Source organism: Tachypleus tridentatus, chromosome 8 (assembly GCF_004210375.1).
Source record: "Tachypleus tridentatus isolate NWPU-2018 chromosome 8, ASM421037v1, whole genome shotgun sequence".
Lineage (NCBI taxonomy): Eukaryota > Metazoa > Arthropoda > Merostomata > Xiphosura > Limulidae > Tachypleus > Tachypleus tridentatus.
The window spans coordinates 90624403-90696491 of record NC_134832.1 but is presented as its reverse complement, the minus strand read 5'-3'; the positions used below and the strand labels follow the sequence as shown (position 1 = coordinate 90696491).

Below are 72089 nucleotides of genomic sequence, written 5' to 3'. Positions count from 1 at the left end.
TTAACTACAGAATATCGACATAAACTATTCTAAAGTTCATTAACTACAGAATATCGACATAAACTATTCTAGAAGCTAATTAACTACTGAATATCGACATAAACTATCCTAGATGTTCATTCCCTACTGAATATCGACATAAACTATTCTAAAAGTTCATTAATTACAGAATATCGACATAAACTATTCTAGAATTTTATTAACTACAGAATATCGACATAAACTATTCTAGAAGTTTATTTCCTTCTGAATATCGACATAAACTATTCTTGAAGTTCATTAACTATAGAATATCACCATAAACTATTCTAAAGTCCATTCCCTTTTGAATATTGACATAAACTATTTTAGAAGTTCATTAACTACTGAATATCGACATAAACTTTTTTAGAAGTTTATTAAACACAGAATATCGGCATAAACTATTCTAGAAGTTTATTAACTACAGAATATCGACGTAAACTATGCTAAAAGTTCATTAATTACAGAATATCGACATAAACTATTCTAGAAGTTCATTCCCTACCGAATATCGACATATACTATTCTAGAAGTTCATTCACTACTGAATATCGACATAAACTATCCTAGATGTTCATTCCCTACTGAATATCGACATAAACTATTCTAGAAGTTCGTTAACTACTGAATATCGACATAAACTATTCTAGAAGTTCATTAACTACAGAATATCGACCTAAACTATTCTAGCAGTTCATTGACTACAGAATATCGACATAAACTATTCTAAAAGTTTATTCCTTTTGGAATATCGACATAAACTATTCTAAAAATTCATTAACTACTGAATATCGACATAAAGTATTCTAGAAGTTCATTAAATACAGAATATCGACATAAATTATTTTTAAAGTTCATTAACTACAGAATATCACCATAAACTATTCTAAAAGTCGATTCCCTTTTGAGGCCTGGCATGGCCAAGCGCGAAAGGCGTGCGACTCGTAATCCGAGGGTCGCGGGTTCGCTCCCGAATATCGACATAAACATGCTCGCCCTCCCAGCCGTGGGGTGTATAATGTGACGGTCAATCCCACAATTCGTTGGTAAAAGAGTAGCCCAAGAGTTGGCGGTGGGTGGTGATGACTAGCTGCCTTCCCTCTAGTCTTACACTGCTAAATTAGGGACGGCTAGCACAGATAGCCCTCGAGTAGCTTTGTGCGAAATTCCAAAACAAACAAACAAACAAAAGATTCCCTTTTGAATATCGACAAAAACTATTCTATAAGTTCATTAACTACTGAATATCAACATAAACTATTCTAAAAGTTCATTAATTACAGAATATCGACATAAACTATTCTAGAAGTTTATTAAATACAGAATATCGACATATACTATTCTAGAAGTTCATTCACTACTGAATATCGACATAAACTATTCTAGAAGTTCATTCCCTACTGAATATCGACATAAACTATTCTAGAAGTTCGTTAACTACTGAATATCGACATAAACTATTCTAGAAGTTCATTAACTACAGAATATCGACATAAACTATTCTAGCACTTCATTGACTACAGAATATCGACATAAACTATTCTAAAAGTTTATTCCCTTTCGAATATCGACATAAACTATTCTATAAGTTCATTAACTACTGAATATCGACATAAAGTATTCTAGAAGTTCATTAATTACAGAATATCGACATAAACTATTCCAGAAGTTTATTAAATACAGAATATCGACATAAACTATTATAAAAGTACATTCCCTTTTGAATATCGACATAAACTATTCTAAAAGTACATCTTTTTTGAATATCGACATAAACTATCCTAGATGTTCATTCCCTACTGAATATCGACATAAACTATTCTAGAAGTTCATTAACTACTGAATATCGACATAAACTATTTTAGAAGTTTAATAAACACAGAATATCGGCATAAACTATTCTAGAAGTTTATTAACTACAGAATATCAACATAAACTATGCTAAAAGTTCATTAATTACAGAATATCGACATAAACTATTCTAGAAGTTCATTCCCCACAGAATATCGACATATACTATTCTAGAAGATCATTCTTTACAGAATATCGACATATACTATTCTAGAAGTTCATTCACAACTGAATATCGACATAAACTATCCTAGATGTTCATTCCCTACTGAATATCGACATAAACTATTCTAGAAGTTCGTTAACTACTGAATATCGACATAAACTATTCTAGAAGTTCATTAATTAAAGAATATCGAGATAATCTATTCTAGAAGTTTATTAACTACAGAATATCGACATAAACTATTCTAGAAATTTATTTCCTTCTGAATATCGACATAAACTATTCTTGAAGTTTGTTAACTACAGAATATCGACATAAACTATTCTAGAAGTTCATTAACTACAGAATATCGACATAAACTATTTTAGAAGTTTATTTTTTTCTGAATATCGACATAAACTTTTCTTGAAGTTTATTAACTACAGAATACCACCATAAACAATTCTAAAAGTCCATTCCCTTTTGAATATCGACATAAACTATTCTAGAAGTTCATTAAGTACTGAATATCGACATAAACTATTCTAGAAGTTCGTTAGCGACTGAATATCGACATAAACTATTCTAGAAGTTCATTAACTACAGAATATCGACCAAAACTATTCTAGCAGTTCATTGACTACAAAATATCGACATAAACTATTCTAGAAGTTTATTAAATCCAGAATATCGGCCTAAACTATTCTAGAAGTTTATTAACTACAGAATATCGACATAAACTATTCTAAAAGTCCATTCCATTTTGAATATCAACATAAACTATTCTATAAGTTCATTAACTACTGTATATCGACATAAATTTTTCTAGAAGTTCATTATCTTCTGAATATCGACATAAACTATTCTAATAGTTCTTTAACTACTGAATATGGACATAAACTATTCTAGAAGCTCATTAATTACTGAATATCGACATAAAATATTGAAGAGGTTCATTCTCTACTGAATATCGACATAAACTATTACAGAAGTTCATTAATTACAGAATATCGACATAAACTATTCTAGAAGTTCATTAACTACAGAATATCGACATAAACTATTCTAGAAGCTCACTAACTACTGAATATCGACAAAAACTATTCTAGAAGTTCATTAACTACAGAATATCGACATAATCTATTCTAGCAGTTCATTAACTACAGAATATCGACATAAACTATTTTAGAAGTTTAATAAACACAGAATATCGGCATAAACTATTCTAGAAGTTCATTAACTCCAGATTATCGACATAAACTAATCTAGAAGTTTATTTCCTTCTGAATATTGACATAAACTATTTTTGAAATTTATTAACTACAGAATATCACCATAAACTATTCTAAAAATCCATTCCCTTTTGAATATCGACATAAACTATTCTAGAAGTTCATTAACTACTGAATATCGACAAAAACTATTCTAGAAGTTCATTAACTACTGAATATCGACAAAAACTATTCTAGAAGCTCATTAACTGCAGAATATCGACATAAACTATTTTAGAAGTTTATTAACTACAGAATATCGACATAAACTATTCTAAAAGTTCATTAACTACAGAATATCGACATAAACTATTCTAGAAGTTCATTAACTACAGAATATCGACCTAAACTATTCTAGCAGTTCATTGACTACAGAATATCGACATAAACTATTCTAAAAGTTTATTCCTTTTGGAATATCGACATAAACTATTCTAAAAATTCATTAACTACTGAATATCGACATAAAGTATTCTAGAAGTTCATTAAATACAGAATATCGACATAAATTATTTTTAAAGTTCATTAACTACAGAATATCACCATAAACTATTCTAAAAGTCGATTCCCTTTTGAGGCCTGGCATGGCCAAGCGCGAAAGGCGTGCGACTCGTAATCCGAGGGTCGCGGGTTCGCGCCCGCGTCGCGCTAAACATGCTCGCCCTCCCAGCCGTGGGGGTGTATAATGTGACGGTCAATCCCACAATTCGTTGGTAAAAGAGTAGCCCAAGAGTTGGCGGTGGGTGGTGATGACTAGCTGCCTTCCCTCTAGTCTTACACTGCTAAATTAGGGACGGCTAGCACAGATAGCCCTCGAGTAGCTTTGTGCGAAATTCCAAAACAAACAAACAAACAAAAGATTCCCTTTTGAATATCGACAAAAACTATTCTATAAGTTCATTAACTACTGAATATCAACATAAACTATTCTAAAAGTTCATTAATTACAGAATATCGACATAAACTATTCTAGAAGTTTATTAAATACAGAATATCGACATATACTATTCTAGAAGTTCATTCACAACTGAATATCGACATAAACTATCCTAGATGTTCATTCCCTACTGAATATCGACATAAACTATTCTAGAAGTTCGTTAACTACTGAATATCGACATAAACTATTCTAGAAGTTCATTAACTACAGAATATCGACATAAACTATTCTAGCACTTCATTGACTACAGAATATCGACATAAACTATTCTAAAAGTTTATTCCCTTTCGAATATCGACATAAACTATTCTATAAGTTCATTAACTACTGAATATCGACATAAAGTATTCTAGAAGTTCATTAATTACAGAATATCGACATAAACTATTCCAGAAGTTTATTAAATACAGAATATCGACATAAACTATTATAAAAGTACATTCCCTTTTGAATATCGACATAAACTATTCTAAAAGTACATCTTTTTTGAATATCGACATAAACTATCCTAGATGTTCATTCCCTACTGAATATCGACATAAACTATTCTAGAAGTTCATTAACTACTGAATATCGACATAAACTTTTTTAGAAGTTTAATAAACACAGAATATCGGCATAAACTATTCTAGAAGTTTATTAACTACAGAATATCAACATAAACTATGCTAAAAGTTCATTAATTACAGAATATCGACATAAACTATTCTAGAAGTTCATTCCCCACAGAATATCGACATATACTATTCTAGAAGATCATTCTTTACAGAATATCGACATATACTATTCTAGAAGTTCATTCACTACTGAATATCGACATAAACTATCCTAGATGTTCATTCCCTACTGAATATCGACATAAACTATTCTAGAAGTTCGTTAACTACTGAATATCGACATAAACTATTCTAGAAGTTCATTAATTAAAGAATATCGAGATAATCTATTCTAGAAGTTTATTAACTACAGAATATCGACATAAACTATTCTAGAAGTTTATTTCCTTCTGAATATCGACATAAACTATTCTTGAAGTTCATTAACTACAGAATATCGACATAAACTATTCTAGAAGTTCATTAACTACAGAATATCGACATAAACTATTCTAGAAGTTTATTTTTTCTGAATATCGACATAAACTTTTCTTGAAGTTTATTAACTACAGAATATCACCATAAACTATTCTAAAAGTCCATTCCCTTTTGAATATCGACATAAACTATTCTAGAAGTTCATTAAGTACTGAATATCGACATAAACTATTCTAGAAGTTCGTTAGCGACTGAATATCGACATAAACTATTCTAGAAGTTCATTAACTACAGAATATCGACAAAACTATTCTAGAAGTTCATTAACTACAGAATATCGACATAAACTATTCTAGAAGTTTATTAAATCCAGAATATCGGCCTAAACTATTCTAGAAGTTTATTAACTACAGAATATCGACATAAACTATTCTAAAAGTCCATTCCATTTTGAATATCAACATAAACTATTCTATAAGTTCATTAACTACTGTATATCGACATAAATTTTTCTAGAAGTTCATTATCTTCCTGAATATCGACATAAACTATTCTAAAGTTCTTTAACTACTGAATATGGACATAAACTATTCTAGAAGCTCATTAATTACTGAATATCGACATAAACTATTGAAGAGGTTCATTCTCTACTGAATATCGACATAAACTATTACAGAAGTTCATTAATTACAGAATATCGACATAAACTATTCTAGAAGTTCATTAACTACAGAATATCGACATAAACTATTCTAGAAGCTCACTAACTACTGAATATCGACAAAAACTATTCTAGAAGTTCATTAACTACAGAATATCGACATAATCTATTCTAGCAGTTCATTAACTACAGAATATCGACATAAACTATTTTAGAAGTTTAATAAACACAGAATATCGGCATAAACTATTCTAGAAGTTCATTAACTCCAGATTATCGACATAAACTATTCTAGAAGTTTATTTCCTTCTGAATATTGACATAAACTATTTTTGAAATTTATTAACTACAGAATATCACCATAAACTATTCTAAAAATCCATTCCCTTTTGAATATCGACATAAACTATTCTAGAAGTTCATTAACTACTGAATATCGACAAAAACTATTCTAGAAGTTCATTAACTACTGAATATCGACAAAAACTATTCTAGAAGCTCATTAACTGCAGAATATCGACATAAACTATTTTAGAAGTTTATTAACTACAGAATATCGACATAAACTATTCTAAAAGTTCATTAACTACAGAATATCGACATAAACTATTCTAGAAGTTTATTTCCTACAGAATATCGACATAAACTATTCTAAAAGTCCATTCTTTTTTGAATATCGACATAAACTATTCTAGAAGTTCGTTAACTACTGAATATCGACATAAACTATTCTAGAAGTTCATTAACTACAGAATATCGACCTAAACTATTCTAGCAGTTCATTGACTACAGAATATCGACATAAACTATTCTAGAAGTTTATTAAACCCAGAATATCGGCATAAACTATTCTAGAAGTTTATTAACTACAGAATATCGACATAAACTATTGTAAAAGTTTATTTCCTTCTGAATATCGACATAAACTATTCTTGAAGTTCATTAAGTACAGAATATCACCATAAACTATTCTAAAAGTCCATTCCCTTTTGAATATCGACATAAACTATTCTAGAAGTTCATTAACTACTGAATATCGACATAAACTATTCTAGAAGTTCATTCCCTACTGAATATCGACAAAAATTATTCTAGAAGTTCATTATCTTCTGAATATCGACATAAACTATTCTAGAAATTTATTTACTTCTGAATATCGACATAAACTATTCTAGAAGTTCATTAATTACAGAATATCGACATAAACTATTTTAAAAGTTCATTAACTACAGAATATCGACATAAACTATTCTAGAAGCTAATTAACTACTGAATATCGACATAAACTATTCTAGAAGTTCATTAACTACAGAATATCGACATAAACTATTCTAGAAGTTCATTAACTACAGAATATCGACATAAACTATTCTAGAAGTTCATCAACTACAGAATATTGACATAAACTATTCTAGAAGTTTATTAACCACAGAATATCGACATAAACTATTCTAGAAGTTTATTAACACAGAATATCGACATAAACTATTCTAGAAGTTCATTAACTACAGAATATCGACATAAACTATTCTAAAGTTCATTTCCTTCTGAATATCGACATAAACTATTCTTGAAGTTCATTAACTACAGAATATCGACATAAACTATTCTAAAGTTCATTCCCTTTTGAATATCGACATAAACTATTCTAGAAGTTCATTCACTACTGAATATCGACATAAACTATTCTAGAAGTTCATTTCCTACTGAATATCGACATAAACTATTCTAGAAGTTCATTAACTACAGAATATCGACATAAACTATTCTAGAAGTTCATTAATTACTGAATATCGACATAAACTATTCTAGAAGTTCATTAACTACAGAATATCGACATAAACTATTCTAGAAGTTCATTAACTACAGAATATCGACATAAACTATTCTAGAAGTTCATTAACTACAGAATATCGACATAAACTATTCTAGAAGTTTATTAACACAGAATATCGACATAAACTATTCTAGAAGTTCATTAACTACAGAATATCGACATAAACTATTCTAGAAGTTCATTAACTACTGAATATCGACATAAACTATTCTAGAAGTTCATTAACTACAGAATATCGACATAAACTATTCTAGAAGTTCATTAACTACAAAATATCGACATAAACTATTCTAGAAGTTCATTAACTACAGAATATCGACATAAACTATTCTAGAAGTTCATTAACTACTGAATATCGACATAAACTATTCTAGAAGTTCATTCCTTACTGAATATCGACATAAACTATTCTAGAAGTTCATTAACTACAGAATATCGACATAAACTATTCTAGAAGTTTATTTCCTTCTGAATATCGACATAAACTATTCTAGAAGTTCATTAACTACTGAATATCGACATAAACTATTCTAAAAGTCTATTCCCTTTTGAATATCGACATAAACTATTCTAGAAGTTCATTAACTACTGAATATCGACATAAACTATTCTAGAAGTTCATTAACTACAGAATATCGACATAAACTATTCTAGAAGTTCATTCCCTACAGAATATCGACATAAACTATTCTAGAAGTTTATTTCCTTCTGAATATCGACATAAACTATTCTAGAAGTTCATTAACTACAGAATATCGACATAAACTATTCTAAAAGTTCATTCCCTTTTGAATATCGACATAAACTATTCTAGAAGTTCATTAACTACTGAATATCGACATAAACTATTCTAGAAGTTCATTAACTACTGAATATCGACATAAACTATTCTAGAAGTTCATTAACTACAGAATATCGACATAAACTATTCTAGAAGTTCATTCCCTACTGAATATCGACATAAACTATTCTAGAAGTTTATTTCCTTCTGAATATCGACATAAACTATTCTAGAAGTTCATTAACTACAGAATATCGACATAAACTATTCTAGAAGTTCATTAACTACAGAATATCGACATAAACTATTCTAGAAGTTTATTTCCTTCTGAATATCGACATAAACTATTCTAGAAGTTTATTAACTACAGAATATCACATAAACTATTCTAGAAGTTCATTAAATACAGAATATCGACATAAACTATTCTAGAAGTTCATTAACTACAGAATATCGACATAAACTATTCTAGAAGTTTATTTCCTTCTGAATATCGACATAAACTATTCTTGAAGTTCATTAACTACAGAATATCACCATAAACTATTCTAAAAGTCCATTCCCATTTGAATATCGACATAAACTATTCTAGAAGTTCATTAACTACTGAATATCGACATAAACTATTCTAGAAGTTCATTAACTACAGAATATCGACATAAACTATTCTAGAAGTTCATTAACTACAGAATATCGACATAAACTATTCTAGAAGTTCATTAACTACAGAATATCGACATAAACTATTCTAGAAGTTCATTAACTACAGAATATCGACATAAACTATTCTAGAAGTTCATTTCCTACTGAATATCGACATAAACTATTCTAGAAGTTCATTAACTACTGAATATCGACATAAACTATTCTAGAAGTTCATTAACTACAGAATATCGACATAAACTATTCTAGAAGTTTATTAACAACAGAATATCGACATAAACTATTCTAAAAGTTCATTAATTACAGAATATCGACATAAACTATTCTAGAAGTTCATTAACTACTGAATATGGACATAAACTATTCTAAAAGTCCATTCCCTTTTGAATATCGACATAAACTATTCTAGAAATTCATTAACTACTGAATATCGACATAAACTATTCTAGAAGTTCATTAAATACAGAATATCGACATAAACTATTCTAGAAGTTCATTCCCTACTGAATATCGACATAAACTATTCTAGAAGTTTATTTCCTTCTGAATATCGACATAAACTATTCTAGAAGTTCATTAACTACTGAATATCGACATAAACTTTCCTAAAAGTCCATTCCCTTTTGAATATCGACATAAACTATTCTAGAAGTTCATTAACTACTGAATATCGACATAAACTATTCTAGAAGTTCATTAACTACTGAATATCGACATAAACTATTCTAGAAGTTCATTATATACAGAATATCGACATAAACTATTCTAGAGTTCATTCCCTACTGAATATCGACATAAACTATTCTAGAAGTTCATTAACTACAGAATATCGACATAAACTATTCTAGAAGTTTATTAACTACAGAATATCGACATAAACTATTCTAGAAGTTTATTTCCTTCTGAATATCGACATAAACTATTCTAGAAGTTCATTAACTACAGAATATCGACATAAACTATTCTAGAAGTTCATTAACTACAGAATATCGACATAAACTATTCTAGAAGTTCATTAATTACTGAATATCGACATAAACTATTCTAGAAGTTCATTTCCTACTGAATATCGACATAAACTATTCTAGAAGTTCATTAACTACTGAATATCGACATAAACTATTCTAGAAGTTCATTAACACAGAATATCGACATAAACTATTCTAGAAGTTCATTAACTACAGAATATCGACATAAACTATTCTAGAAGTTTATTAAACACAGAATATCGACATAAACTATTCTAGAAGTTCATTAACTACAGAATATCGACATAAACTATTCTAGAAGTTTATTTCCTTCTGAATATCGACATAAACTATTCTTGAAGTTTATTAACTACAGAATATCACCATAAACTATTCTAGAAGTTCATTAAATACAGAATATCGACATAAACTATTCTAGAAGTTCATTAACTACAGAATATCGACATAAACTATTCTAGAAGTTTATTTCCTTCTGAATATCGACATAAACTATTCTTGAAGTTTATTAACTACAGAATATCACCATAAACTATTCTAAAAGTCCATTCCCATTTGAATATCGACATAAACTATTCTAGAAGTTCATTAACTACTGAATATCGACATAAACTATTCTAGAAGTTCATTAACTACAGAATATCGACATAAACTATTCTAGAAGTTTATTAACTACAGAATATCGACATAAACTATTCTAAAAGTTCATTAACTACAGAATATCGACATAAACTATTCTAGAAGTTCATTTCCTACAGAATATCGACATAAACTATTCTAGAAGTTCATTAACTACAGAATATCGACATAAACTATTCTAGAAGTTCATTCCCTACTGAATATCGACATAAACTATTCTAGAAGTTCATTAACTACTGAATATCGACATAAACTATTCTAGAAGTTCATTAACTACAGAATATCGACATAAACTATTCTAGAAGTTTATTAACAACAGAATATCGACATAAACTATTCTAAAGTTCATTAATTACAGAATATCGACATAAACTATTCTAGAAGTTCATTCCCTACTGAATATCGACATAAACTATTCTTGAAGTTCATTAATTACAGAATATCGACATAAACTATTCTTGAAGTTCATTAACTACAGAATATCGACATAAACTATTCTAGAAGTTCATTAACTACAGAATATCGACATAAACTATTCTAGAAGTTCATTAACTACAGAATATCGACATAAACTATTCTAGAAGTTTATTAACACAGAATATCGACATAAACTATTCTAGAAGTTCATTAACTACAGAATATCGACATAAACTATTCTAGAAGTTCATTCCCTACTGAATATCGACATAAACTATTCTAGAAGTTCATTAACTACAGAATATCGACATAAACTATTCTTGAAGTTCATTAACTAAAATATCACCATAAACTATTCTAAAGTCCATTCCCTTTTGAATATCGACATAAACTATTCTAGAAGTTCATTAACTACTGAATATCGACATAAACTATTCTAGAAGTTTATTAAACACAGAATATCGACATAAACTATTCTAGAAGTTTATTAACTACAGAATATCGACATAAACTATTCTAGAAGTTCATTCCTTCAGAATATCGACATAAACTATTCTAGAAGTTCATTAACTACTGAATATCGACATAAACTATTCTAGATGTTCATTCCCTACTGAATATCGACATAAACTAATCTAGAAGCTCATTAAATACAAAATATCGACATAAACTATTCTAGAAGTTTATTAACTGCAGAATATCGACATAATCTATTCTCGAAGTTTATTAAACACAGAATATCGGCATAAACTATTCTAGAAGTTCATTAACTACAGAATATCGACATAAACTATTCTAGAAGCTTATTAACTATTGAATATCGACATAAACTATTCTAGAAGTTTATTAACTACAGAATAACGACATAAACTATTCTTGAAGTTCATTAACTTAAAAATATCGACATAAACTATTCTAGAAGTTCATTAACTACAGAATATCGACATAAACTATTCTAGAAGTTCATTAACTACAGAATATCGACATAAACTATTCTAGAGGTTCATTCCTTACTGAATATGGACATAAACTATTCTAGAAGTTCATTAACTACTGAATATCGACATAAACTATTCTAGAAGTTCATTAACTACAGAATATCGACATAAACTATTCTAGAAGTTTATTAACTACAGAATATCGACATAAACTATTCTAGAAGTTCATTAATTACAGAATATCGACATAAACTATTCTAGAAGTTCATTTCCTACTGAATATCGACATAAACTATTCTAGAAGTTCATTAACTACAGAATATCGACATAAACTATTCTAGAAGTTCATTAACTACAGAATATCGACATAAACTATTCTAGAAGTTCATTAACTACAGAATATCGACATAAACTATTCTAGAAGTTCATTAACTACAGAATATCGACATAAACTATTCTAGAAGTTTATTAAACACAGAATATCGACATAAACTATTCTAGAAGTTCATTAACTACAGAATATCACATAAACTATTCTAAAGTTCATTCCCTTTTGAATATCGACATAAACTATTCTAGAAGTTCATTAACTACTGAATATCGACATAAACTATTCTAGAAGTTCATTCCCTACAGAATATCGACATAAACTATTCTAGAAGTTCATTCACTACAGAATATCGACATAAACTATTCTAGAAGTTCATTCCCTACTGAATATCGACATAAACTATTCTAGAAGTTCATTAACTACAGAATATCGACATAAACTATTCTAGAAGTTCATTAACTACAGAATATCGACATAAACTATTCTAGAAGTTCATTAACTACAGAATATCGACATAAACTATTCTAGAAGTTTATTTCCTACTGAATATCGACATAAACTATTCTAGAAGTTCATTAACTACAGAATATCGACATAAACTATTCTAGAAGTTCATTAACTACAGAATATCGACATAAACTATTCTAGAAGTTTATTTCCTTCTGAATATCGACATAAACTATTCTTGAAGTTTATTAACTACAGAATATCGACATAAACTATTCTAGAAGTTCATTAACTACAGAATATCGACATAAACTATTCTAGAAGTTCATTAACTACAGAATATCGACATAAACTATTCTAGAAGTTTATTTCCTTCTGAATATCGACATAAACTATTCTTGAAGTTTATTAACTACAGAATATCACATAAACTATTCTAAAAGTTCATTCCTATTTGAATATCGACATAAACTATTCTAGAAGTTCATTAACTACTGAATATCGACATAAACTATTCTAGAAGTTCATTAACTACAGAATATCGACATAAACTATTCTAGAAGTTTATTAACTACAGAATATCGACATAAACTATTCTAAAAGTTCATTAACTACAGAATATCGACATAAACTATTCTAGAAGTTCATTTCCTACAGAATATCGACATAAACTATTCTAGAAGTTCATTAACTACAGAATATCGACATAAACTATTCTAGAAGTTCATTCCCTACTGAATATCGACATAAACTATTCTAGAAGTTCATTAACTACTGAATATCGACATAAACTATTCTAGAAGTTCATTAACTACAGAATATCGACATAAACTATTCTAGAAGTTTATTAACTACAGAATATCGACATAAACTATTCTAAAGTTCATTAACTACAGAATATCGACATAAACTATTCTAGAAGTTCATTAACTACTGAATATCGACATAAACTATTCTAGAAGTTCATTCCCTTTTGAATATCGACATAAACTATTCTAGAAGTTCATTAACTACTGAATATCGACATAAACTATTCTAGAAGTTCATTAACTACAGAATATCGACATAAACTATTCTAGAAGTTCATTCCCTACTGAATATCGACATAAACTATTCTAGAAGTTTATTTCCTTCTGAATATCGACATAAACTATTCTAGAAGTTCATTAACTACAGAATATCGACATAAACTATTCTAAAGTTCATTCCCTTTTGAATATCGACATAAACTATTCTAGAAGTTCATTAACTACTGAATATCGACATAAACTATTCTAGAAGTTCATTAACTACAGAATATCGACATAAACTATTCTAAAAGTTCATTCCCTTTTGAATATCGACATAAACTATTCTAGAAGTTCATTTCCTACAGAATATCGACATAAACTATTCTAGAAGTTCATTAACTACAGAATATCGACATAAACTATTCTAGAAGTTCATTCCTACAGAATATCGACATAAACTATTCTAGAAGTTCATTCACTACAGAATATCGACATAAACTATTCTAGAAGTTCATTCCCTACTGAATATCGACATAAACTATTCTAGAAGTTCATTAACTACAGAATATCGACATAAACTATTCTTGAAGTTCATTAACTAAAATATCACATAAACTATTCTAAAAGTCCATTCCCTTTTGAATATCGACATAAACTATTCTAAAGTTCATTAACTACTGAATATCGACATAAACTATTCTAGAAGTTTATTAAACACAGAATATCGACATAAACTATTCTAGAAGTTTATTAATTACAGAATATCGACATAAACTATTCTAGAAGTTCATTCCTTCAGAATATCGACATAAACTATTCTAGAAGTTCATTAACTACTGAATATCGACATAAACTATTCTAGAAGTTCATTCCCTACTGAATATCGACATAAACTATTCTAGAAGTTCATTAACTACAGAATATCGACATAAACTATTCTAGAAGTTCATTAACTACAGAATATCGACATAAACTATTCTAGAAGTTCATTAAACACAGAATATCGACATAAACTATTCTAGAAGTTCATTAACTACAGAATATCGACATAAACTATTCTAGAAGTTCATTAACTATTGAATATCGACATAAACTATTCTAGAAGTTTATTAACTACAGAATATCGACATAAACTATTCTAGAAGTTCATTAACTTACAGAATATCGACATAAACTATTCTAGAAGTTCATTAACTACAGAATATCGACATAAACTATTCTAGAAGTTCATTAATTACTGAATATCGACATAAACTATTCTAGAAGTTCATTCCTTACTGAATATGGACATAAACTATTCTAGAAGTTCATTAACTACTGAATATAGACATAAACTATTCTAGAAGTTCATTAACTACAGAATATCGACATAAACTATTCTAGAAGTTTATTAACTACAGAATATCGACATAAACTATTCTAAAGTTCATTAATTACAGAATATCGACATAAACTATTCTAGAAGTTCATTCCCTACTGAATATCGACATAAACTATTCTTGAAGTTCATTAACTACAGAATATCGACATAAACTATTCTAGAAGTTCATTAACTACAGAATATCGACATAAACTATTCTAGAAGTTCATTAACTACAGAATATCACATAAACTATTCTAAAAGTTCATTCCCTTTTGAATATCGACATAAACTATTCTAAAAGTTCATTAACTACAGAATATCGACATAAACTATTCTAGAAGTTCATTTCCTACAGAATATCGACATAAACTATTCTAGAAGTTCATTAACTACAGAATATCGACATAAACTATTCTAGAAGTTCATTCCTACTGAATATCGACATAAACTATTCTAGAAGTTCATTAACTACTGAATATCGACATAAACTATTCTAGAAGTTCATTAACTACAGAATATCGACATAAACTATTCTAGAAGTTTATTAACTACAGAATATCGACATAAACTATTCTAAAGTTCATTAATTACAGAATATCGACATAAACTATTCTAGAAGTTCATTAACTACTGAATATCGACATAAACTATTCTAGAAGTTCATTCCCTTTTGAATATCGACATAAACTATTCTAGAAGTTCATTAACTACTGAATATCGACATAAACTATTCTAGAAGTTCATTAACTACAGAATATCGACATAAACTATTCTAGAAGTTCATTCCTACAGAATATCGACATAAACTATTCTAGAAGTTTATTTCCTTCAGAATATCGACATAAACTATTCTAGAAGTTCATTAACTACAGAATATCGACATAAACTATTCTAAAGTTCATTCCCTTTTGAATATCGACATAAACTATTCTAGAAGTTCATTAACTACTGAATATCGACATAAACTATTCTAGAAGTTCATTAACTACAGAATATCGACATAAACTATTCTAAAGTTCATTCCCTTTTGAATATCGACATAAACTATTCTAGAAGTTCATTTCCTACAGAATATCGACATAAACTATTCTAGAAGTTCATTAACTACAGAATATCGACATAAACTATTCTAGAAGTTCATTTCCTACTGAATATCGACATAAACTATTCTAGAAGTTCATTCACTACTGAATATCGACATAAACTATTCTAGAAGTTCATTCCCTACTGAATATCGACATAAACTATTCTAGAAGTTCATTAACTACAGAATATCGACATAAACTATTCTTGAAGTTCATTAACTAAAATATCACCATAAACTATTCTAAAGTCCATTCCCTTTTGAATATCGACATAAACTATTCTAGAAGTTCATTAACTACTGAATATCGACATAAACTATTCTAGAAGTTTATTAAACACAGAATATCGACATAAACTATTCTAGAAGTTTATTAATTACAGAATATCGACATAAACTATTCTAGAAGTTCATTTCCTTACAGAATATCGACATAAACTATTCTAGAAGTTCATTAACTACTGAATATCGACATAAACTATTCTAGAAGTTCATTCCCTACTGAATATCGACATAAACTATTCTAGAAGTTCATTAACTACAGAATATCGACATAAACTATTCTAGAAGTTCATTAACTACAGAATATCGACATAAACTATTCTAGAAGTTCATTAAACACAGAATATCGACATAAACTATTCTAGAAGTTCATTAACTACAGAATATCGACATAAACTATTCTAGAAGTTCATTAACTACTGAATATCGACATAAACTATTCTAGAAGTTCATTAACTACAGAATATCGACATAAACTATTCTAGAAGTTCATTAACTTACAAATATCGACATAAACTATTCTAGAAGTTCATTAACTACAGAATATCGACATAAACTATTCTAGAAGTTCATTAACTACAGAATATCGACATAAACTATTCTAGAAGTTCATTCCTTACTGAATATCGACATAAACTATTCTAGAAGTTCATTAACTACTGAATATCGACATAAACTATTCTAGAAGTTCATTAACTACTGAATATCGACATAAACTATTCTAGAAGTTCATTAAATACAGAATATCGACATAAACTATTCTAGAAGTTCATTCCCTACTGAATATCGACATAAACTATTCTAGAAGTTTATTTCCTTCTGAATATCGACATAAACTATTCTAGAAGTTCATTAACTACTGAATATCGACATAAACTATTCTAAAGTCCATTCCCTTTTGAATATCGACATAAACTATTCTAGAAGTTCATTAACTACTGAATATCGACATAAACTATTCTAGAAGTTCATTAACTACTGAATATCGACATAAACTATTCTAGAAGTTCATTATATACAGAATATCGACATAAATTATTGTAGAGGTTCATTCCCTACTGAATATCGACATAAACTATTCTAGAAGTTCATTAACTACAGAATATCGACATAAACTATTCTAGAAGTTTATTAGCTACAGAATGTCGACATAAACTATTCTAGAAGTTTATTTCCTTCTGAATATCGACATAAACTATTCTAGAAGTTCATTAACTACAGAATATCGACATAAACTATTCTAGAAGTTCATTAACTACAGAATATCGACATAAACTATTCTAGAAGTTCATTAACTACTGAATATCGACATAAACTATTGAAGAGGTTCATTCCCTACTGAATATCGACATAAACTATTCTAGAAGCTCACTAACTACTGAATATCGACAAAAACTATTCTAGAAGTTCATTAAGCACAGAATATCGACATAAACTATTCTAGCAGTTCATTTACTACAGAATATCGACATAAACTATTTTAGAAGTTTATTAAACACAGAATATCGGCATAAACTATTCTAGAAGTTCATTAACTACAGAATATCGACATAAACTATTCTAGAAGTTTATTTCCTTCTGAATATCGACATAAACTATTTTTGAAATTTATTAACTATAGAATATCACCATAAACTATTCTAGAAGTTCATTAAATACGGAATATCGACATAATCTATTCTAGAAGTTCATTAACTACAGAATACCGACATAAACTATTCTAGAAGTTTATTTCCTTCTGAATATCGACATAAACTATTTTTGAAGTTTATTAACTACAGAATATCACCATAAACTATTCTAAAGTCCATTCCCATTTGAATATCGACATAAACTATTCTAGAAGTTCATTAACTACTGAATATCGACATAAACTATTCTAGAAGTTCATTAACTGCAGAATATCGACATAAACTATTCTAGAAGTTTATTAACTACAGAATATCGACATAAACTATTCTAAAAGTTCATTAACTACAGAATATCGACATAAACTATTCTAGAAGTTCATTTCCTACAGAATATCGACATAAACTATTCTAGAAGTTCATTAAATACAGAATATCGACATAAACCATTCTAGATGTTCATTCCCTACTGAATATCGACATAAACTATTCTAGAAGTTCATTAACTACTGAATATCGACATAAACTATTCTAGAAGTTCATAAACTACAGAATATCGACATAAACTATTCTAGAAGTTTATTAACAACAGAATATCGACATAAACTATTCTAAAAGTTCATTAATTACAGAATATCGACATAAACTATTCTAGAAGTTCATTCCCTACTGAATATCGACATAAACTATTCTTGAAGTTCATTAATTACAGAATATCACATAAACTATTCTTGAAGTTCATTAACTACAGAATATCGACATAAATTCTAGAAGTTCATCAACTACAGAATATCGACATAAACTATTCTAGAAGTTCATTAACTACAGAATATCGACATAAACTATTCTAGAAGTTTATTAAACACAGAATATCGACATAAACTATTCTTGAAGTTCATTAACTACAGAATATCACCATAAACTATTCTAAAGTCCATTCCCTTTTCAATATCGCATAAACTATTCTAGAAGTTCATTAACTACTGAATATCGACATAAACTATTCTAGAAGTTCATTCCCTACAGAATATCGACATAAACTATTCTAGAAGTTCATTCACTACTGAATATCGACATAAACTATTCTAGATGTTCATTCCCTACTGAATATCGACATAAACTATTCTAGAAGTTCATTAACTACAGAATATCGACATAAACTATTCTTGAAGTTCATTAACTAAAATATCACCATAAACTATTCTAAAAGTCCATTCCCTTTTGAATATTGACATAAACTATTCTAAAGTTCATTAACTACTGAATATCGACATAAACTATTTTAGAAGTTTATTAAACACAGAATATCGAATAAACTATTCTAGAAGTTTATTAATTACAGAATATCGACATAAACTATTCTAGAAGTTCATTCCTTCAGAATATCGACATAAACTATTCTAGAAGTTCATTCACTACTCAATATCGACATAAACTATTCTAGATGTTCATTCCCTACTGAATATCGACATAAACTATTCTAGAAGTTCATTAAATACAGAATATCGACATAAACCATTGTAGATGTTCATTCCCTACTGAATATCGACATAAACTATTCTAGAAGTTCATTAACTACTGAATATAGACATAAACTATTCTAGAAGTTCATAAACTACAGAATATCAACATAAACTATTCTAGAAGTTTATTAACAACAGAATATCGACATAAACTATTCTAAAAGTTCATTAATTACAGAATATCGACATAAACTATTCTAGAAGTTCATTCCCTACTGAATATCGACATAAACTATTCTTGAAGTTCATTAATTACAGAATATCACATAAACTATTCTTGAAGTTCATTAACTACAGAATATCGACATAAAAAATTCTAGAAGTTCATCAACTACAGAATATCGACATAAACTATTCTAGAAGTTCATTAACTACAGAATATCGACATAAACTATTCTAGAAGTTTATTAAACACAGAATATCGACATAAACTTTTCTTGAAGTTCATTAACTACAGAATATCACATAAACTATTCTAAAAGTCCATTCCTCTTTCAATATCACATAAACTATTCTATAAGTTCATTAACTACTGAATATCGACATAAACTATTCTAGAAGTTCATTCCCTACAGAATATCGACATAAACTATTCTAGAAGTTCATTCACTACTTAATATCGACATAAACTATTCTAGATGTTCATTCCCTTCTGAATATCGACATAAACTATTCTAGAAGTTCATTAACTACAGAATATCGACATAAACTATTCTTGAAGTTCATTAACTAAAATATCACCATAAACTATTCTAAAAGTCCATTCCCTTTTGAATATTGACATAAACTATTCTAAAAGTTCATTAACTACTGAATATCGACATAAACTATTTTAGAAGTTTATTAAACACAGAATATAGGAATAAACTATTCTAGAAGTTTATTAATTACAGAATATCGACATAAACTATTCTAGAAGTTCATTCACTACTGAATATCGACATAAACTATCCTAGATGTTCATTCCCTACTGAATATCGACATAAACTATTCTAAAAGTTCATTAACTACAGAATATCGACATAAACTATTCTAGAAGCTTATTAATTACTGAATATCGACATAAACTATTCTTGAAGTTCATTAACTACAGAATATCAACATAAACTATTCTTGAAGTTCATTAACTACAAAATATCGACATAAACTATTCTAGAAGTTTATTAACTGCAGAATATCGACATAATCTATTCTCGAAGTTTATTAAACACAGAATATCGGCATAAACTATTCTAGAAGTTCATTAACTACAGAATATCGACATAAACTATTCTAGAAGCTCATTAACTATTGAATATCGACATAAACTATTCTAGAAGTTCATTAACTACAGAATAACGACATAAACTATTCTTGAAGTTCATTAACTAAAAAATATCGACATAAACTATTCTAGAAGTTCATTAACTGCAGAATATCGACATAAACTATTCTAGAAGTTCATTAACTACTGAATATCGACATAAACTATTCTAGAAGTTCATTCCTTACTGAATATCGACATAAACTATTCTAGAAGTTCATTAACTACAGAATATCGACATAAACTATTCTAGAAGTTTATTTCCTTCTGAATATCGACATAAACCCTTCTAGAAGTTCATTAACTACTGAATATCGACATAAACTATTCTAAAAGTCCATTCCCTTTTGAATATCGACATAAACTATTCTATAAGTTCATTAACTACTGAATATCGACATAAACTATTCTAGAAGTTCATTAAATACAGAATATCGACATAAATTATTCTAGAAGTTCATTCCCTACTGAATATCGACATAAACTATTCTAGAAGTTTATTTCCTTCTGAATATCGACATAAACTATTCTAGAAGTTCATTAAGCACAGAATATCGACATAAACTATTCTAGCAGTTCATTAACTACAGAATATCGACATAAACTATTCTAGAAGTTCATTAACTACAGAATATCGACATAAACTATTCTAGAAGTTCATTAACTACTGAATATCGACATAAACTATTCTAGAAGTTCATTCCCTACTGAATATCGACATAAACTATTCTAGAAGCTCACTAACTACTGAATATCGACATAAACTATTCTAGAAGTTCATTAACTACAGAATATCGACATAAACTATTCTAGAAGTTCATTTACTACAGAATATCGACATAAACTATTCTAGAAGTTTATTAAACACAGAATATCGACATAAACTATTCTAGAAGTTCATTAACTACAGAATATCGACATAAACTATTCTAGAAGTTTATTTCCTTCTGAATATCGACATAAACTATTCTTGAAGTTTATTAACTACAGAATATCACATAAACTATTCTAGAAGTTCATTAAATACAGAATATTGACATAATCTATTCTAGAAGTTCATTAACTACAGAATACCGACATAAACTATTCTAGAAGTTTATTTCCTTCTGAATATCGACATAAACTATTTTGAAGTTTATTAACTACAGAATATCACCATAAACTATTCTAAAGTCCATTCCCATTTGAATATCGACATAAACTATTCTAGAAGTTCATTAACTACTGAATATCGACAAAAACTATTCTAGAAGCTCATTAACTGCAGAATATCGACATAAACTATTCTAGAAGTTTATTAACTACAGAATATCGACATAAACTATTCTAAAAGTTCATTAACTACAGAATATCGACATAAACTATTCTAGAAGTCCATTTCCTACAGAATATCGACATAAACTATTCTAGAAGTTCATTAAATACAGAATATCGACATAAACCATTGTAGATGTTCATTCCCTACTGAATATCGACATAAACTATTCTAGAAGTTCATTAACTACTGAATATCGACATAAACTATTCTAGAAGTTCATAAACTACAGAATATCGACATAAACTATTCTAGAAGTTTATTAACAACAGAATATCGACATAAACTATTCTAAAAGTTCATTAATTACAGAATATCGACATAAACTATTCTAGAAGTTCATTCCCTACTGAATATCGACATAAACTATTCTTGAAGTTCATTAATTACAGAATATCACCATAAACTATTCTTGAAGTTCATTAACTACAGAATATCGACATAAAAAATTCTAGAAGTTCATCAACTACAGAATATCGACATAAACTATTCTAGAAGTTAATTAACTACAGAATATCGACATAATCTATTCTAGAAGTTTATTAAACACAGAATATCGACATAAACTTTTCTTGAAGTTCATTAACTACAGAATATCACCATAAACTATTCTAAAAGTCCATTCCCTTTTCAATATCAGCATAAACTATTCTATAAGTTCATTAACTACTGAATATCGACATAAACTATTCTAGAAGTTCATTCCCTACAGAATATCGACATAAACTATTCTAGAAGTCCATTCACTACTTAATATCGACATAAACTATCCTAGATGTTCATTCCCTACTGAATATCGACATAAACTATTCTAGAAGTTCATTAACTACAGAATATCGACATAAACTATTCTTGAAGTTCATTAACTAAAATATCACCATAAACTATTCTAAAAGTCCATTCCCTTTTGAATATTGACATAAACTATTCTAAAAGTTCATTAACTACTGAATATCGACATAAACTATTTTAGAAGTTTATTAAACACAGAATATAGGAATAAACTATTCTAGAAGTTTATTAATTACAGAATATCGACATAAACTATTCTAGAAGTTCATTCCTTCAGAATATCGACATATACTATTCTAGAAGTTCATTCACTACTCAATATCGACATAAACTATCCTAGATGTTCATTCCCTACTGAATATCGACATAAACTAATCTAGAAGCTCATTAAATACAGAATATCGACATAAACCATTGTAGATGTTCATTCCCTACTGAATATCGACATAAACTATTCTAGAAGTTCATTAACTACTGAATATAGACATAAACTATTCTAGAAGTTCATAAACTACAGAATATCAACATAAACTATTCTAGAAGTTTATTAACAACAGAATATCGACATAAACTATTCTAAAAGTTCATTAATTACAGAATATCGACATAAACTATTCTAGAAGTTCATTCCCTACTGAATATAGACATAAACTATTCTTGAAGTTCATTAATTACAGAATATCACCATAAACTATTCTTGAAGTTCATTAACTACAGAATATCGACATAAAAAATTCTAGAAGTTCATCAACTACAGAATATCGACATAAACTATTCTAGAAGTTAATTAACTACAGAATATCGACATAATCTATTCTAGAAGTTTATTAAACACAGAATATCGACATAAACTTTTCTTGAAGTTCATTAACTACAGAATATCACCATAAACTATTCTAAAAGTCCATTCCTCTTTCAATATCAGCATAAACTATTCTATAAGTTCATTAACTACTGAATATCGACATAAACTATTCTAGAAGTTCATTCCCTACAGAATATCGACATAAACTATTCTAGAAGTCCATTCACTACTTAATATCGACATAAACTATTCTAGATGTTCATTCCTTCTGAATATCGACATAAACTATTCTAGAAGTTCATTAACTACAGAATATCGACACAAACTATTCTTGAAGTTCATTAACTAAAATATCACCATAAACTATTCTAAAAGTCCATTCCCTTTTGAATATTGACATAAACTATTCTAAAAGTTCATTAACTACTGAATATCGACATAAACTATTTTAGAAGTTTATTAAACACAGAATATCGAATAAACTATTCTAGAAGTTTATTAATTACAGAATATCGACATAAACTATTCTAGAAGTTCATTCACTACTGAATATCGACATAAACTATTCTAGAAGTTCATTCCCTACTGAATATCGACATAAACTATTCTAGAAGTTCATTAACTACAGAATATCGACATAAACTATTCTAGAAGTTATTAATTACTGAATATCGACATAAACTATTCTTGAAGTTCATTAACTACAGAATATCAACATAAACTATTCTTGAAGTTCATTAACTACAAAATATCGACATAAACTATTCTAGAAGTTTATTAACTGCAGAATATCGACATAATCTATTCTCGAAGTTTATTAAACACAGAATATCGGCATAAACTATTCTAGAAGTTCATTAACTACAGAATATCGACATAAACTATTCTAGAAGCTCATTAACTATTGAATATCGACATAAACTATTCTAGAAGTTCATTAACTACAGAATAACGACATAAACTATTCTAGAAGTTCATTAACTAAAAATATCGACATAAACTATTCTAGAAGTTCATTAACTGCAGAATATCGACATAAACTATTCTAGAAGCTCATTAATTACTGAATATCGACATAAACTATTGTAGAGGTTCATTCCTTACTGAATATGGACATAAACTATTCTAGAAGTTCATTAACTACAGAATATCGACATAAACTATTCTAGAAGTTTATTTCCTTCTGAATATCGACATAAACTATTCTAGAAGTTCATTAACTACTGAATATGGACATAAACTATTCTAAAAGTCCATTCCCTTTTGAATATCGACATAAACTATTCTATAAATAAATTAACTACTGAATATCGACATAAACTATTCTAGAAGTTCATTAAATACAGAATATCGACATACAGTATTCTAGAAGTTCATTCCCTGCTGAATATCGACATAAACTATTTTAGAAGTTTATTTCCTTCTGAATATCGACATAAACCCTTCTAGAAGTTCATTAACTACTGAATATCGACATAAACTTTCCTAAAAGTCCATTCCCTTTTGAATATCGACATAAACTATTCTATAAGTTCATTAACTTCTGAATATCGACATAAATTATTCTAGAAGTTCATTAACTACTGAATATCGACATAAACTATTCTAGAAGTTCATTAAATACAGAATATCGACATAAATTATTGTAGAGGTTCATTCCCTACTGAATATCGACATAAACTATTCTAGAAGTTCATTAACTACAGAATGTCGACATAAACTATTCTAGAAGTTTATTAACTACAGAATATCGACATAAACTATTCTAGAAGTTTATTTCCTTCTGAATATCGACATAAACTATTCTAGAAGTTCATTAACTACAAAATATCGATATAAATTGTTCTAGAAGTTCAGTAACTGCAGAATATCGACATAAACTATTCTAGAAGCTCATTAATTACTGAATATCGACATAAACTATTGAAGAGGTTCATTCCCTACTGAATATCGACATAAACTATTACAGAAGTTCATTAACTACAGAATATCGACATAAACTATTCTAGAAGCTCACTAACTACTGAATATCGACAAAAACTATTCTAGAAGTTCATTAAGCACAGAATATCGACATAAACTATTCTAGCAGTTCATTAACTACAGAATATCGACATAAACTATTTTAGAAGTTTATTAAACACAGAATATCGGCATAAACTATTCTAGAAGTTCATTAACTACAGAATATCGACATAAACTATTCTAGAAGTTTATTTCCTTCTGAATATCGACATAAACTATTTTTGAAATTTATTAACTACAGAATATCACCATAAACTATTCTAGAAGTTCATTAAATACGGAATATCGACATAATCTATTCTAGAAGTTCATTAACTACAGAATACCGACATAAACTATTCTAGAAGTTTATTTCCTTCTGAATATCGACATAAACTATTTTTGAAGTTTATTAACTACAGAATATCACCATAAACTATTCTAAAAGTCCATTCCCATTTGAATATCGACATAAATTATTCTAGAAGTTCATTAACTACTGAATATCGACAAAAACTATTCTAGAAGCTCATTAACTGCAGAATATCGACATAAACTATTCTAGAAGTTTATTAACTACAGAATATCGACATAAACTATTCTAAAAGTTCATTAACTACAGAATATCGACATAAACTATTCTAGAAGTCCATTTCCTACAGAATATCGACATAAACTATTCTAGAAGCTCATTAAATACAGAATATCGACATAAACCATTGTAGATGTTCATTCCCTACTGAATATCGACATAAACTATTCTAGAAGTTCATTAACTACTGAATATAGACATAAACTATTCTAGAAGTTCATAAACTACAGAATATCAACATAAACTATTCTAGAAGTTTATTAACAACAGAATATCGACATAAACTATTCTAAAAGTTCATTAATTACAGAATATCGACATAAACTATTCTAGAAGTTCATTCCCTACTGAATATCGACATAAACTATTCTTGAAGTTCATTAATTACAGAATATCACCATAAACTATTCTTGAAGTTCATTAACTACAGAATATCGACATAAAAAATTCTAGAAGTTCATCAACTACAGAATATCGACATAAACTATTCTAGAAGTTAATTAACTACAGAATATCGACATAATCTATTCTAGAAGTTTATTAAACACAGAATATCGACATAAACTTTTCTTGAAGTTCATTAACTACAGAATATCACATAAACTATTCTAAAAGTCCATTCCCTTTTCAATATCAGCATAAACTATTCTATAAGTTCATTAACTACTGAATATCGACATAAACTATTCTAGAAGTTCATTCCCTACAGAATATCGACATAAACTATTCTAGAAGTCCATTCACTACTTAATATCGACATAAACTATCCTAGATGTTCATTCCCTACTGAATATCGACATAAACTATTCTAGAAGTTCATTAACTACAGAATATCGACATAAACTATTCTTGAAGTTCATTAACTAAAATATCACCATAAACTATTCTAAAAGTCCATTCCCTTTTGAATATTGACATAAACTATTCTAAAAGTTCATTAACTACTGAATATCGACATAAACTATTTTAGAAGTTTATTAAACACAGAATATAGGAATAAACTATTCTAGAAGTTTATTAATTACAGAATATCGACATAAACTATTCTAGAAGTTCATTCCTTCAGAATATCGACATATACTATTCTAGAAGTTCATTCACTACTCAATATCGACATAAACTATCCTAGATGTTCATTCCCTACTGAATATCGACATAAACTAATCTAGAAGCTCATTAAATACAGAATATCGACATAAACCATTGTAGATGTTCATTCCCTACTGAATATCGACATAAACTATTCTAGAAGTTCATTAACTACTGAATATAGACATAAACTATTCTAGAAGTTCATAAACTACAGAATATCAACATAAACTATTCTAGAAGTTTATTAACAACAGAATATCGACATAAACTATTCTAAAAGTTCATTAATTACAGAATATCGACATAAACTATTCTAGAAGTTCATTCCCTACTGAATATCGACATAAACTATTCTTGAAGTTTATTAACAACAGAATATCGACATAAACTATTCTTGAAGTTCATTAACTACAGAATATCGACATAAAAAATTCTAGAAGTTCATCAACTACAGAATATCGACATAAACTATTCTAGAAGTTAATTAACTACAGAATATCGACATAAACTATTCTAGAAGTTTATTAAACACAGAATATCGACATAAACTTTTCTTGAAGTTCATTAACTACAGAATATCACCATAAACTATTCTAAAAGTCCATTCCCTTTTCAATATCAGCATAAACTATTCTATAAGTTCATTAACTACTGAATATCGACATAAACTATTCTAGAAGTTCATTCCCTACAGAATATCGACATAAACTATTCTAGAAGTCCATTCACTACTTAATATCGACATAAACTATCCTAGATGTTCATTCCCTTCTGAATATCGACATAAACTATTCTAGAAGTTCATTAACTACAGAATATCGACATAAACTATTCTTGAAGTTCATTAACTAAAATATCACCATAAACTATTCTAAAAGTCCATTCCCTTTTGAATATCGACATAAACTATTCTAAAAGTTCATTAACTACTGAATATCGACATAAACTATTTTAGAAGTTTATTAAACACAGAATATCGAATAAACTATTCTAGAAGTTTATTAATTACAGAATATCGACATAAACTATTCTAGAAGTTCATTCCTTCAGAATATCGACATAAACTATTCTAGAAGTTCATTCACTACTGAATATCGACATAAACTATTCTAGAAGTTCATTCCTACTGAATATCGACATAAACTAATCTAGAAGTTCGTTAACTACTGAATATCGGCATAAACTATTCTAGAAGTTCATTAACTACAGAATATCGACATAAACTATTCTAGAAGTTTATTTCCTTCTGAATATCGACATAAACTATTTTTGAAATTTATTAACTATAGAATATCACCATAAACTATTCTAGAAGTTCATTAAATACAGAATATCGACATAAACTATTCTAGAAGTTCATTAACTACAGAATATCGACATAAACTATTCTAGAAGTTTATTTCCTTCTGAATATCGACATAAACTATTTTTGAAGTTTATTAACTACAGAATATCACCGTAAACTATTCTAAAAGTCCATTCCCATTTGAATATCGACATAAATTATTCTAGAAGTTCATTAACTACTGAATATCGACATAAACTATTCTAGAAGTTCATTAACTACAGAATATCGACATAAACTATTCTAGAAGTTCATTAACTACAGAATATCGACATAAACTATTCTAAAAGTTCATTAACTACAGAATATCGACATAAACTATTCTAGAAGTCCATTTCCTACAGAATATCGACATAAACTATTCTAGAAGTTCATTAAATACAGAATATCGACATAAACCATTCTAGATGTTCATTCCCTACTGAATATCGACATAAACTATTCTAGAAGTTCATTAACTACTGAATATCGACATAAACTATTCTAGAAGTTCATAAACTACAGAATATCAACATAAACTATTCTAGAAGTTTATTAACAACAGAATATCGACATAAACTATTCTAAAAGTTCATTAATTACAGAATATCGACATAAACTATTCTAGAAGTTCATTCCCTACTGAATATCGACATAAACTATTCTTGAAGTTCATTAATTACAGAATATCACCATAAACTATTCTTGAAGTTCATTAACTACAGAATATCGACATAAAAAATTCTAGAAGTTCATCAACTACAGAATATCGACATAAACTATTCTAGAAGTTCATTAACTACAGAATATCGACATAAACTATTCTAGAAGTTTATTAAACACAGAATATCGACATAAACTTTTCTTGAAGTTCATTAACTACAGAATATCACCATAAACTATCCTAGATGTTCATTCCCTATTGAATATCGACATAAACTATTCTATAAGTTCATTAACTACTGAATATCGACATAAACTATTCTAGAAGTTCATTCCCTACAGAATATCGACATAAACTATTCTAGAAGTCCATTCACTACTTAATATCGACATAAACTATTCTAGATGTTCATTCCCTACTGAATATCGACATAAACTATTCTAGAAGTTCATTAACTACAGAATATCGACATAAACTATTCTTGAAGTTCATTAACTAAAATATCACCATAAACTATTCTAAAAGTCCATTCCCTTTTGAATATTGACATAAACTATTCTAAAAGTTCATTAACTACTGAATATCGACATAAACTATTTTAGAAGTTTATTAAACACAGAATATAGGAATAAACTATTCTAGAAGTTTATTAATTACAGAATATCGACATAAACTATTCTAGAAGTTCATTCCTTCAGAATATCGACATATACTATTCTAGAAGTTCATTCACTACTCAATATCGACATAAACTATCCTAGATGTTCATTCCCTACTGAATATCGACATAAACTAATCTAGAAGCTCATTAAATACAGAATATCGACATAAACCATTGTAGATGTTCATTCCCTACTGAATATCGACATAAACTATTCTAGAAGTTCATTAACTACTGAATATAGACATAAACTATTCTAGAAGTTCATAAACTACAGAATATCAACATAAACTATTCTAGAAGTTTATTAACAACAGAATATCGACATAAACTATTCTAAAAGTTCATTAATTACAGAATATCGACATAAACTATTCTAGAAGTTCATTCCCTACTGAATATCGACATAAACTATTCTTGAAGTTCATTAATTACAGAATATCACCATAAACTATTCTTGAAGTTCATTAACTACAGAATATCGACATAAAAAATTCTAGAAGTTCATCAACTACAGAATATCGACATAAACTATTCTAGAAGTTAATTAACTACAGAATATCGACATAATCTATTCTAGAAGTTTATTAAACACAGAATATCGACATAAACTTTTCTTGAAGTTCATTAACTACAGAATATCACCATAAACTATTCTAAAAGTCCATTCCCTTTTCAATATCAGCATAAACTATTCTATAAGTTCATTAACTACTGAATATCGACATAAACTATTCTAGAAGTTCATTCCCTACAGAATATCGACATAAACTATTCTAGAAGTCCATTCACTACTTAATATCGACATAAACTATCCTAGATGTTCATTCCCTTCTGAATATCGACATAAACTATTCTAGAAGTTCATTAACTACAGAATATCGACATAAACTATTCTTGAAGTTCATTAACTAAAATATCACCATAAACTATTCTAAAAGTCCATTCCCTTTTGAATATTGACATAAACTATTCTAAAAGTTCATTAACTACTGAATATCGACATAAACTATTTTAGAAGTTTATTAAACACAGAATATAGGAATAAACTATTCTAGAAGTTTATTAATTACAGAATATCGACATAAACTATTCTAGAAGTTCATTCACTACTGAATATCGACATAAACTATCCTAGATGTTCATTCCCTACTGAATATCGACATAAACTATTCTAAAAGTTCATTAACTACAGAATATCGACATAAACTATTCTAGAAGCTTATTAATTACTGAATATCGACATAAACTATTCTTGAAGTTCATTAACTACAGAATATCAACATAAACTATTCTTGAAGTTCATTAACTACAAAATATCGACATAAACTATTCTAGAAGTTTATTAACTGCAGAATATCGACATAATCTATTCTCGAAGTTTATTAAACACAGAATATCGGCATAAACTATTCTAGAAGTTCATTAACTACAGAATATCGACATAAACTATTCTAGAAGCTCATTAACTATTGAATATCGACATAAACTATTCTAGAAGTTCATTAACTACAGAATAACGACATAAACTATTCTTGAAGTTCATTAACTAAAAAATATCGACATAAACTATTCTAGAAGTTCATTAACTGCAGAATATCGACATAAACTATTCTAGAAGCTCATTAATTACTGAATATCGACATAAACTATTGTAGAAGTTCATTCCTTACTGAATATCGACATAAACTATTCTAGAAGCTCATTAACTACAGAATATCGACATAAACTATTGTAGAAGTTTATTTCCTTCTGAATATCGACATAAACCCTTCTAGAAGTTCATTAACTACTGAATATGGACATAAACTATTCTAAAAGTCCATTCCCTTTTGAATATCGACATAAACTATTCTATAAATAAATTAACTACTGAATATCGACATAAACTATTCTAGAAGTTCATTAAATACAGAATATCGACATACAGTATTCTAGAAGTTCATTCCCTGCTGAATATCGACATAAACTATTTTAGAAGTTTATTTCCTTCTGAATATCGACATAAACCCTTCTAGAAGTTCATTAACTACTGAATATCGACATAAACTTTCCTAAAAGTCCATTCCCTTTTGAATATCGACATAAACTATTCTATAAGTTCATTAACTTCTGAATATCGACATAAATTATTCTAGAAGTTCATTAACTACTGAATATCGACATAAACTATTCTAGAAGTTCATTAAATACAGAATATCGACATAAATTATTGTAGAGGTTCATTCCCTACTGAATATCGACATAAACTATTCTAGAAGTTCATTAACTACAGAATGTCGACATAAACTATTCTAGAAGTTTATTAGCTACAGAATGTCGACATAAACTACTCTAGAAGTTTATTTCCTTCTGAATATCGACATAAACTATTCTAGAAGTTCATTAACTACAAAATATCGATATATTTTGTTCTAGAAGTTCAGTAACTGCAGAATATCGACATAAACTATTCTAGAAGCTCATTAATTACTGAATATCGACATAAACTATTGAAGAGGTTCATTCCCTACTGAATATCGACATAAACTATTACAGAAGTTCATTAACTACAGAATATCGACATAAACTATTCTAGAAGCTCACTAACTACTGAATATCGACAAAAACTATTCTAGAAGTTCATTAAGCACAGAATATCGACATAAACTATTCTAGCAGTTCATTAACTACAGAATATCGACATAAACTATTTTAGAAGTTTATTAAACACAGAATATCGGCATAAACTATTCTAGAAGTTCATTAACTACAGAATATCGACATAAACTATTCTAGAAGTTTATTTCCTACTGAATATCGACATAAACTATTTTAGAAATTTATTAACTACAGAATATCGACATAAACTATTCTAGAAGTTCATTAAATACAGAATATCGACATAAACTATTCTAGAAGTTCATTAACTACAGAATACCGACATAAACTATTCTAGAAGTTTATTTCCTTCTGAATATCGACATAAACTATTTTTGAAGTTTATTAACTACAGAATATCACCATAAACTATTCTAAAAGTCCATTCCCATTTGAATATCGACATAAACTATTCTAGAAGTTCATTAACTACTGAATATCGACAAAAACTATTCTAGAAGCTCATTAACTGCAGAATATCGACATAAACTATTCTAGAAGTTTATTAACTACAGAATATCGACATAAACTATTCTAAAAGTTCATTAACTACAGAATATCGACATAAACTATTCTAGAAGTTCATTTCCTACAGAATATCGACATAAACTATTCTAGAAGCTCATTAAATACAGAATATCGACATAAACCATTCTAGATGTTCATTCCCTACTGAATATCGACATAAACTATTCTAGAAGTTCATTAACTACTGAATATCGACATAAACTATTCTAGAAGTTCATAAACTACAGAATATCAACATAAACTATTCTAGAAGTTTATTAACAACAGAATATCGACATAAACTATTCTAAAAGTTCATTAACTACAGAATATCGACATAAACTATTCTAGAAGTTCATTCCCTACTGAATATCGACATAAACTATTCTTGAAGTTCATTAACTACAGAATATCACCATAAACTATTCTTGAAGTTCATTAACTACAGAATATCGACATAAAAAATTCTATAAGTTCATCAACTACAGAATATCGACATAAACTATTCTAGAAGTTAATTAACTACAGAATATCGACATAATCTATTCTAGAAGTTTATTAAACACAGAATATCGACATAAACTTTTCTTGAAGTTCATTAACTACAGAATATCACCATAAACTATTCTAAAAGTCCATTCACTACTTAATATCGACATAAACTATCCTAGATGTTCATTCCCTTCTGAATATCGACATAAACTATTCTAGAAGTTCATTAACTACAGAATATCGACATAAACTATTCTTGAAGTTCATTAACTAAAATATCACCATAAACTATTCTAAAAGTCCATTCCCTTTTGAATATTGACATAAACTATTCTAAAAGTTCATTAACTACTGAATATCGACATAAACTATTTTAGAAGTTTATTAAACACAGAATATAGGAATAAACTATTCTAGAAGTTTATTAATTACAGAATATCGACATAAACTATTCTAGAAGTTCATTCCTTCAGAATATCGACATATACTATTCTAGAAGTTCATTCACTACTCAATATCGACATAAACTATCCTAGATGTTCATTCCCTACTGAATATCGACATAAACTAATCTAGAAGTTCGTTAACTACTGAATATCGACATAAACTATTCTAGAAGTTCATTAACTACAGAATATCGACCTAAACTATTCTAGCAGTTCATTGACTACAGAATATCGACATAAACTATTCTAGAAGTTTATTAAATACAGAATATCGGCATAAACTATTCTAGAAGTTTATTAACTACAGAATATCGACATAAACTATTCTAAAAGTTCATTAATTACAGAATATCGACATAAACTATTCTAGAAGTTCATTAAATACAGAATATCGACATAAACTATTCTTGAAGTTCATTAAGTACAGAATATCACCATAAACTATTCTAAAAGTCCATTCCCTTTTGAATATCGACATAAACTATTCTATAAGTTCATTAACTACTGAATATCGACATAAACTATTCTAGAAGTTCATTAACTACTGAATATCGACATAAACTATTCTAGAAGTTCATTAACTACTGAATATCGACATAAACTATTCTAGAAGTTTATTAACTACAGAATATCGACATAAACTATTCTAAAAGTTCATTAAATACAGAATATCGACATAAACTATTCTAGAAGTTCATTCCCTACATAATATTGACATAAACTATTCTAGAAGTTCATTAAATACAGAATATCGACATAAACTATTCTAGAAGTTCATTAAATACAGAATATCGACATAAACCATTGTAGAGGTTCATTCCCTACTGAATATCGTCATAAACTATTCTAGAAGTTCATTAACTACTGAATATCGACATAAACTATTCTAGAAGTTCATTAACTACATAATATCGGCACAAACTATTCTAGAAGTTTATTAACTACAGAATATCGACATAAACTATTCTAAAAGTTCATTAATTACAGAATATCAACATAAACTATTCTAGAAGTTCATTCCCTGCTGAATATCGACATAAACTATTCTAGAAGTTTATTTCCTTCTGAATATCGACATAAACTCTTCTAGAAGTTCATTAGCTACAGAATATCGACATAAACTATTCTAGAAGTTTATTTCTTTCTGAATATCGACATAAACTTTTCTTGAAGTTTATTAACTACAGAATATCACCATAAACTATTCTAAAAGTCTATTCTTTTTTGAATATCGACATAAACTATTCTAGAAGTTCGTTAACTACTGAATATCGACATAAACTATTCTAGAAGTTCATTAACTACAGAATATCGACCTAAACTATTCTAGCAGTTCATTGACTACAGAATATCGACATAAACTATTCTATAAGTTTATTAAACCCAGAATATCGGCATAAACTATTCTAGAAGTTTATTAACTACAGAATATCGACATAAACTATTCGAAAAGTTTATTTCCTTCTGAATATCGACATAAACTATTCTTGAAGTTCATTAACTACAGAATTTTACCATAAACTATTCTAAAAGTCCATTCCCTTTTGAATATCAACATAAACTATTCTATAAGTTCATTAACTACTGTATATCGACATAAATTATTCTAGAAGTTCATTCCCTACTGTATATCGACAAAAATTATTCTAGAAGTTCATTATCTTCTGAATATCGACATAAACTATTCTAAAAGTTCATTAACTACAGAATATCCACATAAACTATTCTAGAAGCTCATTAACTACTGAATATCGACATAAACTATTCTAGAATTTCATTAACTACAGAATATCGACATAAACTATTCTAGCAGTTTATTAAACACAGAAGATCGGCATAAACTATTCTAGAAGTTTATTTCCTTCTGAATATCGACATAAACTATTTTTGAAGTTTATTAACTACAGAATATCACCATAAACTATTGTAGAAGTTCATTAAATACAGAATATCGACATAAACTATTCTAAAAGTTCATTAACTACAGAATATCGACATAAACTATTCTAGAAGCTTATTAACTACTGAATATCGACATAAACTATTCTTGAAGTTCATTAACTACAGAATATCAACATAAACTGTTCTTGAAGTTCATTAACTACAAAATATCGACATAAACTATTCTAGAAGTTCATCAACTACAGAATATCGACATAAACTATTCTAGAAGTTTATTAACTGCAGAATATCGACATAATCTATTCTCGAAGTTTATTAAATACAGAATATCGGCATAAACTATTCTAAAAGTTCATTAACTACAGAATATCGACATAAACTATTCTAGAAGCTCATTAACTATTGAATATCGACATAAACTATTCTAGAAGTTCATTAACTACAGAATATCGACATAAACTATTCTTGAAGTTCATTAACTAAAAAATATCGACATAAACTATTCTAGAACTTCATTAACTGCAGAATATCGACATAAACTATTCTAGAAGCTCATTAATTACTGAATATCGACATAAACTATTGTAGAGGTTCATTCCTTACTGAATATGGACATAAACTTTTCTAGAAGTTCATTAACTACAGAATGTCGACATAAGCTATTCTAGAAGTTTATTTCCTTCTGAATATCGACATAAACCCTTCTAGAAGTTCATTAACTACTGAATATCGACATAAACTATTCTAAAAGTCCATTCCCTTTTGAATATCGACATAGACTTTTCTATAAGTTCATTAACTACTGAATATCGACATAAACTATTCTATAAGTTCATTAACTACTGAATATCGACATAAACTATTCTAGAAGTTCATTAACTACTGAATATCGACATGAACTATTCTAGAAGTTCATTGAATACAGAATAGAATATCGAAGTTCATTAACTACATCGACATAAACTATTCTAGAATAAACTTTTCATTCATTAACTACTGAATATCGACATAAACTATTCTAGAAGTTCATTAACTACTGAATATCGACATGAACTATTCTAGAAGTTCATTGAATACAGAATATCGGCATACACTATTCTAGAATTTTATTTCCTTCTGAATATCGACATAAACCCTTCTAGAAGTTCATTAACTACTGAATATCGACATAAACTATTCTAGAAGTTTATTAAACACAGAATATCGGCATAAACTATTCTAGAAGTTTATTAACTACAGAATAGCGACATAAACTATTCTAAAAGTTCATTAATTACAGAATATCGGCATAAACTATTCTAGAACTTCATTCCCTGCTGAATATCGACATAAACTATTCTAGAAGTTCATTAACTACAGAATGTCGACATAAACTATTCTAGAATTTTATTTCCTTCTGAATATCGACATAAACCCTTCTAGAAGTTCATTAACTACTGAATATCGACATAAACTATTCTAAAAGTCCATTCCCTTTTGAATATCGACATAAACTATTCTATAAGTAAATTAACTACTGAATATCGACATAAGCTATTCTAGAAGTTCATTAACTACAGAATATCGACATAAACTATTCTAGAAGTTCATTAAATACAGAATATCGACATACACTATTCTAGAAGTTCATTCCCTGCTGAATATCGACATAAACTATTTTAGAAGTTTATTTTCTTTTGAATATCGACATAAACCCTTCTAGAAGTTCATTAACTACTGAATATCGACATAAACTTTTCTAAAAGTCCATTCCCTTTTGAATATCGACATAAACTATTCTATAAGTAAATTAACTACTGAATATCGACATAAGCTATTCTAGAAGTTCATTAACTACAGAATATCGACATAAACTATTCTAGAAGTTCATTAAATACAGAATATCGACATACACTATTCTAGAAGTTCATTCCCTGCTGAATATCGACATAAACTATTCTAGAAGTTCATTAACTACAGAATGTCGACATAAACTATTCTAGAATTTTATTTCCTTCTGAATATCGACATAAACCCTTCTAGAAGTTCATTAACTACTGAATATCGACATAAGCTATTCTAGAAGTTCATTAAATACAGAATATCGACATAAACTATTCTAGAAGTTCATTCCCTACTGAATATCGACATAAACTATTCTAGAAGTTCATTAACTACAGAATGTCGACATAAACTATTCTAGAAGTTTATTTCCTTCTGAATATCGACATAAACAATTCTTGAAGTTCATTAACTACAGAATATCGACCTAAACTATTCTAGCAGTTCATTGACTACAGAATATCGACATAAACTATTCTAGCAGTTCATTAACTACATAATATCGACATAAACTATTCTAGAAGTTTATTAAACACAGAATATCGGCATTTTCTATTCTAGAAGTTTATTAACTACGGAATATCGACATAAACTATTCTAAAAGTTCATTAATTACAGAATATCGGCATAAACTATTCTAGAACTTCATTCCCTAGAGAATATCGACATAAACTATTCTAGAAGTTTATTTCCTTCTGAATATCGACATAAACTATTGTTGAAGTTCATTAACTACAGAATATCACCATAAACTATTCTAAAATTCCATTCCCTTTTGAATATCCACATAAACTATTCTAGAAGTTCATTCCCTACAGAATATCACCATAAACTATTCTAAAAGTCCATTCTTTGTTGAATATGCACATAAACTATTCTAGAAGTTCATTAACTACTGAATATCGACATAAACTATTCTAGAAGTTCATTAAATACTGAATATCGACATAAACTATTCTAGAAGTTCATTAACTACAGAATGTCGACATAAACTATTCTAGAAGTTTATTTCCTTCTGAATATCGACATACACTATTCTCGAAGTTCACTAACTATAAAATATCGACATAAACTCTTCTGTAAATTCATACTCTACTAGCAGGATTATTTACGTTACCTTGTACTCTAGCTTTTTTGAAGATACTGACAATCAGAGGTTAGGAAAGTGGAAGAAATATCGTAATTGACAAACAGACGTTCAGACACATATCACTTTTCGAAAGATATTTTGACTTAATTACAAGATTGCCTTAATAGCTTTTGTTTCAAAACTCCATTTTTATAAAAAACAAACAAACACTAGTTTATGCTTGCTTCTGACTGATGACGCTAAGTAGAAAGGTTTTTTCTTTGTAAAATGTTTTAAGTTAGTAGTCCATAAAAGGTTATATATAATTACATTTCATGGTGATGTATTCAAAAAAGAGCTCATCTGTTCCAAAGCTCGCTAGTTTTGAAACCGAAACTTTCTATTTTCTAGTGGTTTACTGATTACGTACAATGCTTTAAAGAAGCTAAAAGAAAACAACGGACAGTTTAACTTGTGTCGTTATTATATTCATCGGTACTGGAAGTAAGTATAATTTTTTTGTGTGATTAATACCTTTGGAATGTTATAAGCATTTGTAAAAATAGAGATTAAGTATGACGATTACAACTTATGGTCTCATCTGAAACACGGTGCTGAATACAGAATCTTTCTTTTGAATACCGAAATAGAACGAAGAAAGAGTTTTCTACAAGAACGTTTTAATAACAGTAACTTAAATATTATTACAGCTGTAATGAAAACCGTATAACGAGTTTTTTTAACTAGATTACTTTTATTTTGTAGAAGTAATACTTTTTATAATGTCTTTTGATGAAACCTTATAGAGTTGTCAAATTGTTTACCAGCCACCTCAAAGACTATTCGTCAAATTGCTATATATCATGTTTTTATTCTTTATTCTGATATCAGAGGCGTTACTAGATACTGGCATGCGAAGTCCACGCCTCGAATTTATATTGACAGCGTCGGGTATTCCTAGTTGGTATCTTGAAAAATCAATAATAGAAAATCATGATCAATGTCATGTTTAAACACTGAATGTTCCAGCACCTATGAATCCAAACTCAGAATCCTTTAAATTACCTAGTGACGTCTCTGTTTTATATAGTTTGATTGATGTGGGGAATAGTAAAGGTGTTTTTTTTTCTTTTTTTCAAAACCTTTTTAAGTCCCGATAGAACAACGCTAAAATCCAATGTTCCATTTTAAAACAAACAAACACCCCAAAGGTAGTAAAAATATATCTAAAACGTATGAATTATTTAAATTACTTTTTTATGAAGTACTAGGAATAACCTACATAAAGGATCGCAAGTATCACAGTGATAGGAATTTGTTTGTTTTATTTGGAAGTTCTTCGTTACTTGCGATAGGCGTCCATAATTTTTAACTTACATATTAAAGAGAAAGCAGCTAACGAATCCTTGGGTTATTTTCATCAAATAATGCGATTTGAGTCTCTTTTCTAATGCATCCACATCTCAAAAATGCAAAACGCCATTTTGCAGCAATAGTATACTAAGCCACACCATACCACCATGACTTATTTTGGTTTTTATAATGTTGTGTGTTGCATATCAGACTTCACAAAAAGTGCAAAACGAATCAGTTGGGATGTATCAATATTACTTATGCAGTAATAATCCACAAAATTTCTAGATCTGCATAATTCCAATATTTCTTTGTTAGATTGACACCGACATTTATTATAATTTCCGGATGCATCTGGCTAATAGAAGATCTTGGAAGTGGTCCAGTCTGGAAGGAGAACATCGAACCTCTAGTTAAAAGTTGCAAGAAAAACTGGTGGACAAATGTTTTTTACATCAGTAACTTTTTGAAAGTTGAAGACAGAGTAAGAAATAGTTTAAGTGAAAGAAAACTATAATATTATGTAAACTGATACTAGAAATATCGGCAACGCTTGCGTAAAAAATGTGTAAAATGACAAACGTCATGAGAATAGAAAACATGACAAACAGACTGAGTCAATTAAGAGTATCATTGTTAGAAACTAGTTTCCAAACTTATAGATGGCGCGATCTTATTTAAATATATATGTAAACTAGTAATAACATGGCCTTGGCTTTTTTCTTTTTCTTTTTTGTATTAGCCCGGCATGGCCAGGTGGGTTAAGGCGTTCGACTCGTAATCTGAGGATCGCGGGTTCGAATCTCTGGCACACCAAACATGCTCGCCCTTTCAGTCGTGGGGGCGTAATAATGTGACGGTCAATTCCACTATTAGTTGATAAAAGAGTAACCCAAGAGTTGGCGGTGAGTGGTGATGACTAACTGCCTTCCCTCTAGTCTTACACTGCTAAATTAGGGATGGCTAGTGCAGATAGCCCTCTAGTAGCTTTGCGCGAAATTCAAAACAAACAAACAGTTAAAAGTATCTTAGTTTATATTTTAACTTTTCCATATAATTTTTTAATACGGCATTGACGTAAAACTACTAACAAGTGGCTAGATATTTCCTCATGCAGTTTTGTTAAAACGTCATTAATTGACAGTTATTCACGATGATTTATTGTACCCAATTCTTAAGCTTGCGTGATGTTTTTTTCTCATCGTACAAGTTTCTGTGTTTGCAAGTGTATACATACACACATTCAGAAAAACAGTGTTCTTTGTTTTGGGCTTGTAAAAACCTGATGTATGTGCTCTTTTTACAGTGCTTTCCTCACTGTGGTTTGATATCATGCCTGATGCAGTTCTTCCTCATTTCACCAGTAATCTTCTTACCTTTGTACAGGTAAAGTATTATTTGTTTAGGTTTCTCTTATTCTAACGTTATGTATAAGTTGTATCTTAATATTCTATAAACTGTGGTAAAATATAACAGGTAATGGGCATGCATTTCCGTGTCAGTGTATCATATGTTTATGAAAATAACTACAGTAATTTACTGATCAAGCGATAAGAAATTGATGTTTTTCTGGCTACTGTTGAAACAGTGTTCAATGGGTGATCTTCCCGGCAGTCACGACTCCACTTTTCTTAACTTCGTGTGGGTAAAGGTTATACAATAGGGTCAAATCAAAAATAAATCTAAATTAAATTATTAAACAGCATTAGTTTGGGAACAAACAACAATTGGGGTGTACTGTCCTTCTTCCCCTCTCCCTCGATACCACTGGTATGTTACATTTCAACCAATTTGATCGGCACACGTATAGAACACACTATACAACCATTGTTTTAGTTTTGAAAAGTATTATATTAAACACACGTTACTTCGTAATGTTGCCCTACCAAGAAGAAACAGTATTCATTTTCAAACTTATTAAAGTTTACTAGTTACAGGTAAGTAAATAAATATTAAAGCATGTTTGTTTTTTTTCGTATTTGTTTTTATTGTGTGTCTAAGACTAAACCTCATATTCCCTAGGGGGATTTTGTTTATATCTACGAGTGGTGGTGAAAGTTGTTGTGTGCTTAATAAGTAACAACAAAAATTATTTTTTGCTAGTTATCTACTCTCGTTACTTACAGATAAAGACTTTGGAGAGAATACTTTTAGAGAGAATATGTGCCACACGCTTATTGGGCAACATGTAGTTATCAATAAATGCAATGAATCGTAACAGTACAATAAGAATATTAAGGCAGAATATAGTAACTATCGAGCTAAAATGCTTTTTTTTTGTTTGGTTCATTTCCTTCAATACCCCATCTATGTGTATAGGATAGCACTCTATCAGAGAGACAGAAATTATTGTATTGTGAATATCGGGTGTACTTATTTATTGTTTCGTTTTTCACCATCTTCTAAAGGAAACCTGTGATTGGAAAAAGTTTACTTCTGTCAGGGATACTTACATCTGCCATTATCCTTGCTATCATAACACCGTTATTGAACCAAATGCCCGTTTTGCTGGCTTCTGTAGCAGATCACAGGTAAGTGTTTAGTTGTTACTTGTTACAGTATCGCTATAGTGTTCACCACGCACATTAGTGCTTATTCTACAGTAATTTTCTTCCACACGTACAAGTATGTATTCTGAAACATGTTAAATGACCGAAATAAAGAACTAAACAACTCACGTTTAGGCTCTCTACATTTAACAGTTACAGATTTCTTTAACACCATAACTTTGATTATATTTGTACGTTAGCAAGTCATTATACAACTTTTAATCTTTATTTTTGTCTCATTATCTAGTGTTCAGATGGAGTTTTTACATCTGGTCATTACGATGCCATACACACATCTGGGAACATATTGTATTGGGATGGCAACAGGTTACCTGATCTATACTTACAACGAAAAGAAACTTCGAATGAACTCAGTGAGTTAATACACTTTAATATACTTTACTGATAAAAGTAAAGTTACTGCTAAGTAACAAAATTAAAATTAGTTTACCTATTAAAATATTTAGGAAAATATAGATAAATCACACACTTAGGATAATTTTTAACTATTCATAGTCAGCTAAATGAGACAAAACTCACATCGTGTAAATCTAAATCGTAACTGCATGCCAACGCTCCTTTATTTTTCAGTTTTTATCTTTAATCTAGCTAAATTAATGAAAGACAATGTAAACTTAACCGTTATGATTGAAGTGACTGGTTGCAAGTATAATGTATTTGATATTACAGTGTTACTAACTACTTTTCTTGTTCATCGTGGTTGATTGGTGGGTATAATTTCTCAAGTGTAGTTTTATCATCAGCCACGATAATGTTTCACAATAGGGATCGCAACTCTAACAGAACGTTAGAGCAAAAAACATCTTAAACAGTAAAGATTTTAATACCTTAAAACCATTACTATTTATTACTAAGACTGTATACGTTAGACTTACAAGAAAAAGACAATCCGCTCAAAACGGATGCATTGTAATTATTGTTATTATTATTATTTTGCCAGCCTACAACAAAAACGACTTGGTATATGAAACTCAAACATTTTGTAGAACACTAAATAAGGTATTGTGAAGGTTGTAGTTAATGAAAAGTTTGTTTGATTCTTTTGTATTTTAAATACGTAAACTAAAAAAAAACTCATAATTTTAATGTAAATGACGTTATCATTACCCCTTGTAGCTTGCTTTCTTAGCAACAAGTGGTGATACTTTAAAGAGCTAAAATACAGAGTGAAACACGAATTACCCGTCAATTACATAGGCCCGGAAATTTAAATTTCATACAAGTTGTTTTGGTTTTAATAACAGATATTCCATGATTCAGCCACGTATATTTTGAAAATAGTGTTTAGTTTTTTCTTTCGCGTTAGAATTTTTTACTAGAGAAAAAGATCTCTTACTTAGATTGAATTATTATTTTGTTTACCACAATGAACATATTTTATTATTATGTTTTTTCTAGTGGGTTCTAGAACTATTGTTAAGACTCTCACATTGTGATTAATCTAGAGAAATCTGTATCCAGTATTTGTCAACATTTTAAGTAAAACAAAATGTGATTTGATTTCAATTAAAATAATTTACTTACGTGAAAGTATATATGACGTTTTGTGAGAAATCTGTACATGATGGAGACAAATGGATATAATTTTTGGATTCAACGTAGAGGAATCACTGTATAACATGTAAATATTTCAAACAATAAAATCATTGCAGGCCTGTGTAACAGAGGAACATTAGATGACTGCAACGTGTAGATACTCAATGCTTTGTACACTATACAATCGGCATCTTTAGGAAGCTAACTCATATTTATGTGTGAAGAATAGTAGAAAAAATATCAACATGCGTAATGTTAACTTTTATTTAAAACATTTGTAGAGCAATTACATTTAAAGACAAGAAGGTTTATTTAAAGAGATGTTTAGATGTATATGATAATTTGAAAGGTTGCTTTTCTGCTGAAAAATTAATGCATCCTTAATGTGGGTAGTGTTTTAATCTAACCAAATGTATTTGCCCATTACCATGCATTATATAAAGAGAGTTTAATTACATAGAAACTATAAATGTTCACTATATTCTCAAACAAATCTCTATGACAATCCCCAGCTGCAGTTTAACGTTTTACATCTCGAACTAATGTGATCAAATAACCAATAGCTGCAGTAAATTATCATGAACCATATCAACTACATACTAGTTACGTTTATTATGGTTAAATTGTACAAAATTGAATATCGTATCAAGTAAACCGATCGCCAGTAGTTGAGCATAAAAAAAACTAGCTAACAGGATAAATGAAAAATTGGGAATTTAAAAACTTGCAAATAGGGATTATAAAAAGTAAGGAAACAAGGCTGGAGAAACTGTAGCCATTATTTACTCAAACTAAAAATCCCTACTTTAACTCCACCAACTGGAGGTAACAGAATAAAGCCTAAATAGTGGTTTGTAGTTTTAGTAAATAATGTCTTCAGTATCTCCAGCCTTGTTTCCTTACTTTTTTAAGAACCCTATATGCAGGTTTTTACACTTTAAATTCATACTATAGCGTTTATCTTAGACGTTATTCCAATAGACACTTAATAATGTTTATATTTAATTTCCTTCACGTGAATCACGTTTCTCAAGATAATAACTGATTATAGTAATACTAGAATTATTTCTTTCGTGCAAAGCTACTCGAGACCTATTTGTGCTAATCGTCCCTAAATTTAGTATTGATAGACAAGAGGAAGCGCAGCTAGTCGACACCACCCACTTTTATTTATTGGACTATTCTTTTACCAACAAATAATGGGTTTGACCGTTACATTATAACGCAGCCATGAATGGTAAAGAGAGCATGTTCGGTCATGGAGGTTCGAGTCTGCTGTCAGTTGCGTATAAATCGAGCACTCTAACCACCATGCTATGCCAGTCCGACCGAAGTCGTTTTTCAGACTTTATTCTTGAAGACCACAAAGCTTTAGTGTTTGGAACATTGTTCACGCTAAAGGATAAAAACAAAAAAAAATCTAGTCCCATAATACCTCATCCGATAAGTGAATAACCAAAACAAAACGAATGATGACAACAAACATACTGGGCAAAACATTTATAAAAATGTTACGAACAAATGAATATTCGTCATTATATTATAATAAAGAAAAGAGAGATAACTGAGCTTCGACTAACTTCTTGAAATGAATAACAGGATTGACTATCATCTTTATAAAATGCCCAAAAGTGCACATGTAGGACATGTTCAGCTGTATTACATCACGAACTCTTGACCAGACAATGTCTGGCCCGTAAAAATTATAGACTGTAATTTTTAACAAAATAAAAGTTAGTTTATTAATCTAAAGGTTTCTTGTATAATAAATATGCAGTTCTGTTTAACAGTGTAAAATATGTTTTTTATTGTATTATAAACTTTGAGAATATTGCTATATCAATAACTACGAATGTAATTACCGTAAAATATCCAGAAGTATATTGATTTTCTGTTATCATTACAGTTCCTTACTTTATTTATAGGTTCTGGTTTTGTTTGGTTGGATTCTTGCTATAACTTGTAACATGGCCATTGTGTTTGGACTATATGAATGGAACAGCAATAACAGTTTGCCGAACAAAGTAGCTGCAACTTTTTACGCTGCACTCAGTCGTATAGGTTGGTCTCTGGGTTTGGCCTGGCTAACAGTCGTCTGTCTATATGGATATGGAGGTTTGTTTATGTTTGTTTTAACAATTTATTTATAGTATTACCTAGAAAAATGCATTTGCTTCTTGTGTGAGATAACTATAACAACATATTCAAGTTACTTGCAATTTATCAAATTGATTCTTATGTGATTTTATCTTCAATTCAAATGCTCATTTATAGGCTTACTTTCTGATTAGGTCTTCAGAGAATTAAATGTATTTTGTAAGAACGGTTCGTGATTTGTCGTAGAAAAATAAAATCGTGACGTCCGGCCAATGCCATTATGATTGGACATGTGTTTTTTCCTTTTTCTTTTAGCAAAGCCACAACGGGCTATCTGCTGAGCCCACCGAGGGGAATCGAACCCCTGATTTTAGCGTTGTAAATCTGTAGACTTACTGCTGTACTAGCGGGGGGCTATGATTAGACATATAACCAATATAAATATATTGGAATAGTTTCGTGCAATGAAATTGTTAGGCCAAATAATACAACATTTCGCAAAATGAGGTTTTGGTGCTGACCATAAAAGTGTAAAAATAGGAATAATGGAGCGTCAAAGGCAACAACTGGCTCTAAAACTACACTCCAAGCCAGTCCAGAGCAACATCCTCTACAAAATGAAGGCTATCGTTTAGAATAATAACCTTCTTACCTTGAAAACATTGCTGTGAAACTGGGCATATTTCATAGTAAAGTGAATAATATATAATAAACAAGGATTTGGAGTCAATGAAGACTCAAAAGTTCTTGTCACAATTTTGCATTTTTAATTTTTACCATGTAAACATACAGCCGAAGAAACTTGTATCACAACAATTCATTCAACAATATAGTTTGCAAGTTCTCTAAAGAAGATCCAACAGACTTTTGTGCCTTTGGTCTGCTTAAATACAGTATTGGGTTTAGTGCTTTTAAACTGAACGTCATCATATGTACAGTCATAGCCATCTCCAGTTTAAAACTATTGTCCACAATGAGGTCATCCTTGCAGTCAACACTACCTATCACTTATACGACTACTTTTAACCAAACAGTGGAATTAACTGTCTTTACGAAAAAGTGAATTATGCTTAATAACATAACGAAGCTCGAATATAAGACTTTTAAAACTATTTACTCTCTGTTGTGCTTGAACTATTGATGCCCAGTTCACGGCTTTGAAATCAGACGTCTGCAACTTACTTTTTAGACTTTTTTTGAGTGAAGACAACTTACATATGTAGCTAGCACAATGAATATCTTAAACCCGCATTTATGTTTTTTGTTACTGGAAAGTTGAAATGACTGTAGGCGGACCTTATGTAATAACTATAGAAGGAATTTTCATTTCAATGAAAACGGTTTCATCAGAATAGTTCGAAATGTTTCCTTATCAGTGTACATATACATAAAAAAAATATTGCCCAACTCAGTTACATGTAACGAAGGAATGAAAACAGAACTGGTTGGTTTCTAAGTCTAATCCGAGGGTCGCGGGTTCGAATCCCCGTCGCACCAAACATGCTCGCCCTTTCAGCCGTGGGGGCATTGTAATGTGACGATCAATCTCACTATTCGTTGGTAAAAGAGTTAGGGGTGATGACTAGCTGCCTTCCCTTTAGTCTTACACTGCTAAATTAGGGACGGCTAGCACAGATTGCCTTCGAGTAGCTGTGCGCGAAATGCAAACCAAACCAAGTCTTAACGCTTTCAGTACAGGCTGAGGTTTAACTTTTTTATTAAAAATTCTCACGTTATTGGACATTCTTAATGTTTTTGTAATTATATCTTATGTCGAAATGTCAGTTAAATAATCTATTGAGTATATTTAGTCCAGGAAGTGACATAAAATAACAGTTTTATGATGTCCTTTTAAATTTAGGGATCATCAATAGCTTTCTGAGCTGGAAGGGTTTTATTCCTTTAAGTCGGATGACATACGTTGTGTACATAATTCAACCAGCATGGATTGGTACCTTCCGCAGTCACCTCAGGAGTACTTTATATTACAGCAATGTTTTTGTAGTAAGTACAATTCGTTTATTTGGTGAGCAACTGGAATTGAGCCTTTTAATTTAAATCAAAATTGGTATAAGTAACTTTATTTAATTATTATACACATGTATTACTGACGAACAGCTTTCTTTCAGTTGCGTTGATTAAAACTTTTCAATTCTACCAGTGATTTTGTGTGGCAACATTTACACATACCAAAACAGAGACCTCTACTTTTGTAGAAAATTAAGTATCCTTGATAGAATCGGTGAAATATTTAAACTAAAGAGTTATTATGTTAACAACCAAACTGTCAAATGGGACTTTTAAAAAGTAAGTCTGCAACAGTTTTTATGTAATATAATATTTCATTATTATCAGTATACTTAATAAAAAAATAGATTAATATAAGTAAGTTTCTCACATGTGAACAGGTTGTAATATAAAGAAATATTAAAATTAAGAAATATATAGATTAGCTAAAATAGAGAAAATATGTATAAGAAAGTTTCTTTTCTCTATTAGGCCTACATTTTTATCGCCTACATAACGATTTCATACATTACGGGTTTTTTGATTGGGCTGTTCTACCAAACACCATTCCTGAACCTAGAAAAGCTCGTACTTAGCAGAACTACTGACGAAAAACGAGATTCGGTCGACGAAGGAAAGCATATCAGTACCCAAACCTCAGTTTAATCAGACGAACTCAAACAATATAATAAAGTACACGTTGAAAAATTTATATTTAATCCTAGAATGCAAGCGTTAAAATTTTAATTATTAACACCAGATAATACGGATTTATAGTGACCCAACATCACAAATGTTGTTTTGTGATGTTGGGTCATATAAATAAAATTTATATGACTGGGGTAACATCTATGGTAGGAACCTTAAGTATGATTTCCTAATCTTAGCCTTTCAGGCTGTTGAAATTATGGAGTTTTGTAAATAATATGGTGAACAACGTAAAAGTATTAATTACTACAGTGTTGAAAATGACAAACATGTATCGGATAGACCATAAGCTTTGTAAGAACTCATGTGATGTCATAATTTGTAAAGTATTACGTGTGATGAACAGTGACTACCATAAACGTACCAGAATCAGAGTTTACTATTATTTAGCGTTAGAACTCGAGGGTGAGGCGTTATAGTACTAACTAATTGTTGGAGTAGGTCATGCGGTTTGTGTGTCGGATAAGAAACTCAGACTATGATATTGAAACAACAATGTTAAAACATAGGTTATAGTAAAACAAATTGTTTGTTTGTTTCTGAATTTGACACAAAGCTACTCGAGGGCTATCTGTGTTAGCCGTCCTTAATTTAGTAGTGTAAGACTAGAGGGAAGGCAGCTAGTCATCACCACACACCGCCAACTCTTGGGCTACTCTTTTACCAACGAATAATGGGATTGACCATTACATTATAACGCCCTCATGGCTGAAAAGGCGAGCATGTTTGGCGCGACTGGGATGCGAACCCGTGACCCTCAGATTAGGAGTCGCACGCCTTAACATGCCGGGCCTTAAAATAAAACAAATAAATAAAAATGAATGTCAAACGTGAAAGCACGCTCTTCTTGGAGAATAATAAAAATGCATTAGACACAAATGTCTTACAAAACTAAAATTATTACAATTTGATCCTTGTGAATTGAAGCCTCTTCCTAAAACCAGATATGTTGATGACACATTATTTTTATTTAGTAAAAATGATCAAGTCATTTATATTTAATACATACTTCCTAACAGTTGAATAATCACAGGATATATTGAGAATTCAGTGAGGGAATTATAGGTGAATATAAGTTTTGAGAAAGGTATTTTGTTGTTTAGAAGACTTTAAACAAATTTCTTCATTCATGATGTTTTGTAGCAGAAATACCCAATAATAAAATTTACTCTTTGGCTTAAAGACTGTTTTATTTTTAACAAATTAGCCTAATATACATTGCTTACGAATAATTGTTTACATTAAAACATCATAACATAATAGAAACTCGAATAATCTCATAAGTAAATAGCTACAAAAGAAATGATTTTTTTTTATTTATTTGTTATTCTTTAAGCATTAAGCTGCACAGTTGGCTATCTGTGCTGCACCCACAAGACTAAAATCCTATATTTGTGTTTAAAACCATTATGATTTCCAACTGAAATACCAAAAATATAGAATAATAAATAAAGTGAATGAAAACAGATAAATAATAAATATTTAAAATTCCGCTCTATTAAGCTACAAAACAATCTCATCTTCCACTTAACGTCACATCTATAAAATTAAACGGCATTGCTAAAAAACGTACTCTACCTCTATTCTTCCATATCCATTTTTTAACTTTTATCACAAACCACTTAAGACTATGTTTGTAACATTTAAAAACTCCTGTAATTTAGAAGAAATATGGACTACATATTTTGTTATTGAATGCACAAGTTTTGTAAGATTTTGTTTTAGTTTTTGAACACAGGTCCTGAAAGATCTAAATCCACAACGGAAAATCAAATTACTTATTAATTTGATTCCTGGTTTGATATGTGTTTCAAACAATAATATAAATTAAAGATGTAAAATCCATTATACATTTTTTTTCTTTACTGGTCTTTATTTTCTTAAGTTTTATTGATTCATTATATAAATATATGATTTATAAAGATCAAAATTTAAAGAAGTAGAGAAAATGTTTATGAATAGATTTATAGTGTTATGTGGTTGCTGATAAAATACACTTCATTTCCAACACTTTTGTCAGAGTTAAGTAGTCATAAAGTAAAAACTTTACAATCTTTAATGGATTTGCATGAAACTAGCAATACCTTGTATGCTATATTCCTAACTTTATACAAAATATTATACATTAATCTTCCAGTAAAGATAAATTAACCCAGCTCTATAGTTCACTTGCATATTTATTTATTCTATTTAACATTTGAATAACGAATCAGAAAAAGTTGTTAGTTACATTTGTTACTTATGTTCATAAGTTCGGTATCAGACAGGTAGGCAAAATTTGTTTTCAAAAGCACGAATTTAGGTAATGTTATTTTAGAAAATAAACTGAACATAGATAACAAAAGGAAACAAATATACAAGTGAACAAATGAAACAGTCTTTATTAATAATAATGTTATGTCTGTGTGATTCTTTGATCAGTTTTAAGCCAGACGCCAGGTTTTCTGTGGCCCTGATACAGTGAATTACAAGATAAATAAAAAATTGGGAATTTAACAACTTTCATGATGCTACCTAGAGTTACATTTGGTGGAGTTAAAATAAGGATTTGTAGTTTGAGTAAATAAAGTCTACAATATCTCCAGTCTTACATCCTTATTTTTTTTACGATCTGTGTTCGCAAGTTTTCAATTCCCAATTTTTTTATTTTATTTGTTGGCTTTGTTTATGCTCGACTATGGGCAAAGGATTACTTGGTATTGTAGCTAACTTTATACATTCTAATAAAGATAAGCATCAACTCTAACTGTATAGTGTAAGAAGCTACAGTTATCTAATGTTATCTGTTACTGGCTAGTAATCCCTGTTTAACCCTGCACTTAAGCTTTTCAAAGGGACACCTCATGTACGTAAGAGAACAAACTGCAAGAGGTAACAATAACAATTTCAGTGATGTCGAGAAACCCACTTGTTGAGAAATTTATATGCAAAAACGGCTCGTTTGGGTTGAGAAAATATTTTACATAGAAGAGCGAACAACGTTTCGACCTTCTTCGGTCAACGTCAGATTCACAAAGAAAGAGGTAACTGACCGGAAGCTGACCACATGTTTGAAAGGGGTTGTGTAACTGGGTGTCGGAATGTAGAGGGCGGTGTTAGATGTTTGAATACATAATTTTATTTATTTTATTATATTAATATAGGTATAAAGGCGTTCCTTTATATTGGTTTATTTTGGGTTTAAGTTGTTGTATAAGTAAGGCTTCTTTAATTTTGCGTTTATTTAACTTCTTTACTGTATTTTAAAAGGAAATATGTGTTCTATCGAAACTATAATGCTTAATAATTGTTAAGCCATTATAATGTAATCTGAAAAGTCTATAATAAGAACAACACCATACTTTATTGAGAACAAAGCTACGCAGTGGCTATCTGTACTGTGCCCATCACGAGTATCGAAATACATTTTTTAGTATTATAAGTATTCAGGCTTACCACTTTGCGTCAATTGGAACATAACAAAAGTTTCGGTAGCAATAAATCTAGTAGAATTTTTCGTTTTCGTGTTTGTTTGTTTTATTGAGTTTTTTACACGTGAAAACCAAAATGAAATTTATTCACCATTTTCTAGAAGGATTTTGTTTTTTCTGTAGTGGACTCGTGTGCTAGGATCGAAATACCAGCCAACTGTAGCGGAATCGTGTGCTAGAGTTGATATACCAACCACTTGTAGTAGACTCGTGTGTTAGCCGTGAAATACCAGCCACTAGAATGGCAATGCGTAAAGATTATTAAGCTGATTGATTTAACTGCCAAAGAACAACAATGAAGTAATGGCAATGTATCTTAAGATCTAATAGATATCTATTAGTATGTGAAGTTATCAACTATTGTTTACCTTACAAGTACATGAAATCACACACACAGAAAAACAGGCCAAGACTATTCTTCCGACATCTGGATGCACGATGGAAATTCGGATATTCCCACAGTGGTCGTTTCACAATTGAGAGTTTAGTTATTCATTGGGACAATTCGAGAATCCTGGTGAGTAACAACGTTACATTACTAAACAAGAATTAAATACTTAACAGCGATTGGCTCCGACATTTATACAAGTTGGCATTCAATTCGAGTCTAGCTTAAAAAAAAAAAAAAGATATTCCGTAACTATAATAATGACAAGCATGTGAATATTGAAACTCGTTAAGAAATGGTAAAAAAATACATCTGTATTTTTACTTACTGTAACTTGAGTGAAATTGATCAACTGACTGAACTAGCTAGGCCGATTTTCATGTCATACTGGCATGTACAAAAATTTTCACTCGATAAACTTTTATTTAGTACCTTGAAGCTGGACGAATAGGCATTTTCATCTATCATCCGAGCCATTGGCGCCCGCAGAGGAAGGTAAAGAGCAATGGGAAGCACTTGCCTTCCTTGAAAATGAGAAAGACACCTATTTCTTTATTCATTCAGTACATACATATATATATATGCTGATTTTGAATTTGGCTCAACCTCCTCCCCCAGAGAAATTTCTGTGGACGCACGTGCGAATAGTCACTTTCATTTAGTACCCTGGCGTTAGACGAATGGTCACTTTCGTAATAACATAGATTGATTGATTAAACTTACTAGACACTTAATCAGTCCACGGTTTGTGTACGACCATCCTGCTGGAATCATGTCTCCAAATAAAATGTTTGTTTTGGAATTTCGCACACAGCTACACGAGGGCTATCTGTGCTAGTCGTCCCTAATTTAGCAGTGTAAGACTAGAGGGAAGGCAGCTAGTCATCACCACCCACCGCCAACTCTTGGGCTACTCTTTTACTAACGAATAGTGGGATTGACCGTTACATTATACACCCCCACGGCTGGGAGGGCGAGCATGTTTAGCGCGACGCGGGCGCGAACCCGCGACCCTCGGATTACGAGTCGCACGCCTTACGCGCTTGGCTATGCCAGGCCGTCACTAAATAATTACATGTGCACTGTTGTTGTTGTTTTTTTCACATTGCTAATTTGCAACTTTGTACTATAGTATGTTCAGGTAAAATTATTTCTTGAAAGAATAACACAGGTAAGTTTGCTAAATAAAGGGAACTTCGGCAACATAAGATAAGAAAAATAGTTCTAAATTTTTGTTTTTCTAAAACTAATTGAGTTTTAGAAATAAGAAAATTGGATGCAACTACAGAAAACACAAACAAAAAATCTTTATTTAAACTTATAAACACAATAAAAATAACGTTTCTATAACACGCCCCAGTTATCTCCCCAAATACTGCTAACAACTTATAAAGATGTGTATTAAGAATTAGTTCATATAACAAATTAAGCTTTATGAGAGTATCGCTAGTTAAAGAAAATACATAAATTTTCCTTATCAAACTGGTGACTTAAACGTAACAGAAAGATGACTAAGAGTGTTTAGTGTTACATATCACATTCTATAATGTTGTTCGACTAAGACGTGAGTGTCGCCTATATCACTGCCGACCAGGGGCTTAGATCCTGAGGGGATGGGGGTATACATTCCCCCTTCATTTTAGGTGGGGGGTATGGTGCATACAATCATCCCCCCTACAGTTTGGTCTGTTGAATTGTTTTATTGTATCACAGGCCTACAAATTGTGTGTTTGTTCTTGTGATTCTCGTGTTCTTACCAATCGAATTACATAATTAGACCTAGATGTAGGCTTTTTCAGTAGCCGAAATGTACATCTTTTATATAGGCGTGCTTCTAAGCTTTTCAATCTAAGTGATAGTTTGTAAGTATCAGGCAGTAGGCCTAAGTATACATGCAAGTATCGTGGCAACAAGATTACTCTGTGACTATATGTTTACAGCTTTCAGGTTCACGTAATCAGAGATTACCAATTTGCAAATTGAACAGTCCATATAAATGGTTGCAAAAATCATCCCCCCTATCGGGTGTAAAAACTCTACGCCCCTGCTCTGCCGACCAATTCCAATGCAGCATAAAAAAAAGTTATAATTTTGAGCTATCAACTTAATGATTTGTTAATTATGTGTTATGCGAAAACTGCACATATCTAGATTAAGTAAACTTTAAAAAATTCTATATTAAAAAATAAGAAGGTAGAGTGTGTGTTTTCTTATAACAAAGCCACATCGGACTATTTGCTGAGTTTAGTGAGGGGAGTCGACCTTTTGATTTTAGCTTTATAAATTCATATACTTACCGTTGTACCAGCTGGTGACAAGAAGGTAGAACATACATGGTGTTGTTTGAATATCACACCTTTACTTCAGGCATGTCTTCAAGCCAATATATTAATTTTTACTTTAAAACATACTGAATTTACAAATATACCATGGCCAAAAAGTAATGAAATATCCTCCAAGCCTTTCAAAATAGTATAATACACTTTAGCTTTACAATGCATTATATAATAAAACACCTTATAATACATAATATCTGGACATCAACATGAATATCAAACACAAAAATACAAAAAAATAAAAATAACTCTTCGTAAGAAAAAAGGTATATGTAAAAATAAAACAAAATAAATCGTTATAAACATACAAGATATATTTACAGAAAATTGAAATAGATCCTCCATGATATCATAAACAAAATTAATAAAGAGAAATCAAGTTAACACAAAATATGTTAACCTGAGTAAGCAAAAGAGACAAGAAAACAACCAATAAAAATATTTTAACCATAAATTCAACTGAAATACAACACAAATTATAAAATAACCTTTTAATCACACAAAACAAAACTGAACACATACATGGGAGGAAAGAACTCAATCATTCAAAGCAATAGACTGTCAAAACAATACGTTTCGTCACAATTATTTGTTATGTATTATCATTTCAATAACCAAAATTTTAATTTTAATTTGGAAGTTAATCAAATTTGTGATATCTGCCAGTAAGATTGATACATATAATTTTCTTTTTAACATAAATATATTTTAATATACAAAGATAAAAGAAATCAACTTATAATGGCGGTCATTACTAATAGTTATTACAAATAATGGTTAAAATACAAGAGTTCTACAAACTTACAAACAATACTGAGTCTTATATCAGATCTGGAACTGAATCTCTTATCGACGTTCACGGAGAGCTAATTAATTTTTTTGTTGATATACCTGTGTACTTCTTTTGATTTGCTAAGCTTGAAATACAAAAAGTTTTCATTGGCGGCAATACCTAAAATCCTCGTAGAACTACTAACGTCCGATGTTGATATACTCAAGCTAAACTGTTTGTAATGGTCGAAATCTAGCTACGTTTCTTGTCAAATTCTGTAGTTTTCTTATCAATAGGCGTTAATCACAATTATAGCTTCCGAGGCCTATAGTACACTGAGTGTAGCTGACTAATCATATTCTGTTAGTCTCTTGGCTAGCTGCTTTTATACGAATCACATGAAACTCTAGAACGTTAAAAATGTTCTAACTCGCTAGCGTTTCGTAAAACATATATCTTCTACAAATTTAGAGAACAGGCGGGTCTTGCGCAATACTTATTCAATAATATACATCGCATGCATCAGGCTGAAACACACGTAGGTATATTACAATAAATGTATAACCGTATATCCGCTACACATTAATATTTGTATGTACAAATAATCATGAGTGTAAAATATTTGAATGCTGAGTTTCACGTTACCTGCACATCCTAACCCTTGTTCTGAAGTGACGAACTATAGGAAAGACAACTGGTCAATACCACAAGCCGTAACCCCTCCATACAACAACACCAAAAAAAACCAAAAAAAAAAACTTTAAAGCTTTATATACGATAAAAGTAACATTATATACATATATACACAACATGGATAAAATACAAAAAAAAATGTTTTTACCTAAATTTTAAACAAAACAGAAAAAAATAAATAAGTTATGAAACCTGTTGTATTGACGATATCTAACTGAAACCAGCATAAGTATGAAAAAAGGTGCGCCTCCCCCCCCCCAAAGTGAATAGCAACAGTGAATAAACAATACACTAATGTTTGATAGAAATTTCATGGTGATCGAATTAGCTACTTTTTCTCCAGGTAAGTGCAAAAATTTACAAAATTTGGACGTAAATTTTGCTTATTTTTACCCACATCGCCGAAAATGCTCTGCTATTACAACCAAACTGGTTTTCCTGCTGGGGAACTTGAATGCTAACATTAAAAGAAACTGATTAAAGGAAAGTTGTTTTTGTCACTGGTGCGAAGGAGGAGAAAAACGAGAAAACAAAGAATTTCAGGCTAGGTTTGGCCTGATGTAAAAAGTTAAGGATTAAAACGATTTCTTTGAATTTTTTTTAATATAATAAGATCTGGTAAACCTAACACACACACACAATTGAGAGTTTTAAGTAACAGGAGCGCTTACATAGACTGTTAAAATACCCAAAGGTTTGATTTCTGTGTGTTGTGTGGTTCAGTTGTTTTTGTTTCTTTATGGCAGACATATCACCATGTGTTTTGGCATTTCTAATGAATGAAAGTAGGCTAAACTGTGGCACAGCTGAATAAATGATATTGTATACTATGTCTTGATTTACCCTAATATCCTGTTGTGGCTCGACATCGACAGGTGGTGTGTTTTCTTATAGCAAAACCACATCAGGTTATCTACTGCGCTTACTGAGAGGAATCGAACCCCTTATTTTAGTGTTGTATATTCATAGACTTACCGCTGTAACAGCGAGGGACTAGCCAGGTAGTTAAGGCGCTTGACTCGTAATCTGGGGGTCGCAGGTTCAAATCTCCGTCTCACCAAACATGATCGCCCTTTCAGCCATAGAGTCGTTATTATGTGACGGTCAGTCCAACTATTTATTGTTAAAGAGTAGCCCAAGAGTTGGCGGTAGGTAGTGATGTCTAGCTGCCTTTCCTCTTGTTTTTTACTGCTAAATAAGGGACGGCTAGGGCAGATAGCCCTCGTGTGGCTTTTTTCAAAATTAAAAAAAATAATAATAATATTCTACTACTCTATACACCATTCAGGAATAACTTCCAACACCCTGTTCAGGTACACTTCATCTATCTTATCACACCTTGAGTGGTATATTACAACGACCCAGTGATATCACAATCAGCAGCTCTGTATTCTTGTATTACAAAACGTTTTTGGATGATACCAACCTCCCAGTATTCACAAGTCCAGCTTTGTAAACCACACTTTTAGTATCAGTGTAATCCACTTCCTGTGGCTTGTTACGACCCTAGCAAGGAGTTGATAAAAAATGAAATCATCTTTCCTTCTCGTCTTTACATTCCATGACTTATTGCAGCTTTGAAACTTGGTAGCGTTAAGCAAAAACATTGAAAGAATAAGAACACTACTTGCAAGTGACAACAAGATAACCAAAATGGAAATAATTTTATCTTTATCAGTAGAAATTAAAATTAATTTTTACTCTCAGGTGAAGTCTGATTTGTCAAAAGTTCAGGCAGGCGTGTAGGTGACTGTTCGTTACAACTATGGTCTGATCTAAAATCCTTTTGAGATGGGATCATAAAACTCTACCTTGGTCGTGTGACGTTTCTACAGGCTTCATATGTACTCTTCACCCACAGAAAATTTATCACCAACTTCTGTAAACTTCCCAGTCTCCAGGCAACATTAGTTCTCTGTTTGACCAATACTTTTGTCTGAGCTGTATTCTAGCACTCATATCTACAACAGCTAACATTGCTTTCCCTCTAACCATGTCTCATTCCTTTTCATACGATCTTTTACCTGGTTCTGGTAGGAAAAAGTGAATCGTGACTGAAAAACAATTAAATAAAACACTATGTACATCACGTGTATATTTATTTTACTATCTAAGCTAGTGTCTGCGAATTTCATTTATTATCAATAATTTCGTCCATCATAAATATTTCACTTTGATCCATCTGAAATATCTTACATTACTCTTACGGAAAATATCAGGTAAAAATGTATTTTCCTTGTTAATCCTAACCTTTTTAATAGTTTTCTAGCTTCAAATTATTTAAATATCAAAACTGAAACATTTTCTACTATTTTAAATGAAAAAGAGACACTCATTGTATCTTCAAATAATACTTTATCAGTTAGTAATCACAATTAACCTCGTACCACAAAGTCTTAAAATTCAGATCAAATCCTTTGTTTCCATTCACAGGGTGTTTAATAGTTGTGTATTTTTTGTAACTGAACCATTCATGTTATATAATATTCATAAAATATTTTGTATTTTATGTAATATTTGTATACACTTATAAGACCATGACATTTATTTATGTAAGTTTATTTCCTTGTGCATATATCACCATTATACATTATCATATTCTCTAGCAGCTTATAACTGAGTGATTCCATCTCCCATACAGATTAGTTCAGAAAACATTCTGAATTGCATTACCAACCTATGACTTGGTAGCTATGGTTTTTATTGTTTTGACATATAGGAGTCAGCAAATCTAACTAATTTTCTTTTCGAGCATCATGAAATAAATTAAAAAATAATCAGCAGAATTACGCCGGGCTAAGAGTTTACGCCCAAAGCTTGTTTGTTTGTTTTTTAATTTCGCACAAAGCTACTCGAGGGCTATCTGTGCTTGCCGTCCATAATTTAGCAGTGTAAGACTAGAAATAAGGCAGCTAGTCATCACCACCCACCGCCAACTCTTGGGCTACTCGTTTACCAACGAATAGTGGGATTGACCGCACATTATAGTGCCCCCACAGCTGAAAGGGGCATGTTTGCGAGCATGTTTGGAGCGATAGTGATGCGAACCCGCGACCCTCAGATTACGAAGCGCACGCCTTAACGCGATAGGCCATGTCGGGCCCACACCTAAACCTATCGTTAGCCAGTATTACTATTTCTGCCATCGCTACTGTGTATTGCTTACCTCTAAGAAAACAACTCCTCACTACATAGAAATGTCATATCCTTCCCCAGGCTGGTGGGAATGAATCTAACAAGGCCCATGTAACATGCTCTGCAAAGTGCTTACTTTTTGTTTGTTTGTTTGTTTTTGAATTTCGCACAATGCTACTCGAGGGCTATCTGTGCTAGCCGTCCCTAATTTAGCAGTGTAAGACTAGAGGGAAGGCAGCTAGTCATCACCACCCACCGCCAACTCTTGAGATACTCTTTTACCAACGAATAGTGGGATTGACCGTCACATTATAACGCCCCCACGGCTGGGAGGGCGAGCATGTTTAGCGCGACGCAGGCGCGAACCCGCGACCCTCGGATTACGAGTCGCACGCCTTACGTGCTAGGCAAGTGCTTACTACTCAACTAGAACAAGTGGATGATTATCCCACAACGTCGCACGAAATAAACTAGAAAAAATTAACTTGCACGTTTAAAGTTATTTTGTGTTATTTTTATCCACATTTTTCTTTTTATGTCTTGCGAAACAACACTTATTCAAGAATGAAGAAAACTGAAGTTCACTTCACGAGCAAACCAGGTATTATTCTAGAAGGATGATAGAAAATAAAGGTATCTAAGAGCGAAAGGAACTTAACAACTTTCTGGACCACATGTGTAAATTGCGCACACCTGAAATAAAGAAACATGTTTTAAAAAAATAGCTATATTAAAATAAGAAAATGGAAAACACGAAGTAGAACTGTATACTACATAATCCACGATGATCGCGGGTTCGAATCACAATCACACAAACCATACTCGCCCTTTCAGCCATGGGGGTGTTATAATGTTATGGTCAATCTCATTATTCGTTGGTAAAAGTAGCCTAAGAGTTGGCGGTGGGTGGTGATGACTAGCTGCCTTCCCCTTCCCTCTAATCTTACACTGCTAAAATAGGGACGGCTGATGCGGATAGCCCTCAAGTAGCTTTGCACAAAATTCAAAACAAAACAAACCAAACGTGATCCATCAATCTACCACCGATCCAATTCTGATTATCTGGCTCTGGGATTCGTTTTGTTTTTTGTTGGGTTTTTTTTTCTGAACCAATACTTCAGCTGATATTTCTGTTTTCTATGGCTCGAATGTGTTGAATGGTCGTATTAAAAAATGGTTATTTACCGCATATCCCATAATCTCGTATGATGTGCTACTAATTTTCTTTCCAAGAAAATATGTATTGAAGTGATAACATGTTGAACACAATACATTGCTGCTTGTATGTACAACATGATGTTACTTTTAACTTTATAGCATTCCTTAAATTATTGAATAACTATGTTACAACTGGCAAACAAATATATAATTAAATTAGAAACTGCTTCATTTTTTTCTCGGGCATTTCCAGTTAAAAGTAAGTAAAGATTGTCATTTTTTCACTTAAAATAAATAAAACTTGGGTCTTTTCTTATTAACAAAATGTAAAACGGTCAACAAACATTTCAAAATCTACTCATTTTCAGTCAAAGCTCCTATCATTTTAACATAACCCTTAAAATGTATATGGCATTTTGAGCTTAGGGCCTACATCCTTTTCCAGTTGTATGTTGTATTAAATTTTATTAGACTATACGGGTGTAGGTTTTATTTAAGTAAAACTTGAGCAAAGAATGATCATGAAGTAAAATGTTAAGCCATTCCAATAATTTGTTAAGAACAAAGCTTGTGATCGAGTGAAATTTTAGTCCTACCGCAATTATCCTTAATAATTCGATTATTTTATCATTTTACATAGCTCCAATCACTATATTTCACAGTGAGGCAGAAGGCGCCGAATTATTCGAGTTAACCCCGAACGAGTAAGGTAAGACCTTCTGGAGTACGATTATTTCTTTGCGTCATTAAACAGTTCTGAAATCTCTGTTGCGTCTACAACTTAAAATTTGTTACTCCTGTGTACTAATTTTAAAAAAAAAAGTGGTAAATTAAACATAATAAGCTTTTCACGTGATATTAAATTCACGCATTAAGTACAATTAGAATATTTTAGAACAGTGCCATTTTTCAAAAAAGAATAGTTAAGTTTTAATAAAGAGATAATTGAAACTGACACTACTCGTATTAAGTAATATGATATCGATAAATATTATTATTTTGTATTTTATAAGGATATCAAAATTTTCAACTGTAGAATCTTTTGTATCGATTAGGCACTTCGAACCTGTTGAGCTTATTAAAACAAATATAGGCCTAATTGACTATACGCCTTCAATAAAATATCGTAGGTTGAGGCATGTTACTAAAACGTCTTTTTTTTCAATGAGTGATTATGGTACCAATGAGGATTTGTACATATTGTTCCGAGCTTTTCAGAGAATATTCGATATTCATCTCACAGCCAACTCTTCAGTGTTTTCCTCCAAAACTAAAGTGGATGTTTTAAACAAAAAAGGTAGGGAAATTAATCATGAGCAATATGATATCCCCAAAAATATTTTTTACACTGGATATTTAAGAGGTATGCCACGCTCTACAGTATACGGTTACATACGAAAAGGATATTTTATTGGAACAGTGCGAGATGCAAATGACACCTACTACACAGATATAGCTGACAAAAACTATTTTAGAGTTAATGGAAGCTATGGATCTGTTATCTACAAGTATTCGGATATTATTTTTTGTAATCTCAGGTCGCATAACATTTGCAAAGAAATAGATATCTTTACGAAAGGACCGCGCAGAATAGACATTCTGACAAGATCGAGAAGACTACCAACGTTAATTATCAGCCAATCTGAGTAAGTATCATAATTTAAAATGAAATTTCATTTATTTGCACCTAGGCTTACCTAAAATACTTGTTTTGGAATTTCGCACAAAGCTACTCGCGGGCTATCTGTAATAGCCGTCCCTAATTTAGCAGTGTAAGACTAGAGGGAAGGCAGCTAGTCATCACCACCCACCGCCAACTCTTTGGTTACTCTTTTACCAACGAATAATGGGATTGATCATTACATTATAACGCCCTCACGGCTGAAAAGGCGAGCATGTTTAGCGCGACTGGGATGCGAACCCGCGACCCTCAGATTACGAAGCGCACGCCTTAACGCGCTAGGCCGTGCCAGGCCACCTAAAATACCCCCTACCACAAAGCATTAGTGGTTTTATTGTTTCTTGTACTAATAATTAAATTACATGTTTTTTGTTTTGTTTTGTTTGTTTGTTTGTTTTTACAAAATTAAAACCATCATTACTATGTCAAATAAATTAATAAGCGATCATTGAAAATTTGGAAGAACTTAAGTCTGAAAAATATTTTCACTAGGATTGGATTATTGAAAAAATTATGCAAGTGTAGGTAGATTTGAACGGCAGCATGTTTTGGAAAAGTATAGACGTTGTAGAACTTTTTCTAAATGATTAATAACATAGATGACGATTACTGGCAAAAACATAATTTCTTGGAGCACAGTTAACACCAGGAACCAAATCTATTTTTCATAGTAATAGTAATGATATAACTCAATACAGTTTGGATAAACTAAATAAATGAGTTAACAATACGTTTGTCTATATTTTAAAAACTGAAAGTGTTCAATATGTAGTTTCACTATTATAACTAATTTACATATAATCAATATACTGACGTACAAATCAAAAGTGTTTATGCCTAAGTTTCCTAATTATCAGAAACCTGGATATTTGTTGCTAGTAATAATAAAAGAATCATTTGTTGTTGTTTTTTTATACACATATATTGTACACTTTAAAATTGTTTAGATAAATCCCTCCGAGTAAAATAATTCCCTAATTTGATCTATTCATCAAGATGATATTTGTTGTACTATTTTGGCAGCTGCTTATGAAAAATACAATCTACCACCAACAGAAAACGAAAATTAGTTGCATAAAAGATCACCTAAACTGCATTATTCTATTTTCATATTTTATTTATTAAGCATTGGAACATAATCTGAAATGAAAATCTTAAACAGCTGTAAGTAAAAAACGAACTTCATTTTAGCTGTTGTATGACTCGCATTCTATAAATTTTCTCAGTTGTAATCTGCATAGTTAAAATTATTAAACTGTATAATATCTTCTTGTTACAGTAATCAAGAAGTTTCTACAGAAGAGAGATCCACAACATCTCAAGAAAATAAAATATGCAGCTTGGAATTAGTGGCAGATCATACTTTCTATTCTAGCAGAAACAGTGACAGAGAAGCTACTCTTTCTGAAATGTTCTATTATGTCCATAGTGCCAATGATATGTTCATGTCAACTGATTTTAATGTTGGTTTTAAAGTTGGTTTTCTGATTGAAAAAGTCACAATTTTCTCTAATGTGTTTGACACTGATAATCCGTTTTTTAGTAGCGACGGAAGTGCAGAGCAAACCTTGGACAGCTTTACATCTCATATTCAGAATAAATGTTTAGCTTTAGGCTTTTTGCATCGAGATTTTCCGAACGATATATTAGGCTTAGCATACAAAGCAGATTCCGACCCTAGAAATGGTTACATTGGGGGAATATGTGAGCCTCCAGTAAATATAGATTGTAATCTTCACAGCTACAATACACTCCTCGTAACAACCAAACATAACAACAGATTTTCACCTAAAGCTACCACAGCTTTGACTGTAGCCCACGAATTTGGTCATAGTTTTGGTAGTCCACACGATTCTCCATATAACCCTAAATGCACTCCGGGGGGTGTAAATGGCCAATTTCTAATGAATCCTTATTCCAACGATGGGTCAAAAGTTAATCATAAATCGTTCTCCAGCTGTAGTCGTGCCGCCATAGCTACCGTAATTCAGACTAAGGGTAAGATGCTTCTTCTCTACTTTTTTAAATGTATTGTTATGTTGATAAATGCGCTAGCAAACTGTCATAGTTTAAAATGGGTATTGAAGCAAACAACAAATTTTTGTTTTAATCACTTCTTATCTCCAAAATTTGCAACTCACAGTTAGACATGATTAGGAACAAAACAAAGTCATACCTGCGCAATATTTTTTGTAACGAATGGCCGTATAGGCTAGTCGTCGGAGCTCGACTTTACCATCAATCACAATAGATTTATATTAAATACAGTCGCGAGAGGACTACACTAGTTACTAACTCGAGGAATTTTACAGATAGAATAAAGAATTAATTCTGATATTGAGATTCATATACAACAACACTTTAATATACTATATAAAAATACTTGACTAAATCGAAATAACCGAAAGTATCTTAGAACAAAGTATTATCAAAACTTTCAAATTTGTCAGTTCGAGCCTGTAATTGTTTTTCAATTAAACTTTTATATAACATCCATCAAATCATTTAATGACATCAGTAACTTTGCAGGTATCATACTGATTGAAATTTGTTCAGTTATATCTTAATGTTAAATATGATACATTCAATCCTAATTATGTTATTCGTTAAACGTTAAGTACTCGTAGCATGGTTGTAGACATGGCCAGCTTGTTCAACTTCTCAATGTTGCAGAGAGATTAACTTTTCTGGCTACAAACATGGGTTTTTCTACTAAATATTTTTGGTACTTTACGACTTTCTAATTAGTGTACATTTCTACTTGCAAGTAGGTCTGACACTTAATTGGTTAATTTTTTCAAGTTCATTGGAATTCTCAGAGCTAACAACAAAACTACTTTGATAATTAATAAAAATTGAAGACAGTAATTCATCAGTCTACATGCTTGTATCTCTCCTCATATTTTGTGTATGAATCCTGCCTCAAATTTCCAATTCATTCCTTTTAAGTAAGAAAGTTGAAGTGTCTACTTGGGCAACTCTCTATGTCCAAAGTGCAAAATCTTAAAAACAATAATTATGAAATATTTTTCATCTTAACAAAGGATTTACCAGACACATGACATCGTTCTGTATTACACCCCTTCCATCTTTTTACATTAAGGCAAACTTGGCAACCGTAGATCTAGAAAAATAAAGAAGAACAATCAACATTTAACTTCAGGATGGCCAGTAAATAGTATAATTTATTTCTGCTCTTTTTTAAGCAGGGTTAATCTACCATGCTACGAATGAATATAAGAACACCAGAAATAGTTTATATTAATGTACACCTAGAAAATATAGCAGTATCTTTTAACATAGAAAAACAAAAGCTCATGAAAACTCAATAAATTAAAATTCTTAGCTAAACATATCGCATACAGTGTTAGACCCTTTATCACTGAAATATAGCATTCCATAAAGCACTATGAGAACTAGAGACAATACTACACTAACGTAGTTATATAAATGAGCTCTTTACAATTAAATCCTATGAACGTTATCGATAAAAAGGCCTTTAAAGCTATACACTTTAAAATATTTAATACCACAATTACAGAAAAGAATTCCACACGTAAAAGAAGGCCAAAATACACCTGATAAATTATACATATATATATGTACTACAAAAAAGAACGTAAAACCATCAAAGCAAAAAACATAACAGTATACATATACATACACTATACAAATCAAACCTTAACCCTAGATATCTATATACACTTTAAAGTAATAAATAAATCTGCCCAATTAAGTAAATAAGTATGTACACAATTCACTGCGCTTACATGCATAACTAAAGTGAGAAGAGTTATTTACATAGAGGATCCCCGACATCAAAGCTTTCAGTACAACTGAGGATATCTGATGTACTATAGCAACCTAGCAAATAATCTCTATGACACACGCAAGCGCTTTATGACCATGCTGGCAGATCTGTCTCAATGGTCTTCCTCGTGATTATAAAACCATCGCGAGCCCTAGCTGTATAATCCTGACAATGGTATTTAAAATTACTCATTTAGTACAGTTTGCTCCTTTACTTTGGATGGGAGCTCTGTCAAAAACTTCACCTTCTTGGCCTTCACTTCAAGAGCCTTCACAGGCATCAACACCATGGGTGTTAGAGTCGGTATTCTACCACACATACAATTTTGGTCAAAATGTTTGAATACTGTTTTATATTGCTGTTATTGTCTACATACGCGGAGTATCTATGAATAAATATCTGAGTAGTAACAGAGAACGTAACATATGATCGTGCAAGCACATATAAGTTGTTATTTTGATCTTTATTAGTTGTTTTGAGCATTTGTTTGTCAAAACTCACAAAAACATTTATTTTGTATAAAAGGGTGTATTTTTTTGGTATAATCCTTTTCGAAACAGATCAATGCTTTGTTCAGACAATTTCTCTGTACTTTGTGTAAAGTCATGCCTCGTCACTTACAGGACATTCAATTGTTCGACTATCCAGAAATGATGGGAAGCAAATGAACATTGCCATAACAACAGAGTATACTCCTAATTTAGTGTATCCAGAATCCTGATACGTTATCAGACTGAAGGAACTGTTGTCCAGGAAAGTCTCTTTTATACTCATCGTCCTTCATTGAATCACTATTTTATTGGAAAGATAATATATTAGAAATTCTATTTTTCTGTACAGAATACTTATAATGTATACTGAAAACTTGACAAATTTCATGAAGATATATAAATCGTATTATATTGTATTGGACAATGTATCAATATAATGGTATCACGTCTTCATGATATCATACTCGTATTGCTGTATAGCCACACCTGTATACTATACCCCTATCCTCAGCTGAATGAGTGGGAGTATCTTTTTTTACAAGTGAGTTCCTCGCAATTCTTGCTATCTCATCTCATGATGAGACAATTCTTGATAACAAAGGCTCGTAAACTGATGGAATCTCATGCCACTCTTCTTATAAGTAGCTCTGACCAGAGATGGACTTGGATTTTTCTGATTTGGCGAGTGCCTTGAAGTCTTGTACAGACCACCTTCATTTCTCTTGAACTCTTTTGGTCTTAGACTATCATGAAAATCCTTGGTCATTCATATTTCTCCATTGTGTGTTCACCTCATGTGGAAGGCTTTGTAAGATTTTCTGAGTGTCTCAAACAACTTTCACTTTACATCCTAAGTTCTTGGCTGCAGGATGATAGACATAAGATATCCTTGTAAAAATGACAAGAGTTCAAGATTCAGAAGGGAACTTTCTCCAAATCTTAATACCCTTCCTGCAAACGTTTCAGCCAGGTCACCAGATTTATCCCTCCCCTCCAAGTCATACACTAGTTTCCCTGTTGAGAATGCTATCTTGAAATAGACCTAGATGGCTGTAGTTCATTAGAGCATTAAAATATTTAGTTGTTTTACACTATAATGAAGAATGCAACGCTCTGCAATAACAATATCTTTTGTCATAACACAAAATTTCCCCTTACCTTACTATTTTGTATATTTCCAGCAAAACTTTCCCTATAGAGCAGATAGTTCGGATGTTCAGATGCTATAAAACTACCAAACTACAGAGTATAACTGACCTTCAAATGGAAAAAAGTTAGAGAAAAATAGAGATACCAGTACACAACTGTTTGTTTACAAAACATACTCACAATAGAATAACAAAAACACAATACAAGGGAAAGTGGTCAGTGGTGCATGTTGAACTCATACGAATGATGAAAATATCTATTCAGAAGTTCTTTGTCAGCTCAGTGTGTTCCCCCTGTATTTTAAACTAACACTCCAAATGAAAATAAACGCAAAACTCAGAAGTTAATGTTAACAATATCACAAACAAAAGTTAAATCAAGTAAAAAGAAAACTATTTTTCTATTCCAGCAAACACTACATTCTACAGTAAAATTCATATAGTTCATATGCAGTTAAAGATAGCGTTAAGTTAATAACTGTGGCTAAAGTAATACAAATTGTAAAATCTAAACCCAAAATTAAACATTAAAAAGACTAAATATCACACTTGTAGATATCACTATGTCAAACAAAAAGTGTCTGTAATTAAATGTTGCATCAGAATGTTTTAAAATGGATCAACCTTTCTTTGTATATGCGGAAATGTATATATATCGCTCTTCACGACGGTATAGAAAATTTCTCTACTGGGTTAAACAGCTTATTAACAATAGCACTGACAAAACTAAATTTTTGGATGAATGCACCTTTCACAAATGATCCTCACCCACTGTGAATCGAACACTAGGGCTTGGCAGCCCCTGGTTATTATTCGAATCGATAGCAGAGAAAATAATCTTACTATTTCTATATGCCACGTGTTATCTGCAAGAAACGTAGTTTATTACCAATTAGTGAAATCCCTCTTGTATTCACCGAAACAAGGGGAGATGAGGTGTTTACTTCAGCAGTTGGAAACTCAAAAGCCATTATAATTTTTTAACGCTAGATAACTTGCACGTGAGGACACTAACTTCTTTCAAAACTGAAAAAAATAAATCTAGTTTTCCTTCTAGAAAAAAAAAACAGAAGTAGATTTATCATCCACAAATTGGGATCATTGTTCATTTGATTATGTTATTCACATTGGAAATATAAAATTATTTTTGTAAACACGCGGGTTGTAATCCTGATCACACTGAACCTGCCCTTTCCATTAGGGCGTTATAATGTACGGTTAATTCCACTATTCGTTGGTAAAAGAGTAGCCCAAGAGTTGGCGGTGATGACTAGCTGCTTTTCCTCTAGTCTTACACTGCAAAATTATGGACGGCTAGCGCAGATAGCCTTCGTGTAGCTTTACGCGAAATTCAAACCAAACCTAAACATGTCGAAAAATAAACTAATATTACATAAAACATTATATACAAAAAATAATGAATAATTTATAAAGTATGATAAAGTAATTTTTGTTGTTCAAATTAATATGCTTTTAGTACTAATACTATTTGTATAAACCATTTGTTACATCAACAATTGTTAGGGGTGTGAACGCCTTTTTCAAGCTGACGAAGCATGATTATAATTAATTGTACTTGTCATAGTGCATATTGTTAGGCCTATTATATTTTTAACACGACATTCTAAATATTATCCTTTAGAAATTTTCAAGAATTAGAAAGGTAAATAGTAATAATTCTATTTGAAGTGCATTCTATTCAGTCGTATCTACTTCTACAATGCGTTTCGCTCAATCTAGAGCTCTTCAGACTGGCTGAGACACAAGGAACACAGTTGTGGTTGTAATACTATTTAAATAAGCCATTTATTATAACTGTAGTTGTTATAGTGTAAACACCTTTATCAAACCGTCGAAGTGTGAGATAAAGTTTAAGTGATGTGATGCACGCTACAATGGAAATCCGGAAGTGGTTTCACTAGCTTTCAATACATTGTTATAAGTTTCTAATTTCAGGTACAATACGTTTTAAGATGCTTCCGGATTTCCATGGTAGCATGTATGACGTGATATGTAGACTTTATCTCACACATTGCACTGTCATTCCTAATTTGCACGTAATGAGGAAACGTCCACCTTTCGAAAGCTCTCGGGTTACATGATATATCATTTTTGTTAACCAAATGACCTAACAAGGTCGAAACGTTGTTCTCTACTTTCTTTTAATAAAATTGTTAATACCCAATTCATACATCTTGAGATACATATTATTTTCAGTTAAATTGATTTTTTGAACTCACGTGTTTTCCTAACATCATGAATATACTTGCCATGAGATATTACGTGTCGCCAGCTTGAAAAAGGCATTCATACCACAACAATTGTTGTTAGATTATAAAGTGTTTGAATGATATATATTCTGTTTTGGCCCTATATGAAACATTTTTTTCTCATTGTACACCTTCAATCTGTTTACAGGTACGTGTTTAACAAATCAACCACAAGGTAATTTAGATAGTTCAGCATCACTTAATTACTTCTTCTTGACAGAGTTGTGTTTCAGTGTTATCATCAGTAGCGACGTTGCTTTAACTTTTGGAGTTTTTAGTAAATTATTTGTTACGAAAACTTAAGTATTTATTGTAAGCGTTATTTCTTGTTTCATAAGTTCAAGATTTCATTTATAAAAGAAAGCAGATAAATAGTAAAAATGATATATTTATAATCTGTAAGTGGTTATCTCACCTATGAAAATAATATAGCATTTAATAATTTTAAACCTTCATTTAATCTGTTGCTTGAAATCGTTGTACTGTGTTATTTTAGTTTTCTTGATAACAAGATTTTTGAATTAAATTAAAGCCAAAAATTCGAAACTATATAACCTGAGTTCATTAGAAAAGTAGAAGTTTCTTATTTCCTGTGCCTCAGATTAAGTTCTACGTTTCGAAAATCCTCGGGTTATAAGGTTTCTTATTTTTTGTAAAAACTAAGAACATCAGAACTAAGATATGATATAAAGCATGATTTGCTTGCAGAAAAGAGATGAGAAGTAATTCTTAGTAAATCCTATAAACTGTTTAAAATTTGAAATAGATTACATTATTTTTGTTATAATACTTGTGCATATTTTGTTATTTAATCATATATACTTTATAATTTTAATAAAATGTCTTAAAAATAATAATTTGTTTCCACAAAAATAATACTTACATAAAAGTTATTAAGATTATCTGCTGTTGGCTCTAACCTTGAACTACTGACAAAAAGAAACTACCCAGTATATATAGCACAGCAAAATAATCTTTATTTAAAAAATAAAACGTAACGAGTGTGTATTCGTGCACTGATGGTAGACATTTTACTGGAGATCTGCTGATATCAAGGTTTGTTGAAGAAATACATAACTGTGTGAAGAACTATTTCATATTGAGAAAACAATTTTATACACATGAAAAAAAAATTATATTCTTCTTAGAGCACGTGAAGTAGTCATGCAAACTATTGGTTATTC

At 30.3% G+C, this 72089-nt stretch overlaps 1 protein-coding gene across 4 annotated transcripts; it reads left to right on the top strand.

The window, feature by feature from the left end:
* Window positions 1-39648: 39648 nt before the first annotated feature.
* Window positions 39649-71677, top strand: LOC143222921 (nose resistant to fluoxetine protein 6-like). Of its 4 annotated transcripts, XM_076450120.1 has the most exons (9): window positions 39649-39785; window positions 40953-41118; window positions 41941-42020; window positions 43043-43165; window positions 43431-43557; window positions 46666-46855; window positions 48699-48841; window positions 62145-62213; window positions 64465-66823. In XM_076450120.1, the coding sequence occupies exons 3-8, from the start codon at window positions 41974-41976 to the stop codon at window positions 62196-62198; spliced, it is 684 nt and encodes a 227-aa protein (XP_076306235.1). In that variant the 5' UTR covers window positions 39649-39785; window positions 40953-41118; window positions 41941-41973; the 3' UTR covers window positions 62199-62213; window positions 64465-66823. The 4 variants fall into 4 exon arrangements, with proteins under 4 accessions (XP_076306235.1, XP_076306234.1, XP_076306233.1 ...); XM_076450119.1 differs by lacking the exons at window positions 62145-62213; window positions 64465-66823 and adding an exon at window positions 53146-53371; XM_076450118.1 differs by lacking the exons at window positions 62145-62213; window positions 64465-66823 and adding an exon at window positions 49337-50734 and having other exon boundaries at window positions 39650-39785.
* Window positions 71678-72089: the final 412 nt, after the last annotated feature.

Bases quoted from the DNA above. Each gene is read 5' to 3' on its own strand.
- LOC143222921 (XM_076450117.1), top strand. From the start codon at position 62,480: ATGATATCGATAAATATTATTATTTTGTATTTTATAAGGATATCAAAA. The intron at 63,151-64,464 runs GTAAGTATCATA...TTCTTGTTACAG, and splicing joins TTAATTATCAGCCAATCTGA to TAATCAAGAAGTTTCTACAG.